This window comes from Mobula hypostoma, chromosome 17, assembly GCF_963921235.1.
Source record: "Mobula hypostoma chromosome 17, sMobHyp1.1, whole genome shotgun sequence".
Lineage (NCBI taxonomy): Eukaryota > Metazoa > Chordata > Chondrichthyes > Myliobatiformes > Myliobatidae > Mobula > Mobula hypostoma.
Genome location: NC_086113.1, coordinates 54441199 through 54513287, shown reverse-complemented (window position 1 = coordinate 54513287; position 72089 = coordinate 54441199). Strand labels below are relative to the sequence as shown.

At 43.6% G+C, this 72089-nt stretch overlaps 1 long non-coding RNA gene across 1 annotated transcript; it reads right to left on the bottom strand.

Annotated features, from left to right (window-relative positions):
• Window positions 1-51929: 51929 nt before the first annotated feature.
• On the bottom strand, window positions 51930-55265 carry LOC134357743 (uncharacterized). Its single transcript, XR_010020717.1, has 3 exons — window positions 55177-55265; window positions 54835-55018; window positions 51930-52110 (listed from the first exon to the last, which is right to left on the bottom strand). It is a non-coding gene; the product is annotated as an uncharacterized LOC134357743 (long non-coding RNA).
• Window positions 55266-72089: the final 16824 nt, after the last annotated feature.

The following is a 72089-nucleotide window of genomic DNA, read 5'->3' as shown; positions in this document are numbered from 1 at the left end:
ATACGTAAGGTATATTTAACTATCGGGTTAGAGACCTGTTTGAGGCGTTTCAAATCAAAAGGAAGAGAGGAACCTAAAATAGAGCCAAGTGTATAGCCCTGAACAGATTGTAATTCCAATGCTACCCATTTAGGAATGGATAGTATATCCTGGTTAAGTAACCAAAATTTCATATGTCGAATATTAATTGCCCAATAATAGAATCTAAAGTTAGGTAATGCTAAACCTCCATCTCTCTTAGCTTTCTGTAAATGTATTTTACCCAGTCTCGGGTTTTTATTTTGCCAAATAAATGAAGAAATTTTTGAGTCAACTTTATCAAAAAAAGATTTTGGAACAAAAATCAGTAATGCCTGAAATATATATAAAAATTTTGGCAGAAAAAACATCTTAACTGCATTAATACGACCAATCAAATTTAAATATAATGGAAACCATTTAGATGAAAGTTGAATAATATGGTCAATTAAGGAGAAAAAATTAATCTTAAATAAATCTTTGTGTTTACAAGTAATTTTAATCCCAAGATATGAAAAATAATTATTCATCAATTTAAACGGAAAGTTATGATATAAGGGAAGTTGTTTATTAATCGGGAAAAGTTCACTCTTACTAAGATTTAATTTATAACCTGAAAAAAGACTAAATTGTGCTAATAAATCTAAAACAGCAGGGATGGATTTTTGAGGATTAGAAATATATAAAAGTAAGTCATCAGCATAGAGTGATATTTTATGGGATTTTAAGCCCCAAGTTATCCCAGTCATATTTGGAGATTCTCGAACGGAAATTGCAAGAGGTTCTAATGCAATATCAAATAATAAAGGACTAAGAGGACAACCTTGTCGAGTACCTCGAAAAAGAGGGAAAAAAGGTGAGCTTAAAGAGTTAGTAAGGACCGAGGCCACAGGAGAATGATATAACAGTTTGATCCAGGATATAAATTTTGAGCTAAAATTAAACATTTCAAGCACCTTGAATAAGTAAGGCCATTCTACTCTATCAAAAGCTTTCTCAGCATCTAAAGAGATAACCACTCAGGAACATTTTGTGAGGGGGTATAAACAATATTTAACAGTGTGCGAATGTTATAAAAAGAGTAACAACCTTTAATAAAACCCGTTTGGTCTTCCGAAATAATAAAACGAAGTACTTTTTCTAATCTGTTTGCTAATAATTTAGAAAAAATTTTAGAATCAACATTTAATAAAGATATTGGTCTATAAGATGCACATTGAGCAGGATCTTTATCCTTCTTTCATATTAGAGAGATTGACGCTCTATTGAAAGATTCGGGAAGTTTACCAAGTTTTAATGAAGCCTCGAAAACTCTACAGAACCAAGGGATTAATGAAGGTGCAAAACATTTATAAAATTCTGCGGTAAACCCATCAGGGCCAGGAGCTTTCCCCAGGTTCATAGAGGAAATAACATTCTTAATCTCATCAGTGGTAATGGGAGTATCTAGCATAGAAGACATATCCTGTGAAATCTCAGGGAAGGGGCTTGACTTCCAGAGTCACCTGAAAAGCGTGACAATGGTGTATGATGGGCCCCTCCCACCAATTACTGTTGTAAATCCCCAGTTTTGTAGGGATATGTCACATACCCTGCTACTGACCACACACACACACTGACCCGCACATCCCACCCAACACCATGCCAACTGCTGCACTACCGACGCCACTTGTGGCCTCTCCACCCTCAAGATCCTTCCCCCACCGCTGTTCGCCAACCTGACCCCCGACTGTAAACCTGTGGCAACTAAAAGCAGGAGGTACAGCGCGGGGGACAGAGCTTTCATTAAGTCGGAGGTGCAGCGGCTGCTCAGGGAGGGGGTCATTGAGGCAAAGCACAAGTCCTTGGAGAGCGCAGGTGGTCGTTGTTCGGAAAGGGGAGAAAAATAGTATGGTCGTGGACTATAGCCAGACCATCAACAGGTTCACGCAGCTTGACGCCTACCCTCTACCCCGCATCGCGGATATGGTCAATCAGATAGCACACTACAAGGTGTACTCAACCATAGACCCAAAATCCGCTTACCATCAGCTCCCCATCCACCGGGAGGACCGCCCTTACTCTGCCTTCGAGGCGGACGGCAGGCTTTATCACTTCCTGCGCGTCCCCTTCGGTGTCACGAATGGTGTATCTGTCTTCCAGAGGGCAATGGACCAGATTGTGGACCAGTGCCAACTGAAGGCCATGTTCCTATATCTGGATAACATCACCACCTGCGGTCACGACTGGCAGGATCATGATAACAACCTCCAAAAATTTCTCCAAGCGGCCAAAGTTTTCAATCTCACTTATAACAAGGACAAGTGTGTGTTTGGGACCACCCGACTTGCCATCCTTGGGTGTGTTGTGGAGAACGGAGTCATTGGCCCTGACCCCGACCGTATGCGCCCCCTGTTGGAACTCCCTCTTCCCAACACCCTTAGAGCCCTCAAAAGGTGCTTGGGCTTCTTTTCATATTACGCCCAATGGGTCTCTAACTATGCAGACAAGACCCGTCCCCTGGTCAAGTCCACCACATTCCCCCTCTCAGCCAAGGCCCGCGCGGCCTTCAGCCGCATAGAGTGGACATTGCCAAAGCAGCAATGCATGCAGTGGATGAGGCCATTCCCTTCCAAGTAGGGAGTGACGCCTCCGACTTTGCGCTGGCTGCTACCCTCAACCAGGCGGGAAGACCAGTGGCGTTCTTCTCCCGTACCCCTCAAGGCCCTGAAATTCTGCACTCCGCAGTGGAGAAAGAGGCCCAGGCCGTAGTGGAAGCTATTAGGTACTGGAGGAACTATCTCGCCGGCAAAAAGTTCACCCTGCTAACTGACCAGCGCTCAGTCGCATTCATGTTTAATAACCAACAGCGGGGCAAAATCAAAAATGATAAATTCTGAGGTGGAGAATCGAACTCTCCACCTTCAACTATGACATCATGTACAGGCCTGGGAAGCTCAACGAGCCCTCCGATGCCCTATCCCGGGGAACATGCGCCAGCGCGCAGATCGACCGGCTATACGCCCTACATGTAGATCTTTGCCACCCGGGAGTCACCGGGCTTTTCAACTTCGTGAAAACCCGGAACCTGCCTTACTCCCTTGAGGAGATCAGGATGATGACCAGGTCTGCGCAGAGTGCAAATGGCACTTCTATCAACCCGAAAAGGCACAACTAATTAAGGCCACCCACCCCTTTGAGCGACTGAGTGTTGACTTTAAGGGCCCCCTTCCCTCCACAGACTGCAATGTGTACTTACTTAACGTTATCGACGAGTACTCGTGGTTCCCCTTCGCCATCTCCTGCCCCGACACCACTACCACGTCAGTTATAAAAGCCCTGCGCAAGCTCTTCACTCTGTTCGGATACCCATGCTATATCCACAGTGACAGAGGGTCCTCATTTATGAGTGACGAGTTGCGCCAATATCTACTGGCTAGGGGAATTGCAACCAGTAGGACCACGAGCTATAATCCCCGGGGGAATGGACAGGTAGAGAAGGAAAATGGCATAGTGTGGAAAGCCACACTCTTAGCCCTCAGGTCAAAGGGACTGCTGGTCTCCCGCTGGCAGGAGGTCCTTCCCGAGGTACTCCACTCCATCCAATCCCTGTTATGCACAGCCACCAATGCCACCCCTCATGAGCGGCTCTTTTCGTTTCCCAGAAAATCGACCACTGGAACCACCCTACCAACTTGGCTGACGTCCCCGGGGCCAGTGCTGCTTCAGAAACATGCGGGGAGCAATAAATAATCCCCGATGGTCGAGAGGGTTCACTTACTTCATGGAAACCCCCAGTATGCCTATGTGGTTTTACCTGATGGGCAGGAGGACACGGTCTCCATCCGCGACCTGGCGCCTGCAGGAGCTCCGGGCCCCTGCCCTGAACACTCCATGGTGACTATTAACCCCGTATTCACCGATATATGTACCCACCAGACACCGCCCACTCCAAGCCCTACACAGACGCCACACGACACTCCCATACCAGGCACGACGCACACGCACGAGGGATTACCGACGCCTAATGTGCTGACACCTGAAGTCAGGCTGGAACCAGCACAACCACCATCGCCGGTGCAATCACCACCGGTGCTACGTAGATCACAACGACGGACTCGACCGCCTGATAGACTTGACCTGTAAATATACTTCTTGTAAATATTGTCAGTCACTTCACCCCACGGGACTCTTTTTAAAAAAAAGGAGGGGTGAATGTGGTAAACCATGTATATATGTTGTAACTGGGTTAACTGGACACGCCCCTCTGCTGACTGCCCCTGTGGCTCCTCCCACAGAGCCCTGAATAAAGGTGTTTCACCTTGCCTCTCCCCCTCAGTCTGGGGGCAGACCCTCAGCATGGAAGTCGTATTGTACAGCGAATAAAAGCTTTTCAGTATTTAACCTACTTCAGTCTTTTGGAGTTATTGAAGGTGCTTCAATTGGGGAAGTGCTATGCGAGCACTGCAGAGCTATCAGGTGATCTCCAAGCCACACACCCCAACGGTTTCTATGTTGCTGCCAGCAACTTCACCTATGCTAACTTAAAAACAGTCCTGTCTAAGTTCTATCATCATGTGACTTTGCCACCAGAGGCGAGAACACATTAGATCTTGATTATACGATCATCTGTGGTGCTTACAAGGCGGACCCCGCCCTCACCTAGGAGAGTCTGACCATTTATCTATTACGCTAATCATTAAACGAGTCGAACCAGTTCGAAGGGAGATAAAGGTATGGCCAGAAGGAACAACTTCAGGTTATGGGACTGTTCTGAAAACACAGGCTGGAACCCATGTAAAGCTGCAGGGCCTGATAACATATCTGGTTGGGTGCTGAGAGATTGTGCAGTCCAGTTAACAGAGGTTCTAAAAGATATCTTCAACATCTCTCTGGAACAGTCCAATGTCCTCACAAGCTTCAAGGCAGCCACCATCATCCCGGTGCCCACGAGGGCGATGCTAAGCTGCCTTAATGACTAGGATCTGATGGCACTGACCTCAACAATAATGAAGAGTTTTGAGTGTCTGGTAATGGACCACATTAAATTCCATTTTCCAGATACAATGGAATCTTTCCATTTCCCTTATTACTCAACTCAGTCTATAGACCGTAAGACTTAGGAGCAGAATTAGGTCATTCAGCCCATCGAGTCTGTTCTGCTATTCCATTATGGCTGATTTATTATCCCTCTCAAGTCTGTTCTCCTGCTGCTGAAATTTTTGATGCCATGACTAATCAAGAATCTATCAAACTCTGCTTTAAATGTACTCAATGACTTAACCTCCACAGCTGCCTGTGACAATGAATTCCACAGATTCACCACCCTCTGGATAAAAAAAAAATCCCCTTTATCTCTATTCTAGATGGACATCCCTCCATTCTGAGGCTGTACCCTCTGGTTCTGGACTCTCCCACTATAGGAAATATCTTCTCCATATCCACTCTAACAAGGTCTTTCAATATTTGGTAGATTCGCCTGAAACTACCCCCAACTCCAATTATTCTAAGCTCCAGTGAGTATATATCCAGAGCGATCAAATGTTCCTCATGTGTTAACCCTTTCATTCCCAGAATCCTTCTCATTGACCTCCTTTGCTCCCACTCCAGTGCCAGCACATCTTTTTTCAGATAAGGGGCCCAAAACTGCTCACAATACTCCAAATGCGGTCTGACAAATGCCTTATAAAGACTCAGCATTGTGTCCTTGCTTTTCTATTCTATTCTCTCAAAATGAATGCCGACAGAGCATGTGCTTTACTTACCACTGACTCAACGTGCAAGTAAACCATAAGGAAATCCTGCACGAGTCCCTTTGCACCTTTGATTTTTGAATTTTCTCCCCATTTAGAAAACAGTCTATGCCTTTATTCCTTCGATCAAAGTACATGACAAAACACTTCCCTCTTTTATATTCTATCTGCCATTTCTTTGCCCATTCTCCCAATCTCAGTCCTTCTGCAGACTCCCTGCTTCTTCAACATTAGCTGCCCCTCCTCTTATCTTCGTATCATCTGCAAACTTGATCACAAAGCCATCCATTCACTCATCCAAATCATTGACATATAACGTGAAAAGAAGTGGTCCCAACTCCGATCCCTGCAGAACACCACAAGTCACTGGCAGCCAACTAGAAAAGGCCCCCACTATTCTCATGCTTTACTTGCAGCTAGTCAGCCAATATTCTACCCATGCTAGTATCTTTCTTGTAATACCATGGGGTCTTGTTTTGTTAAGCAGCCTCATGTGCAGCACCTTGTCAAAGTTCTTCTAAAAATGCAAGTAAGCAGTTCCCACTGACTCTCCTTTGTCTATCCTGTCTGTGTTGCTGCCTCAAAAAATTCCAACAGATTTGTCAGACAAGATTTTCCTTTTAAAAACTATGCTGACTTTAGCCTATATTATCATGTACCTTGAAGTTCCAGAAATCTCATCCTTGGTATTGGACTCCAACACTTTACCAACCACTAAAGTCAGGCGAACTAGCCTATAACAAACAAGAGAAAATCTGCAGATGCTGGACATCCAAGCAACACACACAAAATACTGGAGGAACTCAGCAGGCCAGGCAGCATCTATAGAAAACAGTACTGTCAACGTTTCATCAGCTATACTCTTATCCATAGCCTTCTGAGTTCCTCTGGCATTTTGTGTGTAGCTAGTCTATAAATTCCTTTCTTTTGCATCCCTCCCTTCTTGAAAAATGGAGAAAGATTTGCAATTTTCCAATCCTCCAGAACCATTCCAGAGTTTAGCGATTCTTGAAAGATCCTCTGATGACGCAACTCCACTCTGTCCTGTCCCTCCTGTAAAATGCTGTCTCGTATGCCTGGACGTTTTCTTTTTAATCCTCTTTGGCTCAGTGTTTAATGCAATCATCCTTCTGAAGCTGGTGGGTAAACTGTCCTCACTGGGTCTCAACCCCTTTCTCTGTAACTGGATCTTGGACTTCTTGATAGAAAGAAAAACAATCAGTCTATGTTGGCAGCAACATCTGTAGTTCCATCACGGTTAACACTGGCACAGCTCCCTCCACCCCCACCCCCCGCCCCCGCAGGGCTGCATGCTCTGCCCACTGTTTTTCTCTGCTGATGTATGGTTGTACTGCTAGATCCAGCTTAAACTGAATCATCAAATTTGTCGTTAGCCTCTTCAACGATGATGAGATAAAGGAGGTAGAATGGTGCCAACAGTACATCTTGAGTCTCAACATGGACAAGATGAAAGAGATGATTATGGACTTTAGGAAAGTGCAGGCTGACCACTCCTCGCTGCACATAAATGGCTCCTCTGTGGAGAGGGTTAGGAGCACCAAGTTTCTGGGAGTGAGCATAATGTATGATCTCACCTGGTCCAACAATACCATGTATTGCATTATGCACTTGGTCTGGAGGAACATTGTTTCACTTGGTGATATACATGTAAACAGTTGAATGACAATAAACTTAAACTTAAACTTAAGTTAAACTTGAGAGGGCAGTGGATTTTGTCTAATACATCTCTCCCCACCATTGGTGGTATCTACAAGAGGTGCTGCCAATATCTATCTCAAAGATCTTCACCATCCCCACCATGACGTCCGTTTGCAGCTACCATCAAACAGGATGTATAGAAACCTGAAGTCCCACACCACCAGGTTCAAGAACACCTGCTTCCCTTCAACCATTAGGTTATTGAACCAACCATCAAAACCCTAATCCCTACAGTTTAGCAACACAATGATTACTTTGATTAATTTGTACTAAAATGAGCACTTATTTGTTCTAATTGTGTTCTTTCTAATTAATATATATATGTAATTCATGTTTATTTCATATTTTTCTTGTTTCTTAAATATGCCCATGATGATGCTAGTCAGTTTTTCATTGCACCTGTATATACTGCTACTTGTGCATATGACAATAAACTTGATTTGACTTGGATATACAAAGAATGGTAAGATATTGATCATGCACAGACAGAAGGGTTTAGTTTAAGTAGGCATCACTAACTTAATTATATCATGTGCCAAATGTACTCTTGATGTTCCCGGTTATGAATGTAATGGCCCATAATGCATTGTATGAAAGGGTGATGGAAACAAATCTAACCGTAAATTTTGAAAAAACGTTAAATAAGCAATGCAGACATTGGGATAAAGTACAGGACTGTGGTAAAGTTTGGACAATGAACACAGGCTGCATTGGCCAAGACACCACATTGGTCGTAGAGTCACAGAACACATAGAAGGCCCTTTGACCCATGGAGTCCATGCCAAACTATTTTACCTGATCAAATCAACCTGCATTTTGGACCATAGCACCCATACCCTTCCCATTCATGTACTTGAATTTGTGTCAGAACCAAGTGCAGGTGAGTAGTAATAGATTAATATGGTAACAAAAGCAAGGAGCTAGCAGAAGAATTGACTCGTACAACAGCTGAAGAGAAATGAAATGGGGATTACAGGCTTTTTAAAGAATGAGGACTGACCACCACGTAATACTGATGCATTCGATTCCATTTTTAAAAATTCATTTACAGGATGTGGGCATCACCAACTAAGCCAGTACTTGATGCCCATCCCTAGATCCCCTTGTGAATGTGGTGATGAGCTGCTTTCCAGAACCACAGCAGTCCATGAGATGTAGGTATACCACAGTGTTGTTAGGGAGGGAACCCAGTGACAATGAAGGAATGGTGATATTTTTTCCCAAGTCAGGATGGTGAGTGACTTGGTAGGGGATTTCCAAGTGGTGGTGTTCCCAGGTATCTGCTGTTCATGACCTTCTAGATGATAGTGGGCGTGCGTCTGGAGGGTGCTGCATTAGGAATTTCTGTGTGTTGCTGCAGTGCATCTTGTAGACAGTACACTCTGCTGCATCTGGTGGAGGGATTGGATGCTTGTGAAAGGGGTGTCAATCAAGTGGGCTGCCTTGTACTGGATGGTGTCAGGCTTCCTGATTGTTGATGGAGATGCACTCATCCAGGCGAGTGGCCAGTATTCCATTACACTCCTGACCTGAGCCTTGTGGATGGTGGACAGGCTTTGTGGAGTCAGCAGGTGAGTTACACGCTACAGGGTTCCAAGCCTTTAACCTGCTTGGAAACTTCCAAAGCATTTGGATAAAATGGTGGAATCCACCACCAACTAATATTGAAATGTAGATCAGTGAGACATGGCAGCGACCAAATAGATTTTGGTGTGAGTTTTTAAAAATTCATTCAGGAATTTTAATACTTTCAGAATTAATTTTAATATGAATTTGAATAAATTCATATATGCCATTCAGCGCCCAACCGTAATGTCAAGCTGGGATGAGCTGCCAGACTAGTTCAGAGAGCAAAAACAGTGTAAGACACACTGATTTTGAGTTAAATGACAGCCTGATCAGACGAAGATGGTGGGTTGCTTACTCTGGAGGGTGTTAGTGAGCCAACTGGATTTCAATGACAATCCAGTAATTTCATGCTAAACATTGTTATTCCTGGCTTTCAGAGTCAGGTTTAGTTTCACTGGCATATATCCTGGAATGGTTTGTTTAGCAGCAGTACATTGCAATGCACAATAATAAAAACTAATTTTATATATAGATATACCAATAGTGTGCCAATTTGTCAATACATTGATTAACAATGATTTCACCTTTAGTCCTCTGTGTCTTCACTTCCTTGGTCTTTATTGGAGCAAACTGTCACAGAGCTCTCAATCTTATATTTCCATCACTGTCATCCTCACTTAAGTCACTAGGGGCCGCTGTAGAGTCCATGTCCTGTCCATCCTGCAATTCTTCAGCGTTCAGATGGTGTTGCTGTATCGGGAGAGTGTCCAATGTAGACTAATTCATGTCCATCCTGTAATTCTTTGGAGTTCGGATGGTGTCCCTGTATCTGGAGACTCATTTGGACTGCAATTCCTCAGGTGGAGCTTCAGAAGTAAGAGTTTCTCAGGGCAGAGCACCAGCAGTATTATCACTGGCAGAGCCACCCATCTGATGTTGCAGCTGTGTCTTTCAGTTATGTCTTCATTTCCTTCTGAACTCTGCAGAATGTGCTTCAATTGAATTACCACGCTCGCTTGGTTAATATAAAGGTTTGCTCTTTAGAGTTTTTACTGCCTCTATCATGAAGTTTTGCGTTTCTTTCAATTAGTAAAATACTTGTCCTGTTAACTCTTCCAATCGCTCACATGTTCAACCAAACCCCCAACCACACAGTCGTATCTCTAAACCTGTAGCAGGCATTTTCTTCATCCTAATAAACTTAACATTGTTGGCATATTTCATTCGGACTATTTCATTAATTTTATCAAACTGAAATGTTTTATTCAGGTAAGAGCTCTTGGATAGGTTTCACAACTTGAAACATTATTGTGATTCAATCTTAACTTGTACATAACTTTTTCATCACTTTGACCGCAATCTCGAGATATTAATAGATTGCAAACAAATGGATTGATCCAGCAACCAAGTAGGTTGTACAACCAATATTTTTACTAGGTACCTAAATAGATAATCGTGTGAGCAGAATGGATTGTAATCCGGTGGGTTACAACAAAATACATTGTCAAATCAGTAACACGGAAAAGTCTACAGATTGTGGAAATCCAAAGCAATGCGCACAAAATACTGTAGGAACTCAGCAGGTCAGGCAGCATCTATGGAAATAAACAATCGATGTTTCTGGCCGCAACCCTTTATCAGGACTGAAAAAGAAGGAGCAAAATTCCAGAATAAACCATTTTTTATTCATGCCTCCTTCTCACAACCAACACCGCCCCCCCCCACCATCATTTTATTCTGCTCTCTTCCCCTTTCCTTTTCAGTCCTGAAGAAAAGTGCAGGACCAAAAAATCGACTGTTTATTCATTTCTATAGATGCTGCCTGACCTGCTGAGTTTCTTCAGCATTTTGTGTGTCACTGTACAACCAATATTTTCACTGTGGTTTTTCTTTTAAAATAGCAATGCAGCAGTCCTCAATCCTGATCTCCATCTATTATTCAAAGCCAGAACCCTTTTCCTCTCAGACAACAAAGGAGCAGGTAAGTTCTTAACTCTTTTGTAACACACTAAAAATTCCATTTTTATCTTCAGTTGCTCCAAGTTCTAACTTCAAAATACCCTGCCACCAAATATGGCACTAAATGGATTCTGGTGTGTTTGATCCCTGGTCCTTATGGAATTCTGGAAAGAGGCACAAATCTTGTTGCATCATGATCATTTTATAAATAGCTGATATAACAAAGAAAACTGGAATAGAATTGTGATAGTTGCCTTCTAGGTGAAGAGAGAGAGAAAAAACTAAGATTAAAGATGGCACTGCATGTGTTTAGCCATTTTATACCACAGAGATAAGGAAAACTTCCAGTCAAATCTAGATAAGAATTAGGTAATTAGAAAGCACTTATTCAACACTGCAATACCAAGTTAACCAATGAGAAAGCACTTATTCAATAAAGCAGAACAAAGAAACTTACAAAAGTTTCCAGAATTATACTTTTTATAGCCACTGGAAGCATATTAAACTGTTATATGCATGTAAGAACTACTCAAAATATAAGCAGATAATTAATTGCTAAACTGCAAAGAAAATGCCAATTAAACTGTCTAATCAAAGTTTTAAACATTCATATCCAACAACATGTAATTTCAATGTCTGAGGATGACACACAGGTGTCCTTCAAGAGAGTGAATCCACAAAAGGCTCCTGGTCCAGATGGCGTACATGGTTGTGTGCTCGAGATCTGCACAGACCCACTAGATGGAGCATTTACAGATATCTTCAACCTTTTGCTTCTGTAGCCTGAGGTTTTCACCTGTTTTGAAATGGCATCTATAGTGCCTGTGCCCAAGAAGAGCGTGGTGACCTGCCAAAATGACTACTGTCCGGAGGCACTGGCATCAACTTTAATGAAGAGCTTTGAGAGGTTGGTTTTGGCACAACTCAACTCCTCGTCTGCACCAGCTTGCCTACCATCACAACACGTCAACAGAAGATGTGATTTCTCTGGTTCTTCACTCTGCCCTGGACCATCTGGAGAAGAACACTTAGGTCAGGCCGCTGATTATTGACTACAGCTCTACATTCAACACTATCATCCCACCCAAACTCATCACCAAATTCAAGACCTGGACCCCTATGCCTTCCTGTACAACTGGATACTCAACGTTCTCCTCAGGTGACCACAGTCAAAGCAGATCAGAAATAACATCTCTCCCTTGCTGATCATCAACGCAGGTGCACCTCAAGGCTGTGCGGCTAAACACAGTTCCAATGCCGCATTCAATTCTGTAACACTTGTTGCTGGATCAATCACAGGTGTTGATGTGTCAGATACTGGTCGAGATAGGACATGTCATTCCAGAATGAATTCTCACACAATATTCCAGAATGAATTCTCACACAGTATCAACGAAACTAAGGAGCTGATTGTTGATCAAGTGGGGAATGGGTGAAGAACATGTGCCAGTCTGCACTGGAGGGTCAGTGATGGAGAGAGTCAGCAGCTTTAAACTCCTGGGTGTTAACTTATCAGATGACATGCCCTGCATATAGATACAATCATAAGCACAGTGTGCTAGTGTCTTTATTTTCATGGGAAGTTAAGAAGGTTTCACCTGTAATTAAACACTCTAACAAAATTCTCCAGACATTTCAGTGTGATACTCCTGTTGAAAGTACAGTATCATGGACTGCTACGGCAATTTAAATGTACCGGAGTATAAGAAGCTGTAGAATCTCAATCAAAACGCAAGATGGCGACGCATTCAGTCGCAGTGGCCACTCGAGCTCCAACTAATATTGTAATTGCTCATCCTCTGCATCTTCCATATGATCACAAGACACTGTTGGATATTATGAACAGCACATACTGGAACTCTACCTCACTAGCAAGTTGCTGGATAGGAGAGGAGGTGAACAGCACTGGCTTATTGTGTACAAAGTGTCATCGCCTGCCTCAGCCACCCAGGGAAGAAGGTGTCAGAGCAGAACACAAAGAAACAGAAGGCACAGTAAGTGAGCTGGTATTCGTGCAAGGGAAGACTAGCTCTCCTGTCGAGTCTGCTTTCAAATGTTCAATTGCTAGAAAATAAACTAGATTACCGTCGTCTCCAACTGAAGCGACGTGAGACGAAGGACTGTTGCATACTCATCCTGACAGAAACATGGCTCCAGGATACCACACCTGAAGCAGCCATCCAACTAGAGGGTTTCTTCTCTTTTTCGGTGGATGGAAATGTTTCAGCCTTAGGTAAGACCCGTAGACGAGGGCTGTGTATCTACCTTAAGGATGACCCACTATTTCATTCTGGTAGATCTTTTAATGGTGAAGTGCAGGACCTTCTATTTACTGAGGGATTCCACTGCCATTGTGATTATGATTGTATACACATCCACACCCCACCCCCGCTTATATTGGTGTGATAAACCATATATATGTTGTAACTGGGTTAACTGTCTGGACACACCCCTCTGCTGACTGCCCCTGTGGCTTCTCCCACAGAACCCTGAATAAAGGTGATTTTGCCTTGCCTCTCCCCCTCAGTCCGGGGGCAGACTCTCAGCATGGAAGTCATATTGTACAGCGAATAAAAGCCTTTCAGTATTTACCCTACTTCAGTCTTCTGGAGTTATTGAAGGTGCTTCAATTTTATTCGCTGTAATTTTAAAGCATGGAATGCACTCTGAGACCTGACAAGTTAGATCTCGATCTGCAAACGCCAGTAGCTGGAAACGCTTTTGAACTCTGGTTGGCCTGCTTCGAAGCGTACCTAGTGGAGATTAAAGCGACCGACCCTGTAGCGAAGCGCAGAGTTCTACTCTCCAGGGTCAGTCCACGGGTTTATTCACTGATCAGAGACCAGGCGAGCCACGACGGCGCAATGAGCGCACTCAAACGACAATACCTGCAGCTGATAAACAGCGTCTACACCAACATCGTTTAGCGACTCGAAACCAGCGGCCCAGGGCATCAAATGTTGAGTTCGTCCAGGCCTTACGGATGCTCGTGCGAGCCTGCGATTGCCAAGAACTGACAGCAGTACAGCATGCAGAACTCCTAGTGAGAGATGCCTTCGTCACGGGGACCAGATCAGTGTATGTGCGCCAACGGCAGTTGGAAAAAGCCGATCTTACCTTAAGTTCGGCAATCGAGCTGGCCAACACATTGGAGGCTGCTGTGCATAACTCTAAGGCTCTCCAGGCATGCAATTCCCCGATGGCCTCGTGGGTGCCACAGATCCCGCAACCCGCCGGCGAATCGACCTCGGCTGCTGCCAGTCGCGAGTCCACGATGTGCTACTTCTGCGGACTCGAGAAGCACCCCCAGAAACGCTGCCTGGCTCTACAAGCTACCTGCTCCAGCTGTGGAAAGAAGGGCAACTTTGCCAAGGTCTGTAAGTCCAAACCGAGAGCAGGATACAGAAGCGCCGTGTACGAGACATGGGGGTCACCATCTTGCCTGCCACCATCTTCCCTGCACGCCGCCACCACGTGTGAGCCATGGGGGCAGCCATCTTGGTCGGCTCCCACTCCCACCACCTACGACCAACGGGTGCTCACGGGGCACCATAGACCTAAAATCCACTTACCATCAGCTTCCCATCCGCCGGGAGGACCGCCCTTACCGCCTTCGAGGCAGACAGCAGGCTTTATCAATTCCTGCACGTCCCCTTCGGTGTCACGAATGGTGTATCTGTCTTCCAGAGGGCAATGGACTGGATAGTGGACCAGTGCCAACTGAAAGCCACATTCCCATATCTGGATAACATCACCATCTGCGGTCACGACCGGCAGGATCACGACAACAACCTCCAAAAATTTCTCCAAGCGGCCAAAGCTTTCAATCTCACCTATAACAAGGACAAGTGTGTGTTCGGGACCACCCGACTTGCTATCCTTGGGTGTGTCGTGGAGAATGGAGTCATTGGCCCTGACCCCGACCGTATGCGCCCCCCTGTTGGAACTCCCTCTTGCCAACACTCTCAGAACCCTCAAAAGGTACCTGGACTTCTTTTCATATTACGCCCAATGGATCTCTAACTACGCAGACAAGGCCCGTCCCCTGGTCAATTTCACCACATTCCCCCTCTCAGCCAAGGCCCGCGCGGCCTTCAGCCGCATAGAGGGGACATTGCCAAAGCAGCAATGCATGCAGTGGATGAGGCCATTCCCTTCCAAGTAGAGAGTGACACCTCCGACTTTGCACTGGCTGCTACCCTCAACCAGGCGGGAAGACCGGTGGCGTTCTTCTCCCGTACCCTTCAAGGCCCTGAAATTTGGCACCCTGTGGTGGAGAAAGAGGCCCAGGCCATAGCGGAAGCTATATCCACAGTGACAGAGGTTCCTCGTTTATGAGTGACGAGCTGCGCCAATACCTACTGGCTAGGGGAATTGCAACCAGTAGGACCACGAGCTATAATCCCCGGGGGAATGGACAGGTGGAGAAGGAGAATGGCATAGTGTGGAAGGCCACACTATTAGCCCTCAGGTCAAAGGGACTGCCAGTCTCCCGCTGGCAGGAGGTCCTTCCCGAGGCACTCCACTCCATCCGCTCCCTGTTATGCACAGCCACCAATGCCACCCCTCATGAGCGGCTCTTTTCGTTTCCCAGAAAGTCGACCACTGGGACCACCCTACCAAATTGGCTGACGTCCCAGGAGCCAGTGCTGCTCCGGAAACATGCGATGAGCAATAAATACTCCCCGATGTATTACCAACACCTAACGTGCCGACACCTCAAGTCAGGCCGGAGCCAGCACAACCACGGTCGCCGGTGCAATTACCGCCGGTGCTACGTAGATCACAGCGACGGACTCGACCGCCTGATAGACTTAACCTGTAAATATATACTTGTTTTAAATATTGTCAGTGACGTCATCCTGCGGGACTCTTTTTAAAAAAGAGGGGTGAATGTGGTAAACCATATATATGTTGTAACTGGGTTAACTGTCTGGACACGCCCTTCTGCCGACTGCCCCTGTGGCTCCTCCCACAGAGCCCTGAATAAAGGTGATTTCGCCTTGCTCCCCCCACCCCCCCAGTCCGGGGACAGACTCTCAGCATGGAAGTCGTATTGTACAGCGAATAAAAGCCTTTCAGTATCTACCCTACTTCAGTCTTTTGGAGTTATTGAAGGTGCTTCAATTGGGGAAGTGCTATGCGAGCACTGCAGAGCTATCAGGTGATCTCCAAGCCACACACCCCAACGGTTTCTATGTTGCTGCCAGCAACTTCACCTATGCTAACTTAAAAACAGTCCTGTCTAAGTTCTATCATCATGTGACTTTGCCACCAGAGACAAGAACACATTAGATCTTGATTATACGATCATCTGTGGTGCTTACAAGGCGGACCCCCACCCTCACCTAGGATACTCTGACCATTTATCCATTACGCTAATCAGTAAACGAGTCGAACCAGTTCGAAGGGAGATAAAGGTATGGCCAGAAGGAACAACTTCAGGTTATGGGACTGTTCTGAAAACACAGGCTGGAACCCATGTAAAGCTGCAGGGCCTGATAACATATCTGGTTGGGTGCTGAGAGATTGTGCAGTCCAGTTAACAGAGGTTCTAAAAGATATCTTCAACATCTCTCTGGAACAGTCCAATGTCCTCACAAGCTTCAAGGCAGCCACCATCATCCCGGTGCCCACGAGGGCGATGCTAAGCTGCCTTAATGACTAGGATCTGATGGCACTGACCTCAACAATAATGAAGAGTTTTGAGTGTCTGGTAATGGACCACATTAAATTCCATTTTCCAGATACAATGGAATCTTTCCATTTCCCTTATTACTCAACTCAGTCTATAGACCGTAAGACTTAGGAGCAGAATTAGGTCATTCAGCCCATCGAGTCTGTTCTGCTATTCCATTATGGCCGATTTATTATCCCTCTCAACTCTATTCTCCTACTGCTGTAACTTTTGATGCCACGACTAATCAAGAATCTATCAAACTCTGCTTTAAATGTACTCAATGACTTAACCTCCACAGCTGCCTGTGACAATGAATTCCACAGATTCACCACCCTCTGGATAAAAAAATTTCTCTTCATCTCTATTCTAGATGGACATCCCTCCATTCTGAGGCTGTACCCTCTGGTTCTGGACTCTCCCACTGTAGGAAATATCTTCTCCATATCCACTGTTACGTAACCGGCAACAAAGAATATCAATCGAGACAGTTTATATAAAAACAACCAGACATTTATTAAACACGGATAAACAATAAGGAAAAAAAAACAAATGAAAACTTTAACCAGAAGTTAACTGATATGCAGCCGTTCAACAAATCGTCACTCAGCACTGGTTCTTAAAGCGTTAAATACGAAAACAGTTCTTAAAGCAATAAAGTCAGATATAGTTCTCAAAGCGATAAATTGGAAAGTCCAACAGATTTATACGTTCAATCGGGAGAGACTTCTCTGGAGAAGGATTTCTTCAGAGACGCGACTTTCCTGCTAGTTCTCCACAAGATTGAACAACTGACCTTAGATTCTTTTAGAGAAAGAGCAAACCTTTGCATGAACTCCTTGCTCTTTTTGGCAAGAGTTGTCCTCGATGCAGGTTGCTACTCCCCCAATGAAGATGCAATAAGGTCGATCCTTTATGGGGACTTCCGCCTGTAGCTCAATGGAGTAACACATAAATTCTGTGGCTGCCTTTAATTCCTCCTTTTCCCCAGTCTAAACCTTGAATTATTCAACTTTTATTTTTTGGATCTTGGAGGGAAATAGTGGTCATTATGTCGTATCCTTTAAGAACTGGAAAACAGCTTTTTGAACCCAGCAATGGAAAGGGAAAAACTTCAAAAGTAAAATCAGAAGATATGCCTGTCTGGGCTGAGCATTTGGAAGGTGTGTTGATGGGTCTCGATAACAAAATGGATAATAACACTCCTGAGTTGAAGTCATTCCGACAGAGTTTACAGACTGTTGATGAAAATATTCTTTCCTTGAATACTGAGTTTAAAGAATCGAAACGTCAGATTGTGGATATTTCAACCCGATTGGAACAGGCTCAATGCAAAATTGTCGATTTAGAGGGAAAGTCTCGTCGGAATAACATTCGTATTCTGGGTCTTCAGGAAGGCTCCGAAAATGGGAATTTATTGGATTATTTTGCCAATCTGTTTCAATCTCTGTTCCTGGATATTCTATCTCAGCCTCGGGATATTGAAAGAGCTCACAGAATTTTCACTTCGTCAGGTAAAGCTCCACCAATTTTAGTCAACTTTCTTCGTTTTAAAGTTAAAGACCAAATCATAAAATGAGCAAGAAAACAGAATTTTTTTTAAATTTAACGGTTCCGAGATCCGTTTTTATGAAGATTATCCACAGGAATTTATGGAACAACGGATCAAATTCATACCAGTCATGAAGATCGCTCACGAAAAAAGACTTTTTCCATCCTTGAGATATCCAGCGAGACCAAAAATATTTCCTAAAGATTCTACCCCTCGTGTCTTCTTGGATCCCCAAGCGGCATCGCATTTTGTCAATTCTATTGTGGAATCAGCTGATGTATGAAGAATATTAGAGTCTCTGAATAATTTTCTGAAAGAAAACAGGTTTTGAAGATTTGGGTATGCTGAAGATATCATTTGATCGATAGATGACGTAAAGGAGAGGTGGTCTTCTTGATTTGACTAAAGAATGATTTTTTTTGAGGACTGTTTAGTATACGGAGTGAATTAATACAGCAGATAGATTGTGAACTGGTTTGATTATCTGTTTCTATTTTTCTTTTTCTTTATTAATTAAGTGATAGTTTGCTTGCAGTTTATATAGACTTTTTTCTTATATTATGGAGTGTTTGGTAATAGATAATCAGCTTGAATTCTTTTGTTAAATAAGGTGGTAAGTTAAAGAATAATGGCGCTGCTTTTCTCTCTTTAGAGAATAAACTGTTTGGGTTAATAGCATTGCTTTGGCATCTTTGGAGACTGTCTTTGCATTCCCTTAACTTATTTTCAATGATTAAGTATAAACATCTTTTTTCTTTGCTGGGCTTTCTTATCTTACGGTTACGTATTTTCTTTGTAAGGGGGAGGGGGGAATTGGGAGAAACAACTTTTAATCATTATTTAATTTGAGCGGCACGCGGAATTCCGTTCTTATGTTTCTTTTCTTAGGGATGCGTTCCAGCTTTTTCTCTCTTTTACCGGATTTCCTTCTTTGGGGATGGTGGGAGGTTTGGGGGTATTTTTGTATTTTGGGGTTTATTGTGAGGTTTTTTTTCACACACACTTTCTGTATTTTTTCCCATTATGGATTTCCGGAGCATGCGTGTTTTCTATTTGGTTATGTTCATCACCGCCATCTTTGATTAGCCCGCGGTGGTCTGCGTGTATTGTTGTGTTTGAGAATAATATCCAATGGTACTTCAACAGGTAAACATTATTAGTTGGAATGTACGTGGCTGGAATCACCCTATTAAGCAAAGGAAGACATTTTAAAGTTATTAATCGATTCCAGCCCGATATAATTTTTGTTCAAGAAATGCATATCAGAACGGGCGTTCAAAATAGGTTTTTTAAAACATGGAAGGCCCTTCAATACCATGTTACTTGTCAAAATAAAACAAAGGGAGTATCTATTTTTATTAAATCTAATATTTTATTTATTCAAGAAGACATTGTTTCAGATAATAATGGTAGATTTTTAATTATTCATGGAACATTTTGTCATAGAAAAATTGTCCTGGTTAATCTATACGGACCTAATGTAGATGATCCTTCTTTTTTTAAAAATGTATTTGGTTTATCACCAGACTTAAATGAATATATGCTGCTGATGGGAGGTGACTTCAATTGTTGTTTAAACCCTTTGATTGACAAAAGTTCAACCAATCAGCAGCTTCCGAGTCATTCGGCAACACTTATTAATTCCTTTCTAATTGATTATGGTTTGATAGAAATCTGGAGAAATTTACATCCTGACAGAGGCTATTCTTTTTATTCACATGTTCATAATAAATATTTGAGAATTGATTATTTTATAGCTGATTTCCAATTTTTGTCCAAAGTCCAGAAATGTGAATGTGATGCTACTGCAGTCTCGGACCATGCGCCTTTAAGCTTAACTTTTGAGTTAAATGATGTTAGTAATGTAAACTTGCCTTGGCGCTTTCCAGAAAATTTATTACAAAGTTCGGACTTTGTTAAATTTATAGAGATTCTGATAAAAGATTTCTTTCTTTTTAATAATAAGGGAGATGTCTCGAGATTGATTATATGGGATACACTCAAAGCATATTTGCAAGGCCAGATAATATCTTATTTGGCTAAACTCAAGAAACAGGCAAAAATAGAGTTAGATAGAATTTCCAAACTAATTAAAGATCGGGATAATACTTATGAGGTTTCTCCTAATGCTGATTTATTTAAACAAAGGGTTGAACTTCAATCACAATATAATTTACTATTAACTTCTCCTATTGAAAGGAATTTGCTTAAATTAAAAAGTCAATTTTATATTTTTGGAGATAAAAGTAACAAGCTATTAGAATCTCAACTTAAAGCAGTTAGAGCTAAAAGACAAATTTTAAAAATTCGTAAGGGAGATGGTAGTTTAGCTTGTAATTATGAAGATATTAATAAAAATTTTCAAGACTATTACAGTGAACTCTATAAATCTCAGTTTCCAGCTGACTCTTCTAATATGCATGCCTTTTTACAAAAGATTGATTTTCCTAGAATATCTGTTGAAGATCAGCAAATTCTTGATGCTCCTTTTACTGAAAGAGAAATTCAGAAAGCTATTCTTTCAATGCAATCTGGTAAAGCTCCTGGATCGGATGGTTTTACTGTAGGATTTTATAAAAAATTTGAAAATTTGCTTACTCCTTATATGTTGGAAATGCTTAAAGATTCTTTTCTGTTAGGAGAGTTACCTTCCACATTTTATGAAGCTTCTATTTCTTTCATTCTTAAGAAAGATAAAGACCCTATTGATTGTGCTTCATATAGACCTATTTCATTATTAAATGTCGATGCCAAAATTCTTTCAAAAATAATGGCTAATCGGATGGCGAATATACTAGCTAAAATTATTTCTCAGGATCAAACGGGTTTTGTAAAAGGCCGTTATTCTTTTTCTAATACTCGGAGATTGTTAAATATTATATACTCACCCATCTCTAAGACTCCCCAATGTGCGGTTTCTCTAGATGCTGAAAAGGCATTTGATAGAGTTGAATGGAAATATCTATTTAAAGTTTTAGAGAAATTTAGCTTTGGTATTAATTTTAATAAATGGATTAGACTGATATATAAAAGCCCTGTTGCCCCTGTGATTACTAATAACTGTAGATCCCCCTTTTTCCAACTTTCCCGGGGTACAAGACAAGGATGTCCGTTAAGTCCTCTGTTATTTAACTTGATATTAGAACCCTTGGCTATTGCACTTCGTGAAGCTAAAAATTTTCAAAGAGTTTCTATAAATGGGACTATTAATAAGGTCTCCCTTTATGCAGATGATCTTTTGGTTTATGTTTCGAATCCCGAAGAATCTATTCCTAGCTTATTGAAATTATTAAATGAATTTGGATTGTTTTCAGGATATAAATTAAACCTGCATAAAAGTGAATTATCTCCTTTAAATGATTCCGCTTCTATATATGATGACATTCCTCTAAAAGTTATGGATTCTTTTAAATATTTAGGTATTACTATCACTAAAAATTATGGAGACCTTTATAGAGCTAATTTAGTTCTCTTAGTGGATTTTATGAAGCAATTTTTTTTCTAGATTTTCTTTCATTAGTAGGTCAAATTCATGCAGTTAAAATGATGATTTTACCAAAATTTTTATATGTATTTGAAAACGTTCCTATTTTTCTAACTAATAAGTTTTTTGATCAGGTTGACTATTATTTCATCTTTTGTTTGGATTAATAAAAGACCAAGAATTGGAAAACATCGTTTACAAAAATTAAAAAAAGATAGGGGTCTTACTTTGCCTAACTTAAGAATGTATTATTGGGTGGTTAATATACGTTATACGTGTTCTTGGCTATATTGGACCGATAAAAAGGAACGATCATCTTGGGTTGATTTGGAATCGAAAATTGTGAAACAATATCATTTAACTTCGTTATTAGGAGCTCCTTTACCTGTACAATTAGCCAAAATTTCTATTCTAAATATAAATCCTATGATTAATCAATCATTATGAATCTGGTACCAGTTTCGTAAGTTTTTTAATCTTAAAAAATTTAACCTTTTTAGTTTAATTTATCGAAACTATTTATTTAAACCTTCACTTAGTGATCCTACCTTTTCTCTTTGGAGGAATAAAGGAATTTTTTCCTTTATGGACTTGTTTCAAGAAGGTCAATTGATGTCCTTTGAGAAATTAGTAACTAAATACTCTCTCTCATATACACATTTTTTGCAATATCTTCAGGTCAGACATTTCTTACAAGAATATTTAAGTAATTTTCTATATATACAAGACTCTGACCTGTTAGACATTATTTTAAAAATGAACCCTTTAGTGAAAGGTTTTATTGGGAAAATGTATAATTTACTATTACAACAGGATAATTATCCTTTACTTAAGATTAAGCAAGATTGGTAAAGAGGACTTAATATGTCCTTGCTAACAGAGGATTGGTTGCGAATTTTGAAGCTGGTTAACTTTTCTTCGATTTGTGCCAGTCATTCTCTAATTCAAGTTAAAATTGTACATCATTATTATTTGACAAAGGAGAGATTGTCTAAAATATTTCCTAATGCAAATAGTCAGTGTGATAGATGCAAAACTGAGATAGCTATATTGACACATATGTTTTGGTCGTGTTCTGCATTGAAACAATTTTGGAAATCTATTTTTTCCACAACTTCAAAAGCTTTAAAAATCTATTTACAACCTTATAAATTGACAGTTTTGTTTGGTATAATTCCTCAACATATTCACAGTATTTATATATCTGACCAATAGGTAATTGCATTTGTCACATTATTGGCTAGAAGGGCTACTTTATTAAAATGGAAAGATCTCTCTGTTCCCACTTTGATACAACGTTTCTCTCACTTGATGTTATGTCTTAGTTTGGAAAAAATTAGAAGTTGAACTTTTGATCCCAAATTTGACTTCGAGAAAAGGTGGGGTTCTTTTGCCCGTTATTATCATTTGACTTGAGTTAATAAAGATGGTCCTTTTCTGATGCTTGGGTATATGGGTTTGGTTGGTGGTTTGATGTCTTATTTTTATGGAAGCTTGTAAGACGCATAGCTCCGGGTTTGTGCTCCAAATGATTTTTTTATTCCCTTTCTTTAGTTATTAGGGGTTTTCTCTGTTTTAGTTAGTAGGGGTTCTTTTTTTCTTTCTTTCCTTTTTTCCAAAAAAAAACTTTAATACTTTGTTTTTTTGATTATTATTGATATACTGTTCAGCCTGGTTGATAGTTTTACTCTTATTCTACGTATGGATATGTCATCTTGATTATTTTGATGTAATTTTTTCTGTTGTTGATTTTCAATAGTAATTAATAAAAAGATTTAAGGAGAAAAGAAAAAGATCCTTTATTTAACTGCCAAACGATGCCGACTCCTCTCGATCCTTCAACCCTGTACTTTGATAACTTCTTCACTCTCCCTTCTACTGTTGGAATTGGGTAAATCAGCACATCTAGCAAGAATTTCCAGTCCAATAATATGGTATTTTGCAACAGAACGCAACACTCCATTTTAAAAATGAAACTGCGTTGCAAAAACAAACACGCAATGGAAATGGAGACACAGCACGTTCTACCCGGAAACCTACAAACTAAAAACTAACTGCGTCATCTGGGTCAACCCTTATATACCCATGGGGCACATGTCATCACGTGACCTCACATCGGCAGGAAAATCACATCAGGTGACCTCCACAAGACCATTACACCATTCTCACAAAAAACAGATCTCCTTGAGCATGTAACACCTCCCTCCAAAAAAATTTGCTCTCTTAAAGAACAAAATTTTAACAATTTGTGCAAAAAAAATACAACGGTACAAAATTTACAAAATACACAATATATACAATCTTATCTTTCAGCCCTTTACAAACTAATGTACAATAGGAGTGTTACAAATGTTAAAATATCACTCCAAAAATAAACAAATTTTCATTGCACATTTAACATCTAGACAGACAATCAGCAATCACATTATCTTTACCCTTAATATGAGTGATCAAAATATTGTACTCCTGTAACATTAGACTGTGTTATTAAATTGGAGTCTAATTTCCTTAACCCTTAATCCTTAATGGTCACAGTGGCATGACCAAATTCACCGTTAGCTAAGTTAATAGTTAAGTTAGCTTTTGAAAGTCTCTCAAATACTTTCTCCACCGCAGTAATATGTGCTTTCCATGTATTATTTCCTGTAACTAAATCATCAATATAGGCATCTGTATCTCTTAATCCCTGAATCACGCTATTAGTCATCCTCTGAAAAGTACCTGGTGCATTTTTCATCCCAAATGGAAGAACATTATATTCATAAAACCCAGATGGGGTTACAAATGCTGAAATCTCTCTACCTCTATCCGTCAATGGAACACACCTTTTAACAAATCAATTTTTGTAAGGAATTTGGCCTGTCCAACTTTATCCACACAATCGTCTACCCTAGGGATTGGATATGCATCAGTTTTTGTCAGAGCATTCACCTTCCTGTAATCTGTACAAAACCTAATACTATTGGCTGGCTTAGGCACCATAACACACGGTGAACTCCAATTCGAATTAGAATGTCTAATAATATCATTCTCTAACATATACTTAATTTCTTGTTCAGTCAGTTCACATTTTTCCCCGTTCATTCGATATGGATGTTGTTTTATGGTTTTTGCATCTCTAACATCTACATCATGTGTAACTACGGTGGTTCTTCTAGGGATGTCTGGAAATAAATCTCTATATTTAAAAACTAACTGTTTCATCTACTCTCTCTGCTCTGGCTATAAATGAGTTAATTTTTCATCAATATTTTCCAGAATTTTTGAATTTGTTAACCTGGCAGAAATAATGTTGAGTTTAAAATGAGTTTCAGATGAATCCTCCAGTAAGTTTTCATCAAGATCAGACTCATTATTGATCACAACAGTCATAGTAGCAACTTCTCTCTCATAATACGGTTTTATCATATTTATATGACACAGCTGTGTGGTCTTTCTCCGATCTGGGGTTTTTACCACGTAATCTACATCTCATAAGGACCAAGGAATTTGGCTTGTAATGGGTTTGTTTGCACTGGGAAAAGAACCAACATCTTATCTCCAGGCTTAGATAACCTCATCCTGGCTTCCTTATCATACCACGTCTTCATCTTCTCTTGAGCCAACTTTAAATTTTCCTTGGCCAAGCTACAAACTTTATACAATCTTTCTTTAATCTAGCAAATTAGTGTGTACTTCTTTATTAATCCATTGTTCCTTCAACAAAGCCAAAAGTCCTCGCATTCAATGTCCAAACACAAATTCAAAAGGACTAAAACCTAATGATTCCTGTACGGCCTCCTTTACTGCAAAAATTAGTAAATATATACCTTCATCCCAGTCCTTTTTATTTTCTACACAATATGTCCTAATCATAGTTTTTAGGGTAGAATGAAATCTCTCCAAGGTGCCTTGTGATTCTGGATGATAGGCTGAGGAAATAATCTGTTTTGCCCCCAGTTTATAAACTATTTGCTGAAAACAACCCAGACATAAAATTACTACCTTGATCTGATTGTATTTCCTTAGGCAACCCAAAATAAGTAAAGAATTTTATAAGAGCCTTTGTCACAATTTTGGCTGTTATATTCCTAAGAGGTACTGCCTCTGGAAACCTAGATGCTGTGCACATAATAGTTAATAAATACTGATATCCAGTTTTAGTTTTTGGCAAAGGACCTAACCAGTCTACTATGATTTTTGAGAACGGCTCACCAAATACAGGAATTGGTTGCAGTGGGGCCACTGGAGTAACCTGATTAGGTTTACCCACAATTTGACACGTGTGACACATTCTACAAAATGTCGCCACATCTTGTCTTAAACTAGGCCAATAAAAATGTTTAGAAACTTTGTCCATAATTTTCTTTACACCTAAATGACCACCCAAAGGAATACTATGAGCCATAGTTAAAATCTCATTTCAGAAAATTTTAGGAACAACTACCTGATGATTATCTTCCCATTCCTCACTAGCAGGAATTGTAGGTGATCTCCACTTTCTCATTAATACCCCCTTTTCAAAATAATATCCAACTGGTACTTTTTCAATTTCACTATCTGGAAGAGCTTGTTCTTTTAATTTAACTATCTCAGGATCTCTACCCTGCTCTGCTATCATCTCCTTCCGAGATAAAGACAGATCTTCCTGATCAGATTTACCACCAAAATCCTGATCAAACAATGTTGGTAAGAGAGTTTCTGGTACATCCTCAAAATTCGGATCTTGATTTGAACTGACATGGGTAACAACCTCAACCTTTACATTAATCTTTTTAGCCATATCTCTTGTTACAACACAGGAAGAATCTGTGTTAGAATCCCTCTGTGGTTCCTCAGACTTTGAATTTATTGTCAAATGCACTTCAGGAAAAACTTGTCCACCTGCTAAGTCATTCCCTAAAAAAAGAGAAACATCATTCACAGGTAAACTGGATTGTAGTCCTACTTTAACTAATCCTGTAACTAATCCTGACCTTAAATTTACTCTATGTAAACGTACTGGCATAAAGGCACTCTCTACTCCTCTTACATAATTTACCTTACCAATGTCAGACTCATCACTAAACATTAGCACACTGTCTAATATTAGTGATTGCGAAGCTCAAGTATTCTTATTGGTACTGCATTGGATCCTGCTTTCAAGGATACAAATCTTTCTGTTATAAAAGCTTCATATCGCTTCTTACTCTGACACATTTCATTAATATTTTCTAAACCCTGTGGCTTTACAGGTTTTTCAATATGCTGCACACAAGCATCAGGGGCCACTTCTTTCTCTTTCCGTTTCAATCGGAAGCAATTAGCTATTACATGTCCAGGTTTCTTACAATAATTACAAATAATTCCAAAATGTCTTTCCTTCACATGTCTCCCTTCACCCTTACTTTTCTCACTAACTTCAGATTTGATTTCTGGTTTACCTTAACTCTTTGTGCTATTTTTCCTTTTAAAAATTTTACCTGGAGAAAATTTATTCTTGTGAATTACAACGTACTCATCAGCTAACTTAGCAATCTCCTGCAATGTAGCAGTCCTGTTCATTTAAGTATGTTCTCACTTCAACAGGAATGCTTCTTTTAAATTCCTCCTGCAAGATCAGCTCTTTTGATTTATTATACTCCCCATTCACATTTTTCGAGGAAACCCATCTCTCAAAACACACAGACTTCTCATAGGCAAATTCCACGTAAGTTTTTTCCACCAATTTCTTCAAACTTCTAAACCTTTCTCTGTACACTTCCGGAACCATCTCATATGCCTTTAATATGTGCTGCTTAACAATATCATAATCCAGTGCTTGCTCAGCATTTAAAGCTGTATAAACTTGTTGTTCCTTGCCTCTAATTACACTTTGTAACATCACTGGCCATTGGTCTTTCGGCCACTTTAAACTCAGAGCAACTGTTTCGAAATGTTGGAAATATGTGTCCACATCAGCTTCACTAAATGGAGGAGCCAAAATAACCTCACGACTAGCAATAAACTATTTCATAGAACCAGAAGACTGACTCCCGGACTTTAATTTCTGCATCTCTAGCTCAAATTTCCTCTGGTTTTCAGCTTCTCTTTCCTTAAATTCCCTTATTTTATGAGCCTCTCTTTCGGCCATTTCCGCTTTAAATCTTTCAAACTTTAACTGTTCAAGATGTAACTGCATTTCCAGATTACTCATTGGAAACTTATCTAACACCTCAGCATCAAACCAAATTGATATAATGTTCAGCAATTTTTCTTTGTATGAAAGCCTTGGTGGAATTTCTCGTAATTCCTTTAATATCTGAATTCCTAGCAATCTCCAATACCTCAGGTTTCATAGAAACATAGAAACATAGAAAATAGGTGCAGGAGTAGGCCATTCGGCCCTTCGAGCCTGCACCGCCATTTATTATGATCATGGCTGATCATCCAACTCAGAACCCCGCCCCAGCCTTCCCTCCATACCCCCTGACCCCTGTAGCCACAAGGGCCATATCTAACTCCCTCTTAAACATAGCCAATGAACTGGCCTCAACAGTTTGCTGTGGCAGAGAATTCCAAAGATTCAGCACTCTCTGTGTGAAGAAGTTTTTCCTAATCTCGGTCCTAAAAGGCTTCCCCTCTATCCTCAAACTGTGACCCCTCGTTCTGGACCTCCCCAACATCGGGAACAATCTTCCCGCATCTAGCCTGTCCAATCCCTTTAGGATCTTATACGTTTCAATCAGATCCCCCCTCAATCTTCTAAATTCCAACGAGTACAAGCCCAGTTCATCCAATCTTTCTTCATATGAAAGACCTGCCATCCCAGGAATCAATCTGGTGAACCTTCTTTGTACTCCCTCTATTGCAAAGTTGTCTTTCCTCAGATTAGGGGACCAAAACTGCACACAATACTCCAGGTGTGGTCTCACCAAGGCCTTGTACAACTGCAGTAGTACCTCCCTGCTCCTGTACTCGAATCCTCTCGCTATAAATGCCAGCATACCATTCGCCTTTTTCACCGCCTGCTGTACCTGCATGCCCACTTTCAATGACTGGTGTATAATGACACCCAGGTCTCGTTGCACCTCCCCTTTTCCTAATCAACCACCATTCAGATAATAATCTGTTTTCCTATTTTTGCCACCAAAGTGGATAACTTCACACTTATCCACATTAAATTGCATCTGCCATGAGTTTGCCCACTCACCCAACCCATCCAAGTCACCCTGCATCCTCTTAGCATCCTCCTCACTGCTAACACTGCCACCCAGCTTCGTGTCATCCGCAAACTTGGAGATGCTGCATTTAATTCCCTCATTCAAGTCATTAATATATATTGTAAACAACTGGGGTCTGGGTTTCCTCACATTCCCGAGTCAGGCTTCTCCATAAACCCATCAATATCCATTATTGACAAATACAACACACACACCAATCAAACCCAAAAAAATCTGATATTTCCCTTTTCAAAATCAAAATGTCAATTACCAGCACTTAAACTCAAAATCGGAACATCACCCAACGAGCCCGCACAGATTATGTGACGTAACCGGCAACAATGAATATCAATCGAGACAGGTTATATAAAACCAACCAAACATTTATTAAACACGGATAAACGATAAGGGAAAAAAACAAACAAAAACTTTAACTGGAAGTTAACCGATATGCAGCCGTTCAACAAATTGTCACTCGGCACTGGTTCTTAAAGCGTTAAATGCGAAAACAGTTCTAAAAGCGATAAAGTCAGATATAGTTCTTAAAGCGATAAATTCGAAAGTCCAACAGATTTATCTGTTCAGTTGGGAGAGACTTCTCTGGAGAAGGATTTCTTCATAGACACGACTTTCCTGCTGGTTCTCCACAGGATTCACGATGCCGAAAATAAACAGTTTAAAACAACTGACCTTAGATTCTTTTAGCGAGAGAGCAAACCTTCGCGTGAACTTCTTGCTCTTTTTGGCAAGAGTTATCCTCGATGCAGGTCGCTACTCCCCCAACAAAGACTCAATAAGGTCGATCCTTTATTAAACTGCCAAACAATGCTGACTCCTCTCGATCCTTCAATCCTGTACTTCGATAAATTCTTCACTCTCCCTTCTACTGTTGGAATTGGGTAAATCAGCACATCTAGCAAAAATTTCCAGTCCAATAATATGGTATTTTGCAACAGAACAGTAAATTTTGAAAAAACGTTGAATAAGCAATACAGACATTGGAGTAAAGTACAGGACTGCGGTAAAGCTTGGACAATGAACACAGGCTGCATTGGCCGAGATACCACATTGGTCATAGAGTCACAGAACACATAGAAGGCCCTTTGACCCATAGAGTCCATGCCAAACTATTTTACCTGATCAAATCAACCTGCATTTGGACCTTAGCACCCATACCCTTCCCATCCATGTACTTACCCAAATTTCTCTTGAAATTGAACCCCCATCTACCACGTCCACTGGCAGATCATTCCACACTTTCATCACTCTCTGAGTGAAGAAGTTCCCCCTCATGATTCCCTTAAACGGGACCTTTTCAGAATGGCAGGCAGTGACTAGTGGGGTACCGCAAGGCTCAGTGCTGGGACCCCAGTTGTTTACAATATATATTAATGACTTAGATGAGGGAATTAAATGCAGCATCTCCAAGTTTGCGGATGACACGAAGCTGGGCAGCAGTGTTAGCTGTGAGGAGGATGCTAAGAGGATGCAGGGTGACTTGGATAGGTTAGGTGAGTGGGCAAATTCATGGCAGATGCAATTTAATGTGGATAGATGTGAGGTTATCTACTTTGGTGGCAAAAACAGAAAAACGGATTATTATCTGAATGGTGGCCGATTAGGAAAAGGGGAGGTGTAACGAGACCTGGGTGTCATTATACACCAGTCATTGAAAGTGGGCATGCGGGTACAGCAGGAGGTGAAAAAGGCGAATGGTATGCTGGCATTTATAGCAAGAGGATTTGAGTACAGGAGCAGGGAGGTACTACTGCAGTTGTACAAGGCCTTGGTGAGACCACACCTGGAGTATTGTGTGCAGTTTTGGTCCCCTAATCTGAGGAAAGACATCCTTGCCATAGAGGGAGTACAAAGAAGGTTCACCAGATTGATTTCTGGGATGGCAGGACTTTCATATGATGAAAGACTGGATCGACTAGGCTTATACTCGTTGGAATTTAGAAGATTGAGGGGGAACTTATTGCAACATATAAAATCCTAAAGGGATTGGACAGGCTAGATGCAGGAAGATTGTTCCCGATGTTGGGGAAGTCCAGAACGAGGGGTCACAGTTTGAGGGTAAAGGTGAAGCCTTTTAGGACCGAGATTAGGAAAAGCTTCTTCACACAGAGAGTGGTGAATCTGTGGAATTCTCTGCCACAGGAAACAGTTGAGGCCAGTTCATTGGTTATATTTAAGAGGGAGTTATTTACGGCACTTGTGGCTAAAGGGATCGGGGGTATGGAGGGAAGGCTGGTATAGGGTTCTGAGTTGGATGATCAGCCATGATCATACTGAATGGCGGTACAGGCTCGAAGGGCCGAATGGCCTACTCATGCACCTATTTTATATGTTTCTATGTTTCTAAACATTTCCCCTTTCACCCTTAGCCCATCCAACCTCAGTGGAAAAAGCCTTTACAAGAGTTTGACTGCTGCTCCCCCGACTCTTGCCACAAATCCCCATCCAACACCTCCACCATTTGCACTATTTGGTGTCTCTTGGTTCCTGCATTAATTCTATTTTCCCATGGCCAGTTAGATAATGGGTTGGTCCATGACGATCAATCACTCATCCTGAAGATCGACAAAGAGGTGGCAGAGGATCACCCTGAAGAAAACAATGATATGTCTGCTACATGAAGAATTTGCTAAATATCAAGAATTTGTGTCAGAACCAAGTGCAGGTGAGTAGTAATAGGTTAATATAGTGACAAAAGCAAGGAGCTAACAGAAGAATTGACTCGTACAACAGCTGAAGAGTAGTGAAATGGAGATTACAGGCTTTTTAAAGGATGAGGACTGTCCACCACGTAATACTGATGCATTCGATTCCTTTTTTTAAAATTCATTTACAGGATGTGAGCATCACCAACTAAGCCAGTACTTGATGCCATCCCTAGATCCCCTTGTGAATGTGGTGATGAGCTGCTTTCTAGAACCACCACAGTCCATGAGATGTAGGTACACCCACAGTGCTGTTAGGGAGGGAACCCAGCAACAATGAAGGAATGGTGATATTTTTTCCCAAGTCAGGATGGTCAGTGACTTGGTGGGGGATTTCCAAGTGGTGGTGTTTCCAGGTATCTGCTGTTCATGACCTTCTAGATTAGTGGTCACCAACCTTTTTAAGCCCAAGATCCCCTACCTCGACCTCAGTGAAAGGCAAGATCTACCTACTAAATCGTTTAGAGAAAAAACAGCTCAGATTGTACTTACAATTTGAGGCCTTTTATTTGGGCGAATTGTATTTGAATTACACAAAATACTTTTGTCAAACTTTCAAATTAATTCAAACAAGAAAACACTGTAACTAGCATATCAAACAGGCCATAGCTGTCTTTCTTTAAGAATATTACAATACAGGTGTCCCCCGCTTTTCGAACGTTCACTTTACAAAACCTCACTGTTACGAAAGACCTACATTAGTACCCTGTTTTCGCTTTCAGACGGTGCTTTCACTGTTACGAAAAAAATCAGCGTGCGATAAAAAGCCGCTTTCCCCCGGATTCGGAACGGCATTACTTTAACACGTTGCATTGAGCAGCCGTTTGCAAGATGAGCTCTGAGGTATTGGAAAAGCCTGAAAGAGCTCGTAAGCGTGTTACATTTAGCGTAAAACTAAACATAATTAAGCGTTTCGATCGTGGTGAATGAAATAAGGACAAAATGAGTTTGACTTGTGGAAGCTGACGAAGATGATGTTGAAGAGGTTTTGGCATCCCATGACCAAGAACTGATAGATGAAGAGCTGATGCAATTGGAAGAGGAAAGGATAACAATCGAAACCGAATGCAGTAGCGAAATGAACGTGAAGCCACTGTGTGAGATTTTCACTGCAATGATAAAGTACGACTTTAATTTTGAAAGGGTATGTTGGTTTAGGGGATATTTGCAAGATGGTTTGAGTCCTTACAAAGAACTGTATGATAGAAAAATGCGCGAGGCTCAGCAGACAAGCAAGCCTTCCACATCAGCCACTGCAGACGACGAACCTCGACCTTCCGACATCAAGGCAGGCAGTCATAGGAGAAGATGAGCCACCTGCTCTAAGGAAACAGACGACGAGATGACACCCCAGTGTCCCACCACCCCAACACCCAGGCCGCGGACAGATACAGTACCGATTCGCGGAGAATGCAGCAGTAGCTGGGAGACGCACAGCACATCTTTAAGAAAAAAGCTGAAATAAACATGCTAATTAATTATGTGTCAGGCGGCACCTAATTAATTAGCATGGTTATTTCGGCTGTTTTCTTAAATATGTGCTGTGTGCCTCCCGACTACCGCTGCACCCCTGCATGCTTCGCAGCAATGTATCAGTTGGTGGCCTGGAGGGTGGGCCATTGCACCACCCAACCTGCGACGACTCAGTCTAACACACCATCAACAGTGTGCTCGGCACTGAACCAATTCCGGTAAGTGACACTAAACTGTACATACATTATTTCTACTTTATATCGGCTGTGTATTTTTACGTGTTATTTGGTGTGATTTGGCAGCTTCATAGCTTAAAGGTTACTGGAGAGCGCTTGCGCCGTGTTTCTGCGGAGAGCGCTTACGTGAGATATTCTGCCGAGAGCGCTTGCGTGACATTTTCGCTACCAAGAACAGTGCAGTAATGATTGTGGAAAAGTATTTCTACTTTATATAGGCTGTGTATTAATCATATCATTCCTGCTTTTACTATATGTTACTGTTATTTTAGGTTTTATGTGTTATTTGGCATGATTTGGTAGGTTATTTTTGGGTCTGTGAAAGCTCACAAACTTTTCCCATATAAGTAAATGGTAATTGCTTCTTCGCTTTACGACATTTCAGCTTACGAACCGTTTCATAGGAACACTCTACCTTCGGATGGCAGGGGAAACCTGTACTTCACACCTTTAATTCTAAGTTTCATTATTTAATTTTATTTCAACACGAAAAATAAATGAATAAAAATTGACTGTTGCACTCAGTGTGATGACTGGGGCTGAATACTTTCTGCTAGTTCCCTGAAATTTGGCTCATAACTAAAGACAGCCAGTCTGAAACAGTCTGTGAGGTGTAGGGTTGCCAAGGTAGAGCGTTCCTATGAAACCTTCCGTGCCAAAATGCTTTACGCCGAAAAAGCAATTACCATTAATTTATATGGAATAAAATTTTGAGCGTTCCCAGACCCAAAAAAAACCTACCAAATCATACCAAATAACACATAAAACCTAAAATAACACTAACATATAGTAAAAGCAGGAATGATATGATAAATACACAGCCCATATAAAGTAGAAATAATGAAGATTAAGCCAGAACCGATTCATCGGGTAAAGAAAAATTAACACGTACGCGCAAGAGCACACAGGTGCCCACGCAAGACTTCATAGTCATGGTAGTCTTATCGGGGTAAACACAAATGTCCTGGGATTTGACTGTTACTTTTGTCCGTTATTTGGGAGTGAGAAAGTTGGCAACCCTAGTGAGGTGTCTGTCAGTAAGTCAGCTCCTGTACTTAGATTTAATAATTTTCATCTGTGAAAATGCAATTTCACATAGATAAGTTGACCTGAAGTAGGCACTGACTTTTAGTGCTATAATCGGCCTCATCAGTAGTAATTGCCACCAGTTTATGAATAGGGATGTCATTTTCACGGACATATTTTTTAATTTCATTGTAAATATCCTCACCTCTCGTTCCTTCCTTTAATTGCAAAAGAGTGAGGATGTCCTCCTTTGTTGTAAAATCCTGGAAAGCCATTCTGCCAAATACAACAAGCTGAGCTGTTAACATTACATCCAGGGATTCATTGAACTGTAGTGAAAAAAATTCACATCCTCTGACAGTGACTCTACCCTCCTTGTCACTGTTGCAGGGCCAAGCAGTATATTATGTATTGTGGTTGTGGTGCCGTTTTTGTTTTTAAAGTCATTAAAAGCAGCATCTGCGGTAATGACCATTGCTTCCTTAAATAAATCACCATCTGTAAAAGGCTTCTTGTGTTTAGCCAGAAGGTGACTTACACGAAATGATGCTTCCTTATTTTTGAGCAGCATGTTTTGTGAAAAACAATTGCTGGGCCTTCATCCTCGATTTCAGATCCTCAACTTTCCAGGCACGAGTTGCTCTCTTTGGGGGGTAGGTGTCTTTAAATTTCTGGTGGTTGGTGTTGTGGTGCCGCTCCAGATTCCCTCTTTTCGTCAGTGCTTGTGTTTGGTGGCACAACATACATACACACTTGTCTTTCACAAAGGTAAATAGAAATTCCTCTTCCCATTCTGGGTGGAATTTGTACGTTTTTGCTGTCTTTCGTGGAGACTCCGCTATGCTATCAGGATATCACGAGCGAGTACTGATTGCGTCGCCTCTGATCTGAGCCGACATTCACCTAATTAAATAGATTGTTTATTTCGGCTTTTTTTCTTAAAGATGTGCTGTGTGCATCCTGACTACCGCTGCACCCCTGCATGCTTCGCGGCCCGGAAGTTGGGGACACTGCCGTATATTGATGTTTGCGACAGTCTGTACTGTTACCTAATCTAATTAGTCACTTTTATGCAGCACAGGTTACGTTGAAAACGCGGTGCATGGTGGAGGAACTACACACAAGCACACTGGGCAGAAAGATAGGAACTAAACCCCCGCAACCCAGAAACAATCTCTCTTTACAAACAGCTTTTCAATAAAAATATTGCTGTATTACCATTATCCTAATTAGTATTACTTACTTTTATAATGCTCACATTACAACAGTATTTGTGTATTTATTTTTGATTTTTCCTCAGGATCTACTGGGAAAGTCTCAAAGATCGACTGGTCGATCGCGATCGACGAGTTGGCGACCCCCATTCTAGATGACAGTGAGCGTGCGTCTGGAGGGTGCTGCATTAGGAATTTCTGTGTGTTGCTGCAGTGCATCTTGTAGACAGTACACTCTGCTGCATCTGGTGGAGGGATTGGATGCTTGTGGAAGGGGAACCAATCAAGTGGGCTGCCTTGTACTGGATGGTGTCAGGCTTCCTGAGTGTTTATGGAGATGCACTCATCCAGGCGAGTGGCCAGTATTCCATTACACTCCTGACCTGAGCCTTGTGGATGGTGGACAGGCTTTGTGGAGTCAGGAGGTGAGTTACACACCACAGGGTTCCAAGCCTTTAACCTGCTTGGAAACTTCCAAAACATTTGGATAAAATGGTGGAATCCACCACCAACTAATATTGAAATGTAGATCAGTGAGACATGGCAGCGACCAAATAGATTTTGGTGTGAGTCTTTTAAAATTCATTCAGGAATTTTAATACTTTCAGAATTAATTTTAAAATGAATTTTAATAAATTCATATATGCCATTCAGCACCAACCGTAATGTCAAGCTGAAATGAGCTGCCAGACTAGTTCAGAGAGCAAAAACAGTGTAAGACACACTGATTTTGAGTTAAATGACAGCCTGATCAGACGAGGATGGTGGGTTGCTTACTCTAGAGGGTGTTAGTGAGCCAACTGGATTTCAATGACAATCCAGTAATTTCATGCTAACCATTGTTATTCCTGGCTTTCAGAGTCAGGTTTACTATCACTGGCATATATCCTGGAATGGTTTGTTTAGCAGCAGTACATTGCAATGCGTAATGATAAAATCTAATTTTATATGTAGATATACTAATAGTGCAAAAAGAGAGGGAAAAAGTAGTGAGGTCATGTCCATGGATTCATTGTCCATTCAGAAATCTGATGGTGGTGGGGAAGAAGCTGCCCTTAAAACATTCTGTGAGTGTCTTCAGGTTCCTGTACCTCCTCCTTATGGTAGAGATGAGAAGATGACATGCCCCAGGTGATGGTGGTTCTTAATTATGGCATTGCAGTATTTTGATTATTTTGATACTGCATGCCATTACAAAGACTTGAAAGCAGGGAGAGTGGAAGGTGGCACGGGAACAGGCACCAGGGCTTCCGGAGAAGCACTCCCTCTGCCTTGCACATTCTCAGACAGAGAACAGGTAGAAATTTTGCTTGAGTAGTGCATCTTCAAAAGTCTGTTCTGATGGAATGCTGAGTCCCAGCTGAGTGTAGGGAATTACAATCCCTCAGGATCATGGAATAAACGAGCAAGCTATTATTTTGATGGGGGGAGAATTCAAAATACAGAGATGCAAAGGGACTTGGGAGTCATTGTGCAGGGTACCCTAAAGGTTAACCTCCAGATTGAGCTGGTGGTGAAGAAAGCGAATACAATGTTGGCATTCATTTCTAGAGGTATAGAATATAAGAGCAGGAATGTGATGTTGAGTCCCTGTAAGGCACTTGAGAGGCCATACTTGAAGTATTGTGTGCAGTTTTGGGCTCCTTATTTTAGAAAGGATATACGGACATTGGAGAGGGTTCAGTGAAGATTCACAAGAATGATTCCAGGAATTAAGGGTTACTGTATGAGGAACGTCTGGCAGCTCCTGGGCTGTATTCCCCAGAGTTCAGGAGAAAGAGAGGGGACTTCATAGAAATATTCTGAATGTTAAAAGACCTGAACAGATTAGATATGGCAAAGTTATTCCCCATGGTAGGGGAGTCTAGGACAAGAGGGCACAACTTCAGGATTGAAAGAAAGAGAACAGAGATGCGGAGAAATTACTTTAGTCAGAGGCTGGTAAATCTCTGGAATTTGTTGCCACGAGCGGCTGTGGAGGCCAAGTCACTGGGTGCATTTAAGGCAGAAATAGATTGGTTCTTGATTAGCCAGGGCATCAAAGGGTGTGGGGTGAAAACAGGGGAGTTGGGATGACTAGAAGAATCGAATCAGCCATGATTGAATGGCGGAGCAGACTCAATGGGCCGAATGGCCTACTTCTGCTCCTATATCTTATGGTCTGATATGGCCAGCTTAATGTAGCCAATTGCGAGTAAGTAGGGGTTCAATGCTAGAGACATGGACCTGGGAAAGGACACTGACATTGGTACATTTATCATTCCAGTGAATTTGGAGCTTTTTTAAAAAAAAACAGGATTGGTATTTTTTTTTAAAACCCTGACTGTCAGAGCAAAAAAAAACCTTTATTTAGGATTTTACTTGTTCAAGAAGCATACAGAGTGCCCTATAAATCATGAGCTTTATGGAGGTCTGAGATTTTAAACTTCAAATACCCTTCTCCACAATCAGCTGGTCTGTGGAGTCCAGACCAAGCATTTCTTCCCACTGAAATCGTACTCGACCATTGCTCCAGGAAGCCAATTGAATCAAATTATCTAAGTTCATGCCTCCGAGACCCAAGTTGTTTGATGTGCTCCTCGCCTCCAATGAGGCAGTCTTCTCTGAAAGCTAGCATTCATTGTTTTCATTAACCAACAGAACTGCAATGATACATGAAAGAAATGTTGAGAAGGTGTCAGTGATATTGTAGGTTTTCACAAATAAAATGAAGTCAGATGTTTTATGTTTAATAAACCCCATAACACATTTTATTGAACTCTATAATCTAATAAACACAAGAGCAAGCTAAAAATTCTGATGTAACAACTTCATCATGTCAGACCAGCCTCTTAAAGTGAAACCCCAACTCAACGTGTGTGGTTGTGAATTATCTACGTTTCTACCAATTACCTTACCCCACATAACCCCCCGCCCCTCCAGAATTCACTAAAATCAGCACTGTGAGCCTGTCTGGAGTTTGGACAAGTCTCCCAGCTCCAGTCCTGTGGTTCCATGTGTGGAGGAACCTCAATGCCTCTGGTTCATCCAGAGCTGTGTTGACACTCTCTCGGTCACGTTGTGATGCCAGGGGCATGACAGCAGAATACTCCAAATCTTGGTGGGCTGGTTTCATGTGATCTCCCAAAATGTGTTCAGTTTTACCCGTCTTGTCTATGGTAAAAGTCTTTTCTCCCCGTTCCAAAATGAGGAACAGGCCATCCTCTGAGGGCCTAAGGGGAAGTTGGTGTGCATCATGGTGGATGAAAACAAACAAGGCACAATGTAGGTCAACAGGATCCCCAAAGTGCTGTACGACATGATGGGCCGAAGGAATAGGTGCAAAGTTTCTGAATTTACCGAGGAGGGTGGAACGCTATTGAGAGGCCAATCAGTCGATCATTGTGTCAGGAATGAAATCACCTGGAACTCGTCACAGCTGCCCGTACACCACATCAGCCACTGACTACGACAGGTCCTCTTTTGGAGCTGGTCTGTGCCCCAGCAGGGCCCATGCGAGACAATCATGCCAACACTCATCGGTCAGGGAAGCGCTCACAGTAGCCTCTTCTAAGGAGCAGTGAAACCACATGCATGGGCCATTGGACTGTGAGTAATGCACTGTGCTGTGATGTAGCCTAACGCTGAGGTCCTGGACCATCACAGCCCAGAGGTCTGAAATGAACTGGGGGCCACAGTCAGAGGAAATATCAGAAGGGATGCAAAACCAAGCAACCCAGGTGCTGATGAATACCCGAACCATGTCTGCAGCTGTCGACGATGCTAGAGGGATGATATCCAGCCACCTGATGGTACAGTTCACCATGGCAAGAAGGTGCATAAAGCTGTGGGAGGGGGGTGGTGGTGGGAAGAGAACCAACAAGATCCAGACAGATTGACACGGTTGAACCGTCACTCAGGATCCTCAAAAGGTGCCAATGTCACCTGAACATGATGGTTTATTTTTGCCCGCTGGCTCTTCACACGGAGCTGCAGTCTAATCGAGCATGTCCTTTCAGAGGCCATACCAAATAAACCTTAGCGCAGCCAGTTTCTGTGCAGGTTTCCAGCCTGGATGCGACAGGCCATGTGCGGAGTCAAAATCAGTCTGCCTCCAGTTTGTGGGCACTGTGGGGTGAGGGTGACTGGTTGAGAAACCCCAGCTGCCCCAAACTTAATGTCAGCCAACCACATGCTGTTCGGGAAGCCTGGACCTCTGGGTCAATAATTTAGTCAGCTACCAGGCTGGCATAGTTAACTGCTCGGTGTACGGCCTCAGTGGCTGGCCGTGAGACGCAATCGGCCACGGCATTATCTTTCCCCTTGATATGTTGCATATCCATTGTGAACCGGGGTAAGACAGGTGGCATTGCTGCCGTGCACGGCGGACAGTCAGATAGACACGGAGAAGCTTACAGTCAAACGTGCTGTATTTCCTTTCAGCAGGATGGAGATGCCGACTGAAGAAGGTGAGCGACTGCCACACGCCTCCAACCATCTGCTCATGCACGGCACCCACGGCATAGTCTCAGGCATCAGTAGTAACGGTATAGTAAAATAGTAATGGCTATGGGTGCGTGGGGGGTGTGTGCACCTGTAGGGTCGCGTTGGAAAGATGTTGCTTAACATCAAATGCCCTGGTCATGTCCACTGACTAGTCAAGCACGTGATTGCTTGCAAAATGAAGTGGTGATCAAAATTCACCATGCCTAAAAACTCCTGTGGTTTTTTTCAGTAGTGCCGGGCAGTGAAAAATCCACAATACTGTCTACATTTGATGCGAGGGGTTTCATATCTCCTGCAGAGATGCGATGGCCAAGATGGTCAATGATTGACGACCCAAACTGGCATTAGTAGGGTTAATAATCAACCCATATTTGCTGGGCAAGTGTGCAGAGATCAGATACATGTTCGGAATTGGATGCACTGGTGACAAGTATGTCATCCAGGTATGCAAAAAGAAAATCTAATTCTTTTAATACACAGCCCATCAGCTGTCAGAAAGTCTGTGCTGCATTTTTCCGTCCAAATGGCATGCAGAAACTCAAAAAGGGTTATCACAGCTGTTTTGGGAATGTCCTCCAAATATACAGGCACCTGATGGTAGCCCCTAACTAGAACTATTTTGGAAAAAAATTAACCTTCCATTTAAATGTGCTGAAAAGTCTTGGATGTGTGGGACCAGGTAATAATCGGGGGGGATGGTGGCCTTGTTAAGGCATCGGTAATCGCCACATGGGCGGCAACCAACATCAGACTTGGGAAGCATATGGAGGTGTGAACCCCAGGGGCTACCCAACTGGCATACAGTGTTGGGCCTTTCCATATTGGCAAGTTCAGCCTTTGCGGTTGCCAGCTTTTCTATGCGTGTGGGCAAGGACTAGCTCGCCAGTTGTGGGAATGTGGTGCTCGACCCCATCCTTTGTGACTGTAGTGGACAATGTACGCTTGGTGAGGTTTGGGAATTTGCCCAGCAGTCGAGTAAACTCACATGTAGCAGATCATGCGCTTGACAGAGTTGTTGTGGGGAGCAGGGTAACAACCCAAAGTTCTTGACATCCACAAGCCGGCAGTTCTCAAGATCGACCAACAGAGGGGGAGGGTGGCGTTACTGGAACGTCGACTGTGCTTTTTTCCATAAATGCTGCCTGGCCTGCTGAGTTCCTTCAGTATTTTGTGTGTGTTGCTCGGATTTCCAGCAGTGAGGCATTTTATGTTTAATGAAACCCGTATCACATTTCATTGAACTCAGAAACCTAAACACAAAAGTGCGCTGAAAATTCTTATGTAACAACATCATGTCAGACCAACCTCTTAAGGTGAAACCCCAACTCAATTCAGTGGTTGTTAAGTACGTACATTTCTCCCAATTATGTTACCCTACAATATTAGCAAAACAACCTCCTACCAAAGGCAGAAAAACCAGTGCAGAACAGGGAGACATTGCACTTTATTTATCTGCACTGCATTTCTCTGCAGCTACAACACATTTTCGTGCATCTTGCTTTTTTTTTACTGCTGTGATGGTGCCAATAAGTGGTGATTCTTTGTATGCAGCTCCGATGGGAATCATCAAATATTCCCATTTAGGACTACTACTGCTGAAATCCACAGTCACAGCCATGGGTTCTTCAGTAAGCAACATCCTTTTTAGGTGTTTAAGAAATTCTATCAATCCTGAAATTTGGTGAACCCCGAACAGCAAACTTGGATTGCAGAGCAGTTCACCTTTAAGAACACAGAAGCACAAAGCCTTGCTGGTTTATAGGTATGATTGAAACACTGAGGCCTTAACGCCCAATCCCAACTCCAACTATCCTGTTGACGAATGTACAGTCTTGGGAAAACATAACTGAAGACCTCACAGCAAGTTGCAGAACCAGAGGGACATCAGAGACTGCTGTGTCATTTGCTTCACAGAAACGTGGCTCACCTCCATCATTTTAATTTATTTTGTTAAGATACAGTGCAGACTAAACCCTTCCGGCCTTTTGTGTTGTGCCATCCACTGTAAAGTGTTGTGCTAAACACTATGCTACTGTGTTGCCGGATGCAGCGTTGCAGCCCAAAGCCATCACCATTCACAACTGATACTTCTAACAATCAAGGAGGTTGAGTATGTTTCACGATTAACACATTGTGTTACCACGATGCTTCTGTCTCAATCCTGCTCACACAACCTGGAACATCTAGCAGTCAGGTGTCGTCCATTTTATCTACCAAGGGAGTTTTCTGCCATCGTCCTGGTAGCCATGTATATTCCAGCTCAGGCCAACGCCAGGCAGGAGCTGAGCATGTAATCATCGGTCACAAAACAGCACACCCTGAGCCTTCTCAGTCATTGCAGGGGATGTCAACCAGGCCCACTTGAAGACATCTCTAAACAACTACCACCAACAAATCACCTGTGGAACAAGAGGCGCCAACACACTTGACCACTGTTATACCGAGCTTACCCATGCCCACACTTTGGCAAGTCCAATCACCTAGCTACTCTTCTACTCCCAGTGTATAGGTAGAGATGAAAGACCGCAGTGGGGAAGACCAAGACGATATGGTAAAGGGAAGCAGAGAATTACTTTCAGAACTGCTTTGAGTTGGTAACCTGGACAATATTCAATATGGAGGGGTAACTGCACAGGATTGGAAGAATCGGCAATAAGTTGCGAACTCAGCCAGATCCATAATGGGCACTAGCCACCCCAGCATCGAGGACATCTTCAAAAGGCGATGCCTCAAAAAGGCAGCATCCATCATCAAGGACCTCCTTCACCCAGAACGTGTCCTCTTCTCATTGCTACCATCAATGAGGTGGTACAGGAGCCTGAAGACACACTCAATACTCTTGAAACAGCTTCTTCCCCACTGCTGTCAGGCATCTGAATGGACAATGAATCGATCTGCATTACTTCATCTTTTCTCTCATTTTGCACTATTTAATGATTAAAAATACACTTAATAGTAATTTATAGCTTTTTATTACCATGTATTGCAAAGTACTGCTGCCACAAAACAACAGATTTCGCAACATATACCGGTGATATTAAACCTGATTCTGATACATTTATTGATTGATTTGACTTCATGGGATGCAAACAAAAGCATACAGTACATACAATATTGATACGAGGATGAGTAATCTCGATGGAAAATGTTGAGACCGTGCAGTCAGACATGGGAAGAAGCCTCTTAAAAATGTGTGCAGTCACACTGAAAACCCATCCTTAGGCAGAGCCACAACCAAGCCTCTTATTACTTGGGATTTGTACCCCATTAATTTTACTTCCTAGATGCAGAAGGGATTTTGTTTTTTTAATTATCACAATTGAGTTGTTAAGGATCACGTTACAGAGATACAGAAGCACCCAGAGATTCAACTTAGACAGATTAGTTGTACGATTGACCACTCTGATAATAGCTTGCGAAGTCAACCAATAAGTAGATTGTAACCATAGCAACCACCTGCAGGTGGGACGGTCCAACAACATTAACATCAAGCCAGAGTCCCAAGCTGAACAAGACCAGGGGACATTGTCCCACAGGCCTGTGGCTCACTAACACAGCAGGGGGAGGTCTACCCAATGTGTGCTATTCCGTGATACAGCAACAAACAAGAGGAATGCAGCAGGAGTGGAGGTCAGCTCAGGACTGGAGTCTGGTCCTTTCTGATCCAGCCATGGAGACCCACAACCCTCACGATAGCAGAGAAAAGTCGCCAACTGTCCCGGGCTCCGGACGGACAGGTAGCATAGATCCGTATCACCAACTACTTCACTGGCAACTTTCCCCTTCATCACTGGAGAATGAGGTGTTAATATTCAAGGAAAAAATTCCATTAAAGCAGGCGTGTTCAATCGTTGCAATTGCACAAACATGTCCTTCATCAGACTGTGCCCCACTGAGAAATATCCCAATGTCTGAAGGAGGAGCTAGGAAAGATGTCACCAGTGGTTTTTGCAGACCCAGGCGACTTCATGCATGAAATAGCTTATCCTTCTACTCTTATGTCTTGCTTTTCTTTTCAAGGTGGCTGGGGTACTGTCGGAGTCTGAGATCTACAGATCAAGCTATGGTTCTTCACAAGCTGTGAGTCTTCGGAACGGCTGTGCGGCCTGGCGCTTCGCTAATTGAGGAACGGCCAGGGAGACATGTGCCTTCAGGAAACAAACCCACACACGACCCAGTTCGTCACCACTTTTGCCGACGGAAGCACCGTGGGAGACTGAAAGGTAGAGTCAGCAGGCAGTGTATGTGCAGCTGTTGGACTTGAGTCATCTCCCCCTCCTCCTCCGCCCCCCCTTTTGATGGCGAGTGATAGTCTGTTGGTCCTCGAGTTGGGGTGCCTGGAGAAGTGACGTGGATTTGTAACAGTGGTACAGCGAGTTGCTGGTCTCCACTCTCATTGCTGCAGGAAAGCACCCTCTCTCCCCCTCACTGGAGAGACAGGGCCTGTCTGAGATACCGAAGTACTGGGTTGTGGACTGTAGTTTTTGATGAACTCTAGATCAAGGCCTCTTTGGGGGCTCGTCTATTGCTTGCGAGGTGGGGGTGTCAGTGCTTCTGCTGGCACAAGTGGGGGGAGGACAAGGGGGGGCTTCAGGGGTCTGATGTTTCTATCATTCATTCTATGGGGTTTCTTGTTTCATGGATGTCTGTGAAGAGTAAGAATTTCAGGTTGTATATTGTATACATTCCCTGGTATTAAGTTGAACCATTTGAATCCACATCACAACCCACTTGGCCATATTATTTGCCAAGGGAAATCTCGCATGCAATTGTGGTTGTTGTGTACATCCCTCCCTCTGCCAACCCAACATCGGCATGTAACATCATTTACACCGTCATAGCCAGATTACTAACCCAGCACCCGAGTGCCCTCATTACCATCTCGGGTGACTTCAACCACATTACCATAGCTAGAACACTGCCCAACTTCACACAGTATGTGAGCTGTACAACCAGAGGGGAGAGGACTCTGCATTTGGTGTACGCTAACGTTAAGGATGCACACAGCTCCTCTCCCCTCCCCCCACTGGGAAGGTCAAATCACAAGCTGGTGCATCTAAAACCCTGCTACGTGCCTCTGGTGAAGAGTAAACCTGCAACCTCAAGGACAGTGAGAAAATGGTCGGAGGCTCATGGGGCGCTCCAGGGTTGTTATTGAGGTGACAGACTGGCAGGCACTGTGTGAGCCACATGGAGAGGATATTGATGGGCTCACAGAGTGCATCACTGATTACATCAACTTCTGTGTGGACTGTAATGTTCCAACAAGAACTGTCCTTTGTTATTCAAATAACAAGCCATGGGTAACAAAGGACATGAAGGACATCCTGAATGCTAAAAAGAGGGCATTTAGAGATGGAAATAGGGGGGAGCTGAGGGAAATACAGAGGGACCTGAAAGCCAGGATCAGGGAGGCTAAAGACAGGTACAGGAGGAAGCTTGAGTGGAAACTCCAGCAGAACAACATGAGAGAGGTCTGGAGTGAGATGAGGACCATCACTGGGTTCCGGCAAACTAGCAACAGAGGAGCTGAAGGCAGTTTGGACAGGGCCAACGAACTTAACCTGTTCTTTAACAGATGTGATAATATGGCCCCTACCCATCCCCCACATGAGTCATCTGTTGTTGGCCCCCAACCAACACATATTCCACTCTCCCCTCCTACTCCTCCTCACAGTCCCCCACCCTGCTTTCATGACTATACCCCTTCCCCACACGAAACCACCACGGTGGGCTTCACAGCTGAACAGGTGAGAAGACAGCTGAAACGTCTCAACCCAAGCAAGGCTGCAGGACAAGATGGTGTCAGTACCAGGGTGCTCAAAGCCTGTGCCCCTCAGCTATGTGGAGTACTTCGCCATGAATTCAACCTGAGCCTGAGGCTCCAGAGGGTTCCTGTACTGTGGAAGACATCCTGCCTCGTCCCTGTGCCGAAGACACCACGCTCCAGCGGCCTCAATAACAACAGACCGGTGGCATTGACCTCCTACATCATGAAGACCCTGGAGAGACTTGTTCTGGAGCTGCTCCGGCCTATGGTCAGGCCACACTTAAATCCCCTCCAGTTCACCTACCAGCCCCGACTATGAGTTGAGGATGCCATCGTTTACCTGCTGAACCGTGTCTACGTCCACCTGGACAAGCCAGCGAGCACTGTGAGGGTCATATTTTTTGACTTCTCCAGTGCGTTCAACACCATCCGCCCTGCTCTGCTGGGGGAGAAGCTGACAGCGATGCAGGTGGATGCTTTCCTGGTGTCATGGATTCTTGATTACCTGACTGGCAGACCACAGTACGTGTGATTGCAACACTGTGTGTCCGACAGAGTGATCAGCAGCACTGGGGTTCCACAGGGGACTGTCTTGGCTCCCTTTCTTTTCACCTTTTACACCTCGGCCTTCAACTACTGCACAGAGTCTTGTCATCTTCAGAAGTTTTCTGATGACTGCCATAGTTGGATGCATCAGCAAGGGAGATGAGGCTGAGTACAGGGCTACGGTAGGAAACTTTGTCACATGGTGTGAGCAGAATTATCTGCAGCTTAATGTGAAAAAGACTAAGGAGCTGGTGGTAGACCTGAGGAGAGCTAAGGTACCGGTGACCACTGTTTCCATCCAGGGGGTCAGTGTGGACATGGTGGAGGATTACAAATACCTGGGGATACGAATTGACAATAAACTGGACTGGTCAAAGAACACTGAGGCTGTCTACAAGAAGGGTCAGAGCCATCTCTATTTCCTGAGGAAACTGAGGTCCTTTATCATCTGCCGGATGATGCTGAGTTTGTTCTCCGAGTCTGTGGTGGCCAGTGCTATCATGTTTGCTGTTGTGTGCTGGGGCAGCAGGCTGAGGGTAGCAGACACCAACAGAATCAACAAACTCATTCGTAAGGCCAGTGATGTTGTGGGGATGGAACTGGACTCTCTGATGGTGGTGTCTGAAAAGAGGATGCTGTCTAAGTTGCATGCCATCTTGGACAATGTCTCCCATCCACTACATAATGTACTGGGTGGGCACAGGAGTACATTCAGCCAGAGACTCATACCACCGAGATGCAGCACGGAGCGTCATAGGAAGTCATTCCTGCCTGTGGCCATCAAACTTTACAACTCCTCCCTTGGGGGGTCAGACACCCTGAGCCAATAGGCTGGTCCTGGACTTATTTCCTGGCATAATTTACATATTACTATTTAATTATTTATGGATTTATTACTATTTAATTACTTATGGTGCAACTGTAATGAATACCAATTTCCCCCTGGATCAATAAAGTATGACTATGACTATGACTTCTCAATGTAATAATGACAGAAAAGAAATACTGGTCTGGACAATGACATCTGTATATCCAAGAAACAACTCTAGGACCTGCTAATATCATCCATGTAATACGAGTATCTAAACCCAAACCATAGTCTTCAAACAACCCACTCCTGAATTTCCTTACGTACTGTGTGGCATGTTCTCTGATTTTCTATTTTACATCCTTTACATTAAAATGATTTTATTTAAGAGGGGTCTCACGAAGTAGATATTGAAATTCTTATGCAACAAAATGTTTGACTAAAAGTGGAAAAGTTGCAGGTACTGGAAATAGACAATAGACAATAGGTGCAGGAATAGGCTATTCGGCCCTTCGAGCCAGCACCGCCATTCACTGTGATCATGGCTGATCATCGACTATCAGTATCCAGTTCCTGCCTTATCCTCATAACCTTTGATTCCGCTATCTCAATGCTCAATGCTCAGCAGGCCAGGCAGTGTATATAGAGAGTTAACTTTGCAGGTCAAAGACTTCACGAGAAAGTGGTAGAGAGTGTAGGGGAGTGAACATCTTCAATGGGGAAGGCCAGGGTTGCTGTTGGGATAAATTGTAGTGGGGTTGATGGATTAATGGGGAGAGTTAGAGAGAGACAGAGACAGAGACAGAGAGACAGAGACAGAGAGAGAGAGAGAGAGAGAGAGAGGGAGAGGGGAAAATATAGCATAAGAGCACTATTAAAAACGCAATAAGTAAATAACATAATAAAGCCAGAGAACCACCACTGCTACTGTGCACAACTAAATATTAAGTGAATGAACTTCCCCAAATTGGTCGATTAGAGTGGCAACCACATAGTTGGTGACAACAATGGACCTAACGTTATTCATTTGAAACCAACCCATACTGTGCAGGTCCCTCACACTGGTCCTCAACATCTGTATTCTTTTCTCCAATATATCTCCAATAACCCCTTCATCCTACACTTAGGAGGTAATGGAAACGTCTGATTTGTTGAAACATCCCACTTCCTTGGATATTTGTTCCTATTACTTATCTTTATCTGTCTCATTGCTGTGGTGTGCCTTACAACTGCTGAGAGGAACAGAACCTCTCAGTCTCTTGGTTGAGACTCCAAAAACAACCCGTTTTACCACTGAAAATTCAAGGCCAAATAACTTCACGTTGCAAATGTTAAATTCAAATAACATGAAGTTCTTGTTATTTTTTTGCCAGAACGTATCATGACATGGCATTGATACCAAGGAGAGTATGTTCTCAACTCATAACTTGCTCAAAGAACTGCCCTATAAGTCTGAATAGTTATATCCTGAATTATTTTATTAAAATACTTAAGATTTTACACTGTTGTGTACATGTTTAAAGATTTATTTGACTCAAAACTGAAACAACATATAATCATCAAAACATCATGTAATAAACTTTCCGGTCTATTCAGGTAATTGAGAGGATAATCACCATCTCTGCAATCACCATCCTTCAAGCAGCAGTTACTAATATAAACAATTCTGAACCCATTGCATTACTCCAATATTTTGTGACTGCAGTAATTCCAAATTCTTACAAGAAAGAAGATATTCCACATTCATACTTCTGAAAGGACCTATAAGACAGCCACTGTGCCCGTAATGAGTTTGTGAGTTTTTTCCGGGTGCTCCAATTTCGTCCCACAGTCCAAAGACCTACCAGTTGGTAGGTTAATTGGTCATTGTAAGTTGTCCCGTGACTAGGCGAGGATTAAAATCAGGGAATCACTTCGGAGTGTGACTCCAAAGGCTGGAAGGTCCTATTCCATGCTATATCTCAATAAATAAATAAACTTTTGAATGAATATTTGTAGTATTTCTATGCTCTACATATTATAGAGCTGAATTATTCTAGAATTTGTATGTCTATAAAAATGATCTGTACACCAAATTCATCAAAAACATTTTATAATCATCCATAAACTGGTAAGACGTCACGAAAAATACAACTTTATAGCCAACAATAAAACAAATAACAGGCAATAAGTTTCCAACCTTATAAACTGCAAATGATTTACGCATTAGATTTTGTATACATTAAAGTAAAATAAAATACAAGAGAGACCATGCATGTTTGTGAAGTTACCTACAACCAAGTTAGGAATCCCTGCTCTACGTTGTAAGACTAGATTGTGAACACCAGTTCTACTCAATTCCCCCGTCAAACATATGTCAGTACATGTGCAGCTTGTTATCAGCTGAGAGATATCCTAACTGGCCAGAAGCCAATGAAGTCAGACTTAATACTCCCAGTCTTCCCTACCTTACTGCTGATGATAGGGCAGGTGAATCAAAACGTCTTGTGGTTCAACTGAACTTACACAGTGAGACAAGCATCACCAAAGTTGCTCTGCGAAACCAAACATTTGATTTAACCAAGGTGGTATCAACTGGACAACCATCAAAACTGATTTGTGGTTCATTGTCATTAGGCCAGCAAAACCAACTTCTAACATCACTACTTCTACGGGAATTAGAGGTAGTGTAGAGAGTAGTGGTGAAAGTGGAGTGACCGGGGAAGTGGGGAGGCAGGTGGTGTATGACAACAGTACCTCAATAACGAAATACATGAGAGTCATTTCTCCACTGTGTATCAGCTGCGCATTTGCAATGTGAACAGACAGTAAATTAATAGCCTATCTGGTCGAAAGACTTCTTTGCATAACTTCCCATGAGTAACAATTCATACTGAATAACAGGCTTCTGTTATCTGTGGCATGAATATCACAGGAGATGCACAAATCTGTGAACAGCTTAGATACAAAGGAGGATTATAGCAACAATGTCCTCAAGGAATTATGTGATTGCTCATCTTGTTTATCAGTTAATAAATCTGAGGTTCCTCAAGACTCAAGGCTCACTGAACTAAGCTGAAGTAGTCCATTACTACTTGGGCTTTGTTTCCCATTGTAAAAAATTTTGGGGATCTAAAAAGCCCGGTGTAAAGAACATGTGAAGCCTCCATACGTAAATACAGGTCCCATCATATGCAAACTTGGATGTGACAAACAGTATTTTGTATATTGTTTTAGGATGTGACAATAAATAGTACAACATCAGCAGGTCCTTGTCACTGGAACAGAGCTGAAAAAACTCTATTAAGGAAACATGAGCTGGGGTGTGCCAGGAAAGGAGTTTAGGCTCACAGAAAATAGCAACTGTACTGCAAATAAACATGATTTACTTCGAAAGCATCCATTTAAAGAGTGGGGGAAAGAGAGTTCAATCAAATAAACTAATGTAATCTTTCCCCAACAAAAGTCAGATAATAACAACTAGTGAAGGATGGTTCTACGCATATTTATTTTCTTCAGTATAACCTCAGTAACTATGCATAATTAACTGTGAAATTAACCAACCATTGTCAGCGTGTCAGTCTACACAACCAAGAAAAAAGCAACAAACCTTCTTTATCTCATTAGCCCAGTGAATCCTGCTGGCAAGTCTGTGTTTACATGTTATAAGGTAAAAACAGGATCAAACACTTGTTTGTGGCAGAATTTAAAAACATTTAATTTTGCTTACAAATTTAACCTTAAGATCTTTTTCTTTTTTTTTATACAGATTTTTCTATTCTATTCCTTCAATTATTAACAAAACAGAAATGCACATTTTATTGGAATGCATTAAACACACTGGCCACATATTCGTTATGGACTTTTGGTTCTCCTGAATTTGCTTGTTGAATACTGACTGACCAAATACTTCTGCTATTTCAGAAATTACCTGCTCTGGTACTTTCTAACAGAGGCAGTTACACAACAAAGATTTCAGGAGTTTGTGGTGTGGACTGATGCAGTGTCAGCACCTGGAAAGATTAACTCCAGGCTGAATTTCTTCATGGGAAAAATCATGCATTTTAAACAAGGAAAATTGCTTGCCACGAGTTTGCCTTTCTATATGTAAAAAAAAGTGAATTTTTAAGGGATTCCTGAATTAGTAATGGTAGTACTTAAGGGAGTTGCTGCAAAATAAACTGGAGGAGCTCAATGTTAAACAAGGAGCGCAATGTTATAAAGTGTAGGAGGGGTTATACCAGAGCTTATGACAACAGATCATGTTGTACTCTGTGGAATTTATACATGACAATTGGCAAGGTGGATGAACATCGTCAGCAGCAAAACTTGCAGGTTCACCTCCAAGACTTATATTGCTGGTCCATTATCACTTCTGGGTCTAAATCTGGAACTTGCTCCCCAACAGCTTTGTGGGCGCATTTTCACCAGAAGTCCAGCAGTAGTTCTGGAGGGGTTGGGGGGTGGTTCATCACCACCTTCTCACCAGCAATAAGACTTTGGGCAATACATGCTGGCCCTGCTGGCAACATTCACATCACAGGAAGCTAATAAATTAAAAACATCTCCTGTGACATAAATCACAATGGCTCAAGAGTTACAGGCACAGAGTTACCTAAATTAACTCTCTCCATCACAGAATGAAAGTGGGCATTGACAAACACAAGCACCAACATTTACAACGAGACTATTATTTCTAAAAGGAAGCAGGAAAATAATGCATCTTTTTAAATTAAAACTGCTTTTCCAAAAGAAAAAAATTCAATCTTCTGGATATCGTGGAGACTCCAGCATTTTGATAATCAAGAAGGCAGGATTCAGAGTTTTAATAGTGTGAGAGATTGGCATTTGTGTAAACAACTTCTGGTGCCACAGTTCTGGACAGTTCTTTGGTTGTTTCTTGTTAAATATCTTTCTCTTCAAATTCATTTTCCGTTAGACAGCACAGTGCCAACTTCTGCGTGTACAAAGAAATGATACCTGGGAAAAAATGTTAAAGAAACAACATTTTTTAATAAGCAACACACACTTGTCTTCTTTGTAACACTATTTAATGCAAGTATTTGACCACATGGTAAAGTAACTAGTCATTAAATAATTAACTTGCATATTGCTGTGCAGAAAAAAAACATAATTAAAAGAAACTAATTGGACCAAATTTTTCATTTACCTAAAACTACAATCCAAGTTCTCTCTTCAGAGATGTAACTCGATCATATTATTTCCAATACTTGGGCTTTTATTTCATTATAATTCTTTTTAGACAATTATTGAGAAAAAATAAATCTCCCACATCCAATTCAAATAAAAATGCATCAGATTCACATTTAAGTAACAAAAAGAGGGAATCCTTTCACCGGGAGACTGGAGGAGCTATGACAATTTATGTAGAGGAACAGGTATTTCAGTTCTAACCTGTTCCACCATTCAGTAAGATCACAGGTGAGCTATGGCCTCATTTTTTATTTCTGCCTTTCCCCAGCCTTCCTCAATCAAATTAATGCATTAATTTTCTCAATTCTCAAACAACTTTGGTTTCTCTCTTGTCACAGTTACTGCCTGACCTGCTGAGTAATTCTGACATTGGATTTTCAACATTTGCAGGTTTTTGCTTCTACTTTCTGCCATCTTGCTTTTATTAAGAGGGTTGTGGGTACATGAATGCTTCACCTGTTGCTGGGCACATTCAGCTTCACCTGTCTATAATTTCTCACAGGCTCTTTCATCAGATTTTTTTTCCAATATGCTGTGATCAGTGCCTCTCAGAAACCACTGCCTCTTTTGAAAGCATCTTTGAATCTCAAGTGTTGTCTACCAACTGGTCTCTTGGCAAATAAGAGTTCCCATTCTGGATGACTTTGGTGATTCAGCACTTGTCCTTTGTCCTGACATGCAATAGTAATTTCAGATAATGCTGATTGAACGTACTATATTTACTAAGGTAATTGAGCATCTTACTAGCCTGTATGTTTATAACAATTTATATCCACCACATGATGAGTCAGTATATATTGATCTTTGTTTTTTATGTACTTTATGATTCAGTTTGAACAGAATCCAAAGCATAAAGTCATAATTATGTTCTTCAGCTGTTATACTTGTGCTTTTTGTAATTCCAAATTCTCTTGTTTTGCTTTCCAAATGTGTGTACTTGGAGCAGCAAGTACCTTTGGATCCCTGTGCTTCTAGTTTTACATTATTTAGAAATTCCCTGTTTGATCATTTTGTCATTAAATTGCAAAATCTCACATTTATTTATTTATTTATTGAGATACAGCACGGAATCGACCAATTCTGGCCCTTCAAGCCACATCCCCCAATTTAACCCTAGCCTAATCACGAGACCATTTACAATGACCAATTAACCTACTAACTGATACATCTTTGCTTGGAGCACCCAGAGCAAACACACACACTCCATGGGGAGGAAAGAAGACTCCTTAACGTTTACATTAGAGTAGCAGCAATTGGTATACACTGAATCTATTGCCCATTCACTCAACCTTTCATACCTTTTAGTAGCTGAATGCTCAAATCTACACTGTTTACAATGACCTACACTTAGTCTCTTTGTCAAATTTGAATAAGTAGCTTCCCCCCCCCCATCATTTCTAAGTACATGAAATGCTTCCAACATATCCTCAGAAGACAGAGTGAATCACAATCCTAAAATTTCAAATTCATTTCTATTATTGACCTTACCATTCAACTGATTTCCAAGCCAGGCCAGTACGGCGCAGTCAATTACTCTCACTTGCAAGAGCACAGTTGGAGGTACCTGTAGCTTCAAATTTTCAGAAGCAGTGTTTATAAATTTGTGTCTATATTTTGTTCATCTCTAGCATGGATGCCTTTTCTTTCATTAACTAGTTTGTAACTCAATCACAATGCTCACGATAAAGCACTCTAATTGAGTGAGCCACCCCCATGGTTAGATAGTAAAGGCCCTTCACAAATGTATTAAGAAACTAACTCAGGGCAACATAAAGGCTTGTTAGGATGGGTGACCGACACTTCATCAAAGTATATTTTAAAATTCACTTTAAAGCCGAGAGGGTGAACAAGACTTAAGGAAGGATTTGCAGAGGTTAAACATGCACTTAACATTCTCTATGTAAAAAACCTGCCTCTGACACTCTCCCTCTACTTTTTATTAAATTAGCCATTTTGGCTCTGGGAAAAAGTCTCTGTCCATGTGATATATGCCTCGTATCTTGCACACTTCTAAGTCACCCCTGATCCTTCTTCACTCCAAAGAGTCGAGCCCTAGCTCACTCAGCCTCTCCTCATGGGACATGCTCTCAAATTTCAGCATCACTCTGGTAAATCTGCTCTGTACCCACTCTAAAGCTTCCACATCCTTCCTATAATAGGCAACTAGAACTGAACACAATACTCCAGTTCTCATTCGTGATGGGACTTATACCGTCGCGTCATTGTCAGTTGAGGTATGGGTGAGTGACTGGAGAAAGGGGTTCGACCAGCAGCAAAAGTGTGGATGAACCCCAGTTCAGAAAAGGCACTGCCCCACAGCTTGCCCAAGATACTATTATAATAATTTTGTCAAAAAAAAAAGTGGGGACAGAGACTCCACAGAACGCAGAAGGAGAAATTATTAGATTGAGATAGCCGAAGGACTTAAAGAACACATTTAAACTTCCTAGCAAAGAAAGAAAAGTATAGAATTTTCAGCATATTACTTACGTAAAAGCTTTTCTATGCACTTGGGTTGCTTTTCAGGTGGGAGGTAAACACAGAAGAAGTAGACTGGAGCTCCAGAGAGTGCGACTGCAATTCCAACGAGGGAGTTTATGGTGTCGCTGAAGAGAGGAGTCACGACCAGAAACAAGCTGCACATGCAGTAGATCATTGGGAAAATCAAGCTGAGCTGCAGAAAAGAAATTTCACATTTTAACATTACTAATGACAGCTGACGGCAAAGAATTTTGCAGATATTCACATTATTTCATGGTTACAGGATTGTGCTCAGCTCCTGCCATTGTTCCATTGACATCTATGGGATGATATGTCAGTCAAGGACCGCACCTGGCAACCAATTTTATCAACACACACACACCATGCTGGAGGAACTTAGCAGGCCAGGAAGCACACAGTTGACATTTTGGGCTGAGACCCTTCAACGGGGCTGGAAAGGAAAGTGGAAAAAGCCAGAATAAAAGGTGGGTGGGGGAGGAGTACAAGGTAGGTGAAGCCAGCTGGGTGGGTGAGGGTGGATGAAGTGAAGAGCTGTGAGGTGATAGGTGGAAAAGGCAAAGAGCTGAAGAAGGAGGACTCTGATTGGACAGGAGATCCCATCTTTCCAGCATCTGCAGATTTTCTCATCTCTGTTCACAAGCAGCATTTAAAAACCAGACCTTCCCCTTCCCCTCATCATTGTCTATCTGGGGCTTGCCACACCAATATTTTTTTCTCACGCCACCCTTGGTTACCAATTTCACATCCTCCTTTCATCTTCAATGATCCAACAACCCCACTAATGTTTTAGTTGTTAATAAACCTCAGATGTTTAGTAAGAACTGTCATTCATAAGGAACTCATGTCTAATTCATTTTATTGAAGGGGTTTTTTTTAGTGTATGGAGCTGGCTGCCAATTTTTCTACAGCTGGCATCAAATAAATCAGTGTTTTAGTTGAATCCTGCAGCTAGAAAGAGCCTTTCCAACAAGGCAGTATACCTGTGGTACTGCAATGCAAATGCCAGTTAATTCCCTCTAACAGAGGTGATGCAAATCCACAACCTCAGAAGCTCGAAGCCAATGTCTGCTCTCCCTACACATCTATGCAAACCATCACTTAAAACAATTATTGTGCCCAATTCAAATGAGCACTTAATTAACTGAAAATTAAAATAACTGCAGACGATGGAAATCTGAAACAAAAATCAGAAAATGCTGCAAAAAAAAACAACAGGTCAGGGTCCTGACAATGAGTCTCTCATCTGAAATATTGACTCTATTTCTCTTCCCACAGTTGCAGCCCCAGTTGCTGAATATTTCCTTTCTGGTTTGAATATTTAATTAACATCAGTGTAAATAACAAATGCCTCGAGATGATTTCCAGATCCTGGTATTTAAAGTTTGGTTTCACTAAACTGGCAGTCTGAGTATTTTAAGTGTAGAGTACACAAGTTTAGCAAGAGCGGTGTTACACAAAGATCCACAGAGGACCAACAGAAGGGACATTACGGATCATTCTAGAGGCCCTGACCTGGAGTTACACCAAGACTTTGTTTTTTTGTGATAGTGGGACCTGACCCTGAGGGCTCACGGCCGGCCACATTTCATATCACAAGGATGCGGCCTAGAAGGCAAGCACACCTTCAGAGTTCCAATGCCTTGTGGCCCTGTGGACAAGTCAACTCTATGCCAGTGTCAGCAACTAAAGTGTGACGGGAGAAATCAGAACATCGGATCCGCTGTTGGGGGCCATGTACCCGGCGAATCGCGCTCTCTCTCTCTCTCTCTCTCTCATTGGTGGGGGGGGGGGGGCCCCAGTTTGTTGCCGATTCTTAAATCGGAGAACTCAGGGGAAAAAAAAGTGACGCAGCAGACTTTATCATCACAAATCAGCGAGTTGTTTAGTCTGTATCTCCCCTCTCGCTGAGTTACATGTCTCTGCCCCTATATTAGAGACAGAGAGCCTGTGAATTGCCGGGTGAATGATCAGTTTTTGTTGTACTGCAAATCATGGTCTTTCTTCGGGGCTTTGCTATTGCTTGCTTGGTGGGTGCTGAAGCAAATGGGGGAGGGGAAGGGGAAGGGTCGTCGCTTTACTGCTGCTTGCATATGGGAGGGGGAGTTGTGGGGGCTTTGGAGTTCTAACAATTTAACTGTCACTTGTTCTTTGGGCACTTCTGTTTTTGTAGATGTCTGCGAAGAACAAGAATTTCAGGATGTATATTGTATACATTTATTTGATATTAAACTATTCTAGAGTTATTATATTGTGGATAGCTGGGATAGAGATAGAGAGCCGGAGAAGGGGGAATCGGACAGGAGAGGACAGAGGACCATGGAAGAAAGGAAAGGAGGAGGACCACCAGAGGGAGGCGATGGGTGGGTAAGGAGATAAGGTGAGAGAGTGAAACAGGAATGGGGACTGGTGAAGGAGAGTGGCGGGGGGGGGGCGCAATTACCAGGAGTTAGAGAAATCGATCTTCATGCCATAAGTTTGGAGGCCACCCAGGCGGAATATGTGTTGCTCCTCCAATCTGACTGTGGCCTCATCGCAGCATTACATCCTTACATCCTCCCCATGGAACGCGTGGGTTTTCTCCTGGTCCTCCGGTTCCCTCCCACCGTCCACCGGGAGAGTTAATTGGTCATTGTAAATGGTCCCGTGATTAGGTGAGGGTTAACTGGGTTTGTCGGGGGTTGCTGGGACGGCATGGTTTAAATGGCTGACTCCACACTGTATCACCAAATAAAAAATATATTGTTTCACACTAGACATCCTTAATCACACTGTTCGATTTCAATGCTTAAGAGAAGTTCGGATAGGTACATGGATGGTAGGCTATGGTCCTGGTGTAGGTCAGTGGGAGCAGGCAGTTTAAATGATCCAGCAGGGACTAGATAGGCTGAAGGGCCTGCTCTGTGTACTTCTCTATGACTCTATGACTCTACGTTGACTCACAAGCCGAGTAGCTTCTTCCTACATCGCCAGAAAACATGAAATCAAACAGCAGCATCTTGGGTGAAAATCCAAAACATCTGCAATTGTTTTTCTGTCAACCTCAACATTTCTTCAAGGTATCTGGTGTACTCACTGTTGAAGTGTCGCCTATTGGTTCTGCCTCTCCAGGGCCTTTGACCAATCCACTGTAAACGATGAGACACATCCATGCTCTTAGGAGTTAATGAACATCATGGTGTAGGGTACATGGTGATCAATTGATCCGGGAACATCGTGTGCTTTACCACATCTGAGGTAGATGATTCTGTTAAAATCCACTAAAAATCGAGCATGAGTTTGTACTTGTGAAGAGCCAGCGTGTGTTTCGCAGCAACGACACTGAATAATCATTTTTCCTGTCTCACTCTTATCTGAATGTTTTATGCATGAGGCCACGACGTAATTTCTTCCATCGGCTCTCCACAATTAACCCTGCTGCCTGCATCACCAAGAGCTACCACTTGCTACAGCTGTGTTGCACAGTGGAATGTGATCTAAACTACACGCAGTGAGCACACAAAAACTACAGCACAATGCCGCCTTTCATCCTTCTGTCATGCCGTCTGCTGCACGTGCCAAGTTACCTGTACAGAGAAACTGGGATTGTTCTCCCTAGAGGTTCAGAGAAGGTTTAACTCTTCAAGATTATGATAGATCTTCCAATGGCAGGAGTTACAGCAAAACAAAATCCCACCCAGAAGAACACAAGGACTTTTCTCACTCAGCAGGCTACTTTGACTTCAAATTTGGGTTGTGATGGGGTGGTGGGTAGAGATTCCGTAATAACTGTCATGTTGTTGCCCACCAACCTATTGAAGTCTTTTGAATCCCCGTCACTACTCAGTCTTGAGAACAAACGTAGAAATAAATAGTTGAACAAGCTGATAGGATAGAAAAGAAGGTATATGGCATGTTTGCCTTATTAGTAAAGGCACTGAGTTCAACAGCCAGGAACTTTCCTGCAGCTTTATAGAACTCTGACTCAGCCACATCTGCAGTACTGTATAGCATTTAATTCTGGTCACTTTGGAGATTATGCAGGAGAGTTTTACTAGGATGCTGCCTGGATTAAATGGCAGATGCTATGAGGAGAAATCGAACAAACTAGGGCTGTTTTCTATGGAATGGTGGAGGCCAAGGGAAGATCTGGTAAAGTGTATAAAGTTATGTGAAGCATAGATCTGACAGCTGGTAACTTCCTAACACTGGAGGACAATGCATTTAAGGTGAGATGATAACAGTTTAAAGGAGATGTGAGGGGTTTACACAGAGTGATGGGTGCCTGGAATTCTCTGTCAAGGTTGTCAGTGGAGGCAGTTACATTAAATGCATTTAAGAGGCTCTATATAGGTACATGAACAATAGGACTACAAAGAACTGGATGGCAGAAGTGGAAGAGTGAATTTGGGTTTGTTTCAAGGCAGTAGACTGGACTGTGTTCAATGATTTGGCAGTATACCTGAATAAACATGTCACAATCATTACCAATTTCACAAAGACATGTATGGAGAAGTGTGTCCTTACAAAAGCATTCTGTGTCATCCCCAAACAGAAGCAAAGGATGAATCAGGATATTCGTAACCTGAGGGTTAGAGCTGTAGTGTTTATAGCTGGTGACCGAGAGTCATGTAAGTAGTTCATGCCTGACCTCTGGAAGGCCTTTGCATGTGTAAAGAGACAATTTCAGACTAAACTGGAATCACAGTTAGAGACTCTCAACAGCAATGGCAGGATTTACACATTATAACTTCCTACAAGGTGAGATAGATTAGCATAAGTGGCAACAACCCATCACTCCCGAAAGAGCCCAATGGCTTTTATGCAAGCTTTGATTGGCAGAACTATGACAAGCACACACAGGCCCAACATTTCAAGATGACATTAGTGGATTTTGATGTTTTTAATCCAAGGTCCTCATAGGATTCAGGAAAGAGGCACAAAGCTTCTTACCTTGACAATTGTTTTATTAGGCGTTGATGGAACAAAGAAAACAGGAACAGGACAGTGATAACGTGGTTGAAGAGAGAGAAAAACTAAGATTAAAGATTTGTGCTTTCCTCAAACACCAGAGATAAGAAAAAATTCCATTCAGATCTATAGATAAGAGCTAACTAATTAGAAAGAACGTATTCAATACTGCAGTACCAAGCTCTCTCTTCCTTTGTTTAAGGCAAGCGGTGCAGATAGCCATTGGGAAGGTATGCTCTGTGTGTGCTCTCAACTAAGTATACTTGTTGAATATTCAGCTTTGTAGTATCTGTAACTTGAATGTTTGGTCAAATTTTTACTGTTTGTAAATAAATGATTAATATGCCTATTCGCAATCAGTGTTTTCTGTCTCACTTGCCAGACCCATGAACCTGATGCAACATTACAACATATTAATATGAATATTAGCACTCACAGTAAGTAGGCAAAATTGGCAAAGAATATAATAGCAATTATGTCAGAATAAACTTCATAATGTTCAGTAGTTTTCCACTTGGCTGGTTAGTCATGGGCTCACTGTAGCTCAGCAGTTAACCACAGTGCTTGTTGTCCTTGTCAGGTACCACTTTAGCTCACTTACAGTGGCTGGCATGTATCCACTTATTTAGACCCTCTACTTTCACTGCCTTGTTGGTAATTAACAGAACTTGATAAGGACCTTCCCATCGAGCTCCCAGCGGTTTCTCAATCAGGACCCACTCACCGGGTATCAGGGTGTGTCCTCCTCCTATTGGATCACTCCAAGTGGCAGAAACCTGTCGAGAAGCAGACTGTACAGCTTGGGTTAGTTTCACACAATAGTTAACTGAACTGTCTGCCATAATGTGTATAACAGCCTCTCTGAGATCAAGAGCTCCCAGCAGTGACAGAGGATGTCCCATTACTGCCTCGAGTGGACGTAGTTTAGTTTTCTTGACGGGTATTGCTCTTGTGCTACATAAGTACACAGGAGGAGCTGAAGGCCATGATATGCCTTCCTCATGATACTTAGTCAATCATTATTTGACTATTCTATTCACTTGTTGGACTTGTCCTGGTGACCCTGGGTGATGTGCACAATGAAAAGACCATTCAATGTTCATCAATCAGTATAGTTCCTGACAAACACTCCCAGTGAAATGTGTTCCCAGGTCAGTCACTGTGACAGGGCAATCCCCAACTAGCAATCTAGCCCTTGATCAGAGTTCTTGCTGTCTGTGTGTGTGGCTGTGACTTTCCTTGCTGGAATAGTTTCTACCCATCTTGAAAGCTTGTCCGCTATTGTCAGTAGGTCAGAGTGTCCTTGACACTTTGGTAAAGGAATATAGTCCACTTGTAACTGTAAAAGTGCATTTAGTTGTGGTAGCTTCTCAGCTGCTCCAGGATTCACTTTCTGGCAGGTCAGGCATCTTTCAAATGTTTGTCGAGCTTGTGCCCTAAACTCAGGAGTCCACCACCACTGGGAGAATCTGTCAATCATCATTAGTAGTTCAATGTTTCCCAGAGAGTATACTTGCCATGCCGGATAGGGAAGCAATGTGGCTGGGGCTACCAGTCTATGACCAGGGCCATAGCTTTACACTCCATCACTGTTTAATTCCCACCATTCTCCACCCAGAACCACTTTTCTCATTGAGAGGACTGAGCTTGAGTCTCTCAGGTATCTTGTGTGTTTGTCTGTGATGCAGAGTTCAACTTCAGTTCCATAATTCCAGTTGTTGGGTTCACTGCAGATGTTCTTGATTCTTCCTTTACTTCTTTCATTTCTTCTGTTGCTGCCACATCTGCTAGATACGTTGTCTGCACAGCTTGCAAACAAAGACATCATCTTAATGCTGTGTTATTCAGTTTAGCAGAATAATAACCAACTGGATGCAGTCAGTCTCCACGTTCCTGAGTTAAGACTGTCATAATGTAGTCATGTTTCTCATTGATGTACAGGGTAAATGGTCTGCCCATATTAGCGATTCCTAATGCAGGTACAGTACACAATGCTACCTTTAAAGTTTGAAAATTTTCCAGTTGTTCTTCGTTAAAAGTCGCAAGGTCGTCTGAGTGCTTACTGCTCGTCAGCAGATTGTTGAGTGGTTAAACAATTTCAGCATATGAATTGACCCATGCTCTGTATTAGTTGTACAAACTCAGAAATGACTGAAGTTGCTGAACTGTTGTAAGAGGCTGACTTAACCACGCTTGCACAATCTTCAGTGATTTCCCTTTTACCTTTGGAAATTTTCTGTCCTAGGAAAATTAATTCCGTTTGTTGCACCTATGCCTTGTCTGGATTCACTTTGTAACTTCTGGAGGATAGATTTTTTTTTTATTTCAAAGTATACTTTATTCAAAAATAAAATTATATACAATAAACCATTCAATAACTTTCCATCCTTTACATACGTTTCCATTATAGTCAGTACATATCCGTACCTATGGCCACCCACATGGCACTCCTTACCATGGTTCACCTTACCACATCACTGTTGAGGGGTATACTCCCCGCCACCCGACCCCTCCCACTCCCATGGGTGGAGAAACCTATACCGTGGTCCTTCCCCACCGGGCCCTTGCGGTGGCTGCACCGAGTTTCAGTGCGTCCCTCAGCACGTACTCCTGCAGCCGAGAATGTGCCAGTCGGCAGCATTCTCCCACAGACATCTCCATGTGCTGGTAGATCATCAAGTTTCGGGCCGACCAAAGAGCGTCTTTCACCGAGTTGATGATCTGCCAGTAGTACCGGATGTTGGTCTCTGTGTGCGTCCCCGGGAATAGCCCGTAGATCAGAGAGTCCTCTGTAACGCAGCTGCTGGGGATGAAACGTGACACTAGCCCATCCATCCTCCTCCACACCCTCTCTGCGAACTGACAGTGTGCAAAGAGGTGGGTCACAGACTTCTCCTCACTGCAGTTCTCCAGTGGGCAGTGGGGTGCGGAGACGACATTCCGGGCGTACAGGAGGGATCTGACTGGGAGGGCCCCTCTCACTGCCAGCCAGGCGAGATCTTGGTGCCTGTTGGTGAGATCTGGTGATGAGGCATTTTGCCAGACGGTCTGCTCAGGGAACCACCCCACTGTGTCCATTACTACGTAGGACAGGTATGCCAGCAACGGCCAGCTGACTGGGGCGTTGCGCAGGAGTGGGGCCAGACCCATCCTTCGTAGCCAGGGCGACAGGTAGAAACTGGGCACATAGTGGTACATGGTGCCCACATACCTGGGTTCTACGCACAACCTGATGCAGCCACACACGAAGCTGGCCATCAGGGTGAGGGCTACATTGGGGACTTTCTTGCCCCCGTTGTCCAAGGACTTGTGCATGACGGTCCGTCTCACCCGCTCCCTCTTGGATCCCCAGACGAATCTGAAGACAGCTCGGGTGATTTCCGAGCTGTAGGAGCGGGGGACGGGCCACACCTGCGCCAAGTACAGCAGCCCTGAGAGCACCTCACACCTGATGACCAGGTTCTTGCCCGTTATCGACAGGGAGCGCCCTCCCCACAGTCCCAGTTTCTGTTTCGCCTTGGCAGTCCGCTCCTGCTAGTTCTTGTTGCAAGCCTCGGTCCCTCCGAACCAGATCCCCAACACCTTCACGTGGTCGGACCTGATGGTGATGGGGTCACTGGATCGGTCGGGCCAGTTGTCGAAGAGCATGGCTTCGCTCTTCGTGCGGTTGGCCCCCGACGCTAGCTCGAACTGTTCGCAGATGCCAATCAACCTGCGAACTGACCTCGGATCAGAGCAGAAGACGGTGACGTCGTCCACGTACAGGGAGGTTTTCACTTGGGTCCCTCCACTGCCGGGCAGCGTCACCCCTTTTATACCCTCATCCCTCCTGATGGCTTCCGCAAAGGGCTCTATGCAGCAGACAAACAAGACAGGGGAGAGGGGACAGCCCTGCCTGACTCCAGACCTGATGGGGAAGCTGTCTGTTTCCCACCCGTTGACCTAGACTGCACTACGGATGTCTGTGTGGCGCAGTCTGATCCAATTCCGGATTCCCTCCTGAAATCCCATTTTGGAGAGCATGTCCGCCATGTACGTGTGCGATATGCTGCCCAAGGCTTTCTCCTGGTCCAAGCTGACCAGGCAGGCGTCCACCCCTCTGTCCTGCACGTAGGCGGTGGTGTCCCTCAGCGGCGCGAGGCTGTCTGAGATCTTCCTGCCCGGTACAGCAGAGGTTTGGTCCGGGTGGATCACCTGTCCCAGAGCAGACTTGACCCTCCTGGCGATAGCCTTGGACAGGATCTTGTAGTCCGCATTCAGGAGAGAGGTGGGTCTCCAATTTCTAATGTCCTCCCTTTCCCTCTTCTGCTTGTAGATGAGGGTGATGATGCCCCTCCTCATGGACTCTGACATACTGCCGGCCAGAAGCATAGCGTTGTACACTTCCAGCAGGTCTGGGCCCGTCCAGTTCCACAGAGCCGAGTACAACTCAGCCGGTAGGCCGTCGCCTCCGGGAGTTTTACCCGACCCAAAGGAACGGATGGAGCCTGTCAGCTCGTCCAGGGTCAGTGGCTGATCCAGACTCTCCCGCTTGCCGTCGTCTAAGACCTGCGTGATAGACGAGAGGAAGTTGCGGGAGGCTGTGGATTCTGTGGCCTTTTCGTCGTACAGACCGGCATAGAAGCACTTGCAGATCCTCGGTATGTCGGTCTGCGAGGACGCGACTAGTTGTGGATCCCAGAGCCTCCCCTGTGCACCTTTTGGAAGAAGAAGCGTGAGCACGTCTCGTCCTGCTCCACGGTTTGGACCCTTGATCGGAAGATGATCTTGGAGGATTCGACGGTGAGGTGCTGGGCTTGCCGGCCCTTCACCTGTCGCAATTCCTCCCTGACATCCACCCCCTTTGCTGCAGAAGGAGAAGTTGCTGCAACTCTGTCTGGAGTTTACGCAGTTCCCTCTGCTCCTCCCTTGCTTTCTGGGTACCCTTGTGGATGAAGAACCTCTTGATGTTCCCCTTGGTGACTTCCCACCAGTGAACCGGGGAATCGAAGAAGGCTTTCAAGGTTCTCCAACCTGTGTACTCCCTGTCTAGTTCCTCGATGTTCTCAGGGGTCAGCAGCTTTACGTTCAGCTTCCATGTCCCCCTGCCTGCCTTCTGGTCCTCCCGCAAGAGACAGGTGGCTCTCAGAAGGCGGTGGTCAGAGAAGAACACTGGCGTGACGTCGGTGGACCTGACCGCGAGGGACTCAGACAGGAAGAGGAAGTCGATCCGGGAGCGGGCTGAGCCGTCCGATCGTGTCCAGGTGGTTTGCGGCTGTGCTCCACCTGTGGGGGTGCCAAAGGCCTCTCGCAGCTTGGCTGTCTTCACCGTTTCCCTCAGGAGTCTAGAGGTACTGTCCAGCCTGCCGTCGACACTGCCAGATCCTCCAGCCGCACCAATGGTGCAGTTGAAGTCTCCGGCCAGAGTGACCGGCTGGGACGTCACCAGCAGAGGTGGGAGCTGCTTGAAGACGGCCAGCTGCTCGCTCCGCACGGGGGAGGCGTACACGTTGATCAGCCGGAGCGGAGTGCCCCGGTGTTTGACGTCTGCTACCAGGAGGCGCCCGCAACCACCTCTTTAACTTGGGTGACTGAGAAGTTGCCTCTCTGCAGCAGAATCCCCAGGCCAGAAGCGTGACAATCGTTGCCCCCCGACCGCACAAACAAACCTTTGGTCCACCTCCGGTAGTTGCGGAGGTGTGGTAGTCCGCTCTCCTGGGGGAAGGTCACGTCGGCCTTTACAGTGTCCAGGTACTGGAGCGTGCTGACGCATCGCCCAGTACTCTTCAAACGGCGCACGTTCAAGCACGCCAATTTAAGGTCTGCCATCATCGTAAGTCCTTTATTTCGGCTGCTCTCCGTCCTCACCCTTGCAGTCCTGAGCCTTCATGCCCACAGCCTTTGTGAAGTTTTCCACCTTCTGTGGGCTCAGGTACTGCAGGTTGTACTCCCCCGGCTGTGGCAGTTCTGGTTCTGGGCCCGGGGGCGTTGTTGACTTCCTGGGCTGCTTCCCCTTCGGGCTGCTGGGTGCCGGCCGTGGCTCTGCTCCCGGATTCCCGGAGCCGGGTGTTAGATAATTGAGCAAATAATTGTTCATTCTGGTCTCCAGTTTCAGATGTAATCAGGACACCATCCACATTTGTATACACATCAAAGTCGCTGGTGAACGCAGCAGGCCAGGCAGCATCTCTAGAAAGAGGTACAGTCGACGTTTCGGGCTGAGACCCTTCGTCAGGACTAACTGAAGGAAGAGTGAGTAAGAGATTTGAAAGTGGGAAGGGGAGGGGGAGATCCAAAATGATAGGCGAAGACAGTAGGGGGAGGGATGGAGCCAAGAGCTGGGCAGGTGATTAGCAAAAGGGATACGAGAGGATCATTGGACAGGAGGCCTAGGGAGAAAGAAAAGGGGGAGGGGGGAGAAAACCCAGAGGATGGACAAGGGGTATAGTGAGATGGAGAGAGGGAGAAAAAGGAGACAGAGAGAAAAAGAATGTGGGTATATAAATAAATAAATAACAGGTGGGGTACGAGGGGGGAGGTGGAGCATTAGCAGAAGTTTGAGAAGTCAATGTTCATGCCATCAGGTTGGAGGCTACCCAGACGGAATACAAGGTGTTGTTCCTCCAACCTGAGTGTGGCTTCATCTTTGCAGTAGAGGAGGCCGTGGATAGACATGTCAGATTGGGAATGGGATGTGGAATTAAAATGTGTGGCCACTGGGAGATCCTGCTTTCTCTGGCGGACAGAGTGTAGGTGTTCAGTAAAGCGGTCTCCCAGTCTGCGTCGGGTCTCGCCAATATATGAAAGGCCACATCGGGAGTACCGGACCCAGTATATCACCCCAGCCGACTCACAGGTGAAGTGTCGCCTCACCTGGAAGGACTGTCTGGGGCCCTGAATGGTGGCAAGGGAGGAAGTGTAAGGGCATATGTAGCACTTGTTCCACTTACAAGGATAAGTGCCAGGAGGGAGATCAGTGGGGACGGATGGGGGGACGAATGGACAAGGGAGTCCTGTAGGGAGCGATCCATGCGTCCATTATTTATTTTTATACACATTCTTTCTCTCACTCTCCTTTTTCTCCTTCTGTCCCTCTGACAATACCCCTTGCCCATCCTCTGGGTTCCCCCCACCTTTTTCCTTCTCCCTGGGCCTACTGTCCCATGATCCTCTCATATCCCTTTTGCCAATCACCTGTCCAGCTCTTGGCTCCATCCCTCCCCCTCCTGTCTTCTCCTATCATTTTGGATCTCCCCCTCCCCCTCCCACTTTCAAATCTCTTACTAGCTCTTCTTTCAGTTAGTCCTGACGAAGGGTCTCGGCCTGAAACGTCGACTGTACCTCTTCCTAGAGATGCTGCCTGGCCTGCTGCGCTCACCAGCAACTTTGATGTGTGTTGCTTGAATTTCCAGCATCTGCAGAATTCCTCTTGTTTGCATCCACATTTGTATGATAGTCAAATCAGTGGCTGGTAAGTTCCTCAGGTTTGTCTCACAGCCAGGTGATAGACAGTGGGACTGTCATAGAGCCCTTGTGGTAGCCTCATCCACTGGTATTGTTGACCATCAACTGTAAAAACCAATCATGGTTGTCATTCAGGCACAAGTGGTATGGACCAGAATCCATTGACCACATCAATAACTGTAAGCAACTTGTATGATGATTTCAGGACATTGAAAATAGTTGATGGATCTACCAATTTGTCAATACATTGATTAACAATAATTTCACCTTTAGTCCTCTGTGTCTTCACTTCCTTGGTCTTTATTGGAGCAAACTGTCACAGAGCTCTCAATCTTATATTTCCATCACTGTCATCCTCACATAAGTCTCTAGGGGCCATAGAGTCCATGTCATGTCCATCCTGCAATTCTTCAGAGTTCAGATGATGTTGCTGTGTCGAGAGAGTGTCCAATGTAGACTAATTCATGTCCATCCTGTAATTCTTTGGAGTTCGGATGGTGTCCCTGTATCTGGAGACTCATTTGGACTGCAATTCCTCAGGTGGAGCTTCAGAAGTAAGAGTTTCTCGGGGCAGAGCACCAGCAGTATTATCACTGGCAGAGCCACCCATCTGATGTTGCAGCTGTGTCTTTCAGTTATGTCTTCATTTCCTTCTGAACTCTGCAGAATGTGCTTCAATTGAATTATCAGGCTCGCTTGGTTAATATAAAGGTTTGCTCTTTAGAGTTTTTACTGCCTCTATCATGAAGTTCCAAGTTTCTTTCAATTAATAAAATACTTGTCCTGTTAACTCTTTCAATCGCTCACATGTTCAACAAAACCCCCAACCACACAGTCATACTCCTGTAGCAGGCAGTTTCTTCATCGTAATAAACTTAACATTGTTGACATAATGTACTGGTTGGGCACAGGAGTACTTTCAGCCAGAGATTCATTCCACCGGGATGCAACACAGAGCGTCATTGCTATTGGGGCTTGATTTCCAGAGTCACCTGAAAAGCGTGCCAATGGTGTATGATGGGCCCCTCCCACCAATTACTGTTGTAAATCCCCAGATTTGTAGGGATACGTCACATACCCCGCTACTGACCACACACACACACTGACCCGCACATCCCACCCAACACCATGCCAACTGCTGCACTACCGACGCCACTTGTGACCTCTCCACCCTCAAGATCCTTCCCCCACCGCTGTTCGCCAACCTGACCCCCGACTGTAAACCTGTGGCAACTAAAAGCAGGAGGTACAGCGCGGGGGACAGGGCCTTCATTAAGTCGGAGGTGCAGCGGCTGCTTAGGGAGGGGGTCATTGAGACAAGCACAAGTCCTTGGTGGTGGTCGTTGTTTGGAACGGGGAGAAGAATAGGATGGTCATGGACTATAGCCAGACCATCAATAGGTTCACGCAGCTCGACGCGTACCCTCTACCCCGCATCGCGGATATGGTCAATCAGATAGCACAGTACAAGGATACTCGACCATAGACCTAAAATCCGCTTACCATCAGCTCCCCATCCACCGGGAGGATCGCCCTTACACTGCCTTTGAGGCGGATGGCAGGCTTTATCAATTCCTGCGCGTTCCCTTTGGTGTCACGAATGGTGTATCTGTCTTCCAGAGGGCAATGGACCGGATGGTGGACCAGTGCCAACTGAAGGCCACGTTCCTATATCTGGATAACATCACCATCTGCAGTCACGACTGGCAGGATCACGACAACAACCTCCAAAAATTTCTCCAAGCAGCCAAAGTTTTCAATCTCACTTATAACAAGGACAAGTGTGTGTTCAGGATCACCTGACTTGCTATCCTTGGGTGTGTCGTGGGCAATGGAGTCATTGGCCCTGACCCCGACCGTATGTGCCCCTTGTTGGAACTCCCTCTTCCCAACACCCTCAGAGCCCTCAAAAGGTGCCTGGGCTTCTTTTCATATTACGCCCAATGGGTCTCTAACTACGCAGACAAGGCCCGCCCCCTGATCAAGTTCACCACATTCCCCCTCTCAGCCGAGGCCCACGCGGCCTTCAGCCGCATAGAGTGGACATTGCCAAAGCAGCAATGCATGCAGTGGATGAGGCCATTCCCTTCCAAGTAGAGAGTGACGCCTCCGACTTTGCGCTGGCTGCTACCCTCAACCAGGCGGGAAGACCAGTAGCGTTCTTCTCCCGTACTCTTCAAGGCCCTGAAATTCGGCACTCTGCGGTGGAGAAAGAGGCCCAGGCCATCGTGGAAGCTATTAGGTACTGGAGGAACTGTCTTGCCGGCAAAAAGTTCACCCTGCTAACTGACCAGCGCTCAGTCGCATTCATGTTTAATAACCAACAGCAGGCCAAAATCAAAAATGATAAAATTCTGAGGTGGAGAATCGAACTCTCCACCTACAACTATGACATCATGTACCGGCCTGGGAAGCTCAACGAGCCCTCCGATGCCCTATCCCGGGGAACATGCGCCAGCGCTCAGATCGACCGGCTATACGCCCTACATGTAGATCTTTGCCACCCGGGGGTCACCGGGCTTTTCCACTTCGTGAAAGCCTGGAACCTGCCTTACTCCCTTGAGAAGATCAGGACGATGACCAGGGACTGCCAAGTCTGCGCAGAGTGCAAACGACACTTCCATCGACCTGAAAACGCACCACTCATCAAGGTCACCCGCCCCTTTGAGCGACTGAGTGTTGACTTTAAGGGCCCCCTTCCCTCCACAGACTGCAATGTGTACTTACTTAACGTTATCAACGAGTACTCGCGGTTCCCCTTCGCCATCCCCTGCCCCGACACCACTACCACGTCAGTTATAAAAGCCCTGCGCAAGCTCTTCACTCTGTTCGGATACCCATGCTATATCCACAGTGACAGAGGGTCCTCGTTTATGAGTGACGAGCTGCGCCAATATCTACTGGCTAGGGGAATTGCAACCAGTAGGACCACGAGCTATAATCCCCGGGGGAATGGACAGGTGGAGAAGGAGAATGCCACGGTGTGGAAAGTCACACTCTTAGCCCTCAGGTCAAAGGGACTGCCGGTCTCCCGCTGGCAGGAGGTCCTTCCCGAGGCACTCCACTCCATCCACTCCCTGTTATGCACAGCCACCAATGCCACCCCTCAGTTCGGCTCTTTCCTTTTCCCAGAAAGTCGACCACTGGGACCACCCTACCAACTTGGCTGACGTCCCCGGGGCCAGTGCTGCTCCGGAAACATGCGAGGAGCAATAAATACTCCCCGATGGTCGAGAGGGTTCACTTACTTCATGCAAACCCCCAGTATGCCTATGTGGTTTTACCTGATGGGCAGGAGGACATGGTCTCCATCCACGACCTGGCGCCTGCAGGAGCTCCGGGCCCCTGCCCTGAACACTCCATGGTGACTATTAACCCCGTATTCACCGATATATGTACCCACCAGACACCGCCCACTCCAAGTCCTACACAGACGCCACATGACACTCCCATACCGGGCGCGACGCACACGCACGAGGGATTACCGACGCCTAACGTGCTGACACCTGAAGTCAGGCTGGAACCAGCACAACCACCATCGCCGGTGCAATCACCACCGGTGCTACGTAGATCACAACGACGGACTCGACCGCCTGATAGACTTAACCTGTAAATATACTTCTTTTAAGTATTGTCAGTCACTTCACCCCGCAGGACTCTTTTAAAAAAAAAGGAGGGGTGAATGTGGTAAACCATATATATGTTGTAACTGGGTTAACTGTCTGGACACGCCCCTCTGCTGACTGCCCCTGTGGCTTCTCCCACAGAGCCCTGAATAAAGGTGATTTCGCCTTGCCCCCACCCCTCCAGTCCGGGGGCAGACTCTCAGCATGGAAGTCGCATTGTACAGCGAATAAAAGCCTTTCAGTATTTACCCGACTTCAGTCTTTTGGAGTTATTGAAGGTGCTTCAATTGGGGAAGTGCTATGCGAGCACTGCAGAGCTATCAGGTGATCTCCAAGCCACACACCCCAACGGTTTCTATGTTGCTTCCAGCAACTTCACCTATGCTAACTTAAAAACAGTCCTGCCTAAGTTCTATCATCATGTGACTTTGCCACCAGAGGCGAGAACACATTAGATCTTGATTATACGTTCATCTGTGGTGCTTACAAGGCGGACCCCCACCCTCACCTAGGATAGTCTGACCATTTATCTATTACGCTAATCATTAAACGAGTCGAACCAGTTCAAAGGGAGATAAAGGTATGGCCAGAAGGAACAACTTCAGGTTATGGGACTGTTCTGAAAACACAAGCTGGAACCCATGTAAAGCTGCAGGGCCTGATAACATATCTGGTTGGGTGCTGAGAGACTGTGCAGTCCAGTTAACAGAGGTTCTAAAAGATATCTTCAACATCTCTCTGGAACAGTCCAATGTCCTCACAAGCTTCAAGGCAGCCACCATCATCCCAGTGCCCACGAGGGCGATGCTAAGCTGCCTTAATGACTAGGATCTGATGGCACTGACCTCAACAATAATGAAGAGTTTTGAGTGTCTGGTAATGGACCACATTAAATTCCATTTTCCAGATACAATGGAATCTTTCCATTTCGTTTATTGCTCAACTCAGTCTATAGACCATAAGACTTAGGAGCAGAATTAGGTCATTCAGCCCATCGAGTCTGTTCTGCTATTATGGCCGATTTATTATCCCTCTCAACTCTATTCTCCTACTGCTGTAATTTTTGATGCCACGACTAATCAAGAATCTATCAAACTCTGCTTTAAATGTACTCAATGACTTAACCTCCACAGCTGCCTGTGACAATGAATTCCACAGATTCACCACCCTCTGGATAAAAAAATTTCTCTTCATCTCTATTCTAGATGGACATCCCTCCATTCTGAG